This window comes from Malus domestica, chromosome 17, assembly GCF_042453785.1.
Source record: "Malus domestica chromosome 17, GDT2T_hap1".
In the NCBI taxonomy this organism is placed as follows: domain Eukaryota; kingdom Viridiplantae; phylum Streptophyta; class Magnoliopsida; order Rosales; family Rosaceae; genus Malus; species Malus domestica.
Window position 1 is genome coordinate 34306602 of NC_091677.1, and position 70551 is coordinate 34377152.

The 70551-nt window shown below is 39.2% G+C and overlaps 7 protein-coding genes and 1 long non-coding RNA gene across 11 annotated transcripts; 5 read left to right on the top strand and 3 right to left on the bottom strand.

The window, feature by feature from the left end:
* Positions 1 to 9754: 9754 nt before the first annotated feature.
* Positions 9755 to 12057, top strand: LOC103426242 (S-adenosylmethionine synthase 1). Its single transcript, XM_008364336.4, has 2 exons — positions 9755 to 9895; positions 10634 to 12057. Exon 2 carries the CDS (start codon positions 10637 to 10639, stop codon positions 11816 to 11818), a length of 1182 nt encoding a protein of 393 aa, XP_008362558.1. The 5' UTR covers positions 9755 to 9895; positions 10634 to 10636; the 3' UTR covers positions 11819 to 12057.
* Positions 12058 to 12564: 507 nt separating this feature from the next.
* LOC139193541 (uncharacterized) lies at positions 12565 to 14304 on the bottom strand. Its single transcript, XR_011577744.1, has 3 exons — positions 14166 to 14304; positions 12920 to 13194; positions 12565 to 12799 (listed from the first exon to the last, which is right to left on the bottom strand). It is a non-coding gene; the product is annotated as an uncharacterized lncRNA (long non-coding RNA).
* Positions 14305 to 15690: 1386 nt separating this feature from the next.
* Positions 15691 to 27255, top strand: LOC103417473 (pto-interacting protein 1). Its single transcript, XM_008355659.4, has 8 exons — positions 15691 to 16116; positions 16383 to 16471; positions 16662 to 16912; positions 17005 to 17131; positions 17368 to 17641; positions 17911 to 18043; positions 18230 to 18316; positions 26877 to 27255. The coding sequence occupies exons 2-8, from the start codon at positions 16387 to 16389 to the stop codon at positions 27006 to 27008; spliced, it is 1089 nt and encodes a 362-aa protein (XP_008353881.1). The 5' UTR covers positions 15691 to 16116; positions 16383 to 16386; the 3' UTR covers positions 27009 to 27255.
* A 4454-nt stretch (positions 27256 to 31709) lies between these two features.
* LOC103405961 (uncharacterized) lies at positions 31710 to 35681 on the top strand. Its single transcript, XM_008344989.4, has 3 exons — positions 31710 to 32277; positions 32828 to 34310; positions 34400 to 35681. Exons 1-3 carry the CDS (start codon positions 31986 to 31988, stop codon positions 34548 to 34550), a joined length of 1926 nt encoding a protein of 641 aa, XP_008343211.2. The 5' UTR covers positions 31710 to 31985; the 3' UTR covers positions 34551 to 35681.
* A 2168-nt stretch (positions 35682 to 37849) lies between these two features.
* Positions 37850 to 39592, top strand: LOC103405962 (pectinesterase). Its single transcript, XM_008344990.3, has one exon. The coding sequence runs from the start codon at positions 37850 to 37852 to the stop codon at positions 39590 to 39592; it is 1743 nt and encodes a 580-aa protein (XP_008343212.2).
* Positions 39593 to 45587: 5995 nt separating this feature from the next.
* LOC103405963 (protein RADIALIS-like 3) lies at positions 45588 to 46546 on the top strand. Its single transcript, XM_008344991.4, has 2 exons — positions 45588 to 46057; positions 46259 to 46546. The coding sequence occupies exons 1-2, from the start codon at positions 45756 to 45758 to the stop codon at positions 46284 to 46286; spliced, it is 330 nt and encodes a 109-aa protein (XP_008343213.1). The 5' UTR covers positions 45588 to 45755; the 3' UTR covers positions 46287 to 46546.
* A 1400-nt stretch (positions 46547 to 47946) lies between these two features.
* LOC103405964 (uncharacterized) lies at positions 47947 to 63212 on the bottom strand. Of its 4 annotated transcripts, none has more exons than XM_029097275.2 (14): positions 63077 to 63212; positions 62522 to 62804; positions 62059 to 62175; positions 54528 to 54592; positions 54188 to 54305; positions 53642 to 53713; positions 52908 to 52967; positions 52670 to 52799; positions 52388 to 52581; positions 52057 to 52241; positions 51230 to 51357; positions 50424 to 50719; positions 49404 to 49647; positions 47947 to 48997 (listed from the first exon to the last, which is right to left on the bottom strand). In XM_029097275.2, exons 2-14 carry the CDS (start codon positions 62783 to 62785, stop codon positions 48222 to 48224), a joined length of 2649 nt encoding a protein of 882 aa, XP_028953108.2. In that variant the 5' UTR covers positions 62786 to 62804; positions 63077 to 63212; the 3' UTR covers positions 47947 to 48221. The 4 variants fall into 4 exon arrangements, with proteins under 4 accessions (XP_028953108.2, XP_070673656.1, XP_070673658.1 ...); XM_070817555.1 differs by having other exon boundaries at positions 54528 to 54595; XM_070817557.1 differs by having other exon boundaries at positions 62059 to 62171; positions 63077 to 63190.
* Positions 63213 to 65562: 2350 nt separating this feature from the next.
* Positions 65563 to 68682, bottom strand: LOC103426243 (uncharacterized). Its single transcript, XM_008364338.4, has 4 exons — positions 68172 to 68682; positions 67409 to 67992; positions 66133 to 66648; positions 65563 to 66002 (listed from the first exon to the last, which is right to left on the bottom strand). Exons 1-4 carry the CDS (start codon positions 68434 to 68436, stop codon positions 65868 to 65870), a joined length of 1500 nt encoding a protein of 499 aa, XP_008362560.2. The 5' UTR covers positions 68437 to 68682; the 3' UTR covers positions 65563 to 65867.
* Between the last annotated feature and the right edge of the window lie 1869 nt (positions 68683 to 70551).

A 70551-nucleotide genomic window follows, 5' to 3' on the forward strand; every position in this document is an offset into this window, starting at 1 on the left:
TTCAGTAAGAGCAATAGAACAAGAGAGAAGTGAAATTGTAATTTTCTGTGTATTGAATAATGTTACACCTTGGTATATATACCATCATTTTCATATAGGATAACTACCTAACTTATTGACTAAGTAAGGTATAACAAACTTCTCACAACAACTCTAACAACAGTCACTTAGCATCATTTACATTACTACCCTTAACATCCCCCCTCAAACTAAACTGAGGTAACCAAGAGAAAGTTTAACTCGGAGAAGAAGAAACCGATCCTTTGATAATGCTTTAGTGCAAATATCTGCAATTTGGTCCTATGTACATACAAAGTGCACGGTGATAGAATTTGCCTAGACTTTCTCCCGAATGAAGTGGTAGTCAATCTCCACATGCTTGGTTCAAGCATGAAACAGAGGATTCTTAGCAAGAGAGAGAGTAGAGATGTTGTCACACCAAAGTTTAGGAGGACAAGGAAGAACAAGACCAATGTCAACTAACAGTTTGCAAACCCAAGTTAACTTAGCAGCAGTGGTAACTAAAGATCGGTATTCTGCTTCAGTTGAAGATCGAGCAACAGTGGGTTGCTTCTTAGCACTCCAACTGATAAGAGAATCACCTAGAAAAATGCAAAAACCACTTGTGGAACGCCGATCAATAGTGCAACCTACCCAATCTGCATCTGAAAAGCTATGAAGACCAAGAGGTGCATAACATTTTAGAAACCAGAGACCAAGAGAAATAGAGCCCTTCAAGTATCGAAGAATGCGTTTAACAGCCTAGAAATGAGAATCTCGGGGACAGTGTATGAACTGACAGACAAGATTTACTGCAAATGACAAATCTGGTCGAGTCCAAGTTAAGTATTGAAGCCCTCCAACTAAAGACCTGTATTCTTCTGGATTGGACAGCAATGGAGAAGAGTGGTCCAATTTAGTTGTGCTTAGTGGAGTGACACAAGGTTTAGCACCCTTCATGTGTGCCTTCTTAAGAAGATCCAAGATGTATTTAGTTTGAGAGATGAATATGCCCTTGGAGGATCTTTTGACCTCAATACCTAAAACATAATGAAGAGAGCCCAAATCCTTAACAGGAAATAACTCACATAGCTGAGAAATCACAGTTTTACATGATGTAAAATCTGGTCCAGTAACCAAAATATCATCAACATACACCAAGACATATACTACTGAAGCATCTTTCTTAACAAATAAAGAATGGTCATTTTGAGAGCCAGAGAAACCAAGAGAGTGTAATGCAGTTGTTAACTTGGCATATCAAGCCCTAGGAGCCTGTTTTAGGTCATACAAAGACTTGTGCAGTTTACAAACATGGTGTGGTTGAGCAGGATCTTCAAAGTTAGGAGGTTGAACCATGAAAATAGACTAAGTAGAGTTCCATGCAAAAATGCATTACTAACATCTAACTGGTTGATAAACCAATCAAATTTAGCTACTAGGGTTAAGAGAATTCGAATGGTAACTGGTTTTGCAACCGGACTAAAGGTTTCATTGTAATCTAGACCTTGTTGTTGATGGAATCCTTTAGCAACATAACAGGCGTTATACCTGTCAACTGAACCATCAGGCTTCTTTTTAATACGGAAAACCCACTTACACCCTACCAAGTTTTGAGAGGAATCAGGAGGGATCAGAGACCATGTACCAGTTTGAAGTAGAGCATTGAATTCTTCCTGCATAGCTTGTCGCCAGTGCAAATGTTTAGATGCTTGAAGATGTGTGGAAGGTGTGTAATCAGGAGATAGATGAGAGGGGAGAGGATGTTTAGTTGCTAAAAGAGCCTTAGGTTTGAAAATTCCAAACTTAGACCTAGTGGTCATAGGATGAATATTAGGGATAGGGGGAGGAGGAGGAATAGAGGAGGAGGTAGGTAAGTGATCTGAAAGTGAAGGAGTAGGTGAAGGAGATAAGGAAGTGGATTGAGAGGGTGAGTTTAATAAAGTAGAGGATAAAGAATTAGATTGGGAAGGTGTAAAGGAATGAGTAAAGGTTAAAGAGGTGGGGATGGATGGGGCATTGGAAGTAGGTTGAACTAAAGGAAGATGACTAATAGGGGATTGGGTATGATGAAATGGAAATGTATGTTCATCAAAAAACACATGTCGGGAAATATAAATTTTCCCAGTGTGAGCATCCAAGCATCTATAGCCTTTGTGATTTAGGCTATATCCTAAAAATACACAAGGTTTGCTTTTAGGATCAAGCTTAGAGGATGTGTGAGGTTTTAACCAAGGGAAGCACCTACAACCAAAAACCTTGAGAGTTGTGTAATCGGGTGGTTTATGAAATAAGAGTTCCCAAGGAGAGGGTTTACCACCAATGGGCATTTGATTGATGAGATAAAGGGCTGTTGAAAATGTTTCAACCCAAAAGATATGAGGAACTTGGGATGCTGCAAGAATAGTCTGGCAGTTTTAACTAAATGCATGTGCTTTCGTTCAGCACAACTATTTTGCTCTAGAGTTTAAGGGCAATTGAGTTGATGAGAGATCTCATGTGTTTGAAAGAAACCCGAGAAGTTATGATTGACAAATTCACCACTAGAGTCAGAGTGCACACTAATAACCTTGAATCTCAACATGTTTTCAACCACTGATTTGAAATGAACAAATGTACTGAAAACTTCATATTTGTACTTCAATGGAAAGAACCAAGAATACTTAGTAAAATCGTAGACCAAGAGAAGATAATACTGATATCCATTAACAGAAGAAATAAGCGCCCCATACATCAATGTGCAATAGCTCAAGAGGTTTGCTTGTGTTACAAGAAACAGAAGAAAATGATTTGCGAGAACATTTCCTAAAGCACAACTGGAGCACACAAATTTATTTATCCTATCAGAAAGAGAGATACTAGACTTTGAAGCTAGTTTATTTAAAATCTTGAAAGAGGGATAGCCCAAACGTTGATGCCAGATGCCCTGAGAAGCTTTTGTACAGGTTATATAAGCATGATGATTTCCAGCAACAGAGGGTGCAAGAAAGGGATAGAATCCAGCTTTGACAGGACCTTTAAAAAGCTCATTCCCCAAAGTGAGATCCTTCACAATAAAGTGAAAATGATAGAGATGAATGAAGCACCAGTTATCAACTATAAATCGATTTGCAGAAATCAAATCTTGTTTCAGATCAGGAACATGCAACACATTGTTCAAATCAAACGTATGAGTATAAGTATGAATACTAGAAGAACCAGAGTGAGTAATAGGCAATCCTTTACCGTCGCCAATATAGACCTGCTCAGGACCATTGTAGGATTCAGGACTTTGAAGATTGGTGTAACTGTTGGTCATATGAGAACTGGCACCAGTATCAAGAAGCCATGTTGGAGCAGTGGAAGAAGTCTGAGCATGATAGGCTGTTTGTGAATTCTTATTGCCATAACTAGGATTCATACGATGTGGATAATCAATAGCCTCATGATCAAGTTGACGACAAATTTGACATGAATTTCTTCAAGTAAAATTATTGAAATTGGATCTGGAGCCACTATTATTCTTCTATTGACCTTGGCGAGAGAAATTCGGGCGAAAGTTGGAAGAGCAAGAGTGATTGGGACGATATTGAAAATTTATAGGGTTAGAAAAATTTCAATCCATGCCACGGCCTTGTGAAGAATTGAAATTGGAGCTTTGTTAAACATAATACGCCTGAGAATTGGAGTCACTGAGTGGTGTAGGAAGATTGCCAGCAGAGGAATTATAAACTTGAAAAGGCGCTAATGGAGACTTTTTGTGATTTGCCAATTGAATCTCTTTACTGAGTAACAAGCCGTGTAACTCATCAATAGTGGTTAAACCAAGACGAAACTGAATAGTATCAATAAAGGCATCATATTAGGTGGTAATCCATGAAGAATAATATAGATGAGTTCCGAATCATCAATCGGAGCACCAGTAGTCGCAAAAGCATCAGCGATTTCCTCAATTTGTTAAAGATAAGCAGCCGCAGTGGAATCACCTTTAGTAATTGTTCGAAGGCGGGAATGGAGTTCATGAATGTGTAATTGAGATGCCGTCGCAAGAAAGACTCCAATTTTGCCCACAGATCATGAGCAGAGGTAACACCAACAGTGTAAGGAATCAGAGAATTCGAGAGTGTCAAATTTATCCTGATTATAATGTTCTGATCGTTCTCAAACCACATCACATATTGAGGATTCACAGTCGAAGTGTAACGTCCTGTAGAATCAAGAAGGTACTTAGGCGGCGCCACCAAGGAACCATCAATCATTCCAGTGAGATTGTACCGGCGAAAGATCGGTGCAAATAAAGCATTCCATGTGATCCAATTTGCAGTTGTCAGCTTGATCGGGACCAGCTAGCCAATGTTCTGAATCGTGATCGAAGAATTGACCGAATTAGGGCACGAATTTTGGGCTGAAGAATCAGTAGGAAACGGTTGCGATGTAGAATCAGAGAGAGGTGGAGGAGAGACTGCCATTGTTTGTAGCGTAGAGAAAACACAGAGAACGCAGGGAGACGAAGAATCGTCAGAGGTAGTTAGACACCGGCGATAAATACCATGTTAGACTTCAAAGAGAGAGATTCAGTAAGAGCAATAGAACAAGAGAGAAGTGAAATTGTAATTTTCTGTGTATTGAATAATGCTACACTATGGTATATATACCATCATTTTCATATAGGATAACTATCTAACTTATTGACTAAGTAAGGTATAACAAACTTCTCACAACAACTCTAACAACACTCACTTAGCATCATTTGCATTACTACCCTTAACAATAATAGCATGTATATTTTTTATTTAATAATAAAAAATATATTTGTGGAAAGTGTGAATCTTGGAGCCGAAGCACATGATTTTCAGCTTCCGGGTGTTTGCCAAAAACCTCAGGATTGTGATGGCCGTAATTGTGAATGTGTCGGTAAAAAATGTTATTGTTCTAGCGAAGGAGTGAGAAAGTTTATGTTTAGAGACTCTTCTACACAATCGCAAGAGCAGAAGAAAATTTCGTAATCAGAAATCTTCAATTCTCACATTGACATCTTCAAATATTTATGATGCTATAAAAGCACACAAGTTGTAGATGCGAAAACTATTTAAAAATAAATAAAATAAACTTATTACTAACTATTTAGTTGTGACTTCATTGTATGTATGTCAATAAAATGAAAAATGTGCTGGAGTGACATAAAGTTTGACATAATTTACATACTCAATTTAGATGGGCAATAATAATACAACATATGTTGCTTGTTTCAAAATTGATATGGCTAAAAATTAACCATGCATTGTATCTCACGTATTTTGAAACGGCTAAAAATTAACCATGCATTGTATCTCACGTATTTTGAAACGGCTAAAAATTGACCATGCATTGTATCTCACGTTGGTTTTTTCTATATTTTTATCGTCCATACTTTAGTCCATTGCATTTTTTTTTTCTAGTGTTCGGGTTACCAAGTGAAGGTGATGTTGGTGTTCATGGGAATGGGTCTTCTGGTCGGGATTGGGATGGTAATACTCTTGGTGATACCAATGATTTCTTTGGAAAATATGTTGCACTACCGCCACAAACATATCTATCTCACTCGTGGAAAACCGATATTAATCGAGTTGGTCAAAGGTTTATTGGAGGAGAGGGGGGTGTATTTGATTTAAGAGTTAAACTCTATAAATATTTCAGTGAAAAAGGGTTTAGCATTGTATTTTTTAAAAAGAAAAGGAGAGGGTGATAGCTGAGTGTTCCAAAAATTTGTCTACCACATAGTGCTACGGTCTTATGGTATTCTTTTTCATTTGGAAATGAGATGTCTTAAATTCGAATTTTGTGGATGGCGAATTCGATTCCATATTAGGTTGTCCATTGTGTGACTTAACCGAATTCCTCATTCTCTTAGTGTAAAAATATTGATGTATTCAAAAAATAAAAATCAATTGACCATTCTAAAAGGGGCATGTGTTATATCCCTATTGCCACATATCATTAAGGACGATTGTGGATCATCCAATGATATGAATCATCATTGGTTAAGGATCCATGTAAGAAACTATTCTCAACATGCACTATGTGCAGTGATAGTTTCTTAGATTTCTGTGAATTAGCATTAGGAGATGAGAGATTTTTCAGTGGCCTAGCTAACCCCAACTCTATTTTTTTCGATTTCGATGCATTTGTGAGATGTTATTATACAATGAAGTTTGTGTAGTTCTAAATTAGAAAGACATAATACTAGTTTGACATTTCATCCAAAAACACATGTTTTAACTTGCGTTTGAATCCAATTCTCACACAATCATAAATTCAGCTCAACCACAAATTATCCATCCATCCGTCTGTTGGTTATGACCACATCCTTGGATCAAATCTTCTACGTTGTCTAAATCCCATATGCAACATTTCAATTAAAATAAATTTCTGTATTCTTGGGCTTTTGTAATTTGTACGAGGGAAGGGACATAAGTTGGTCAAGTTTACAGGTCCAATATAAGATTGGAAGGCCGACAACTTCACCAACCGTCAGAAAAATAATATAAAAGGATTTTATGATATTTAATATTTGTTTAAAATTTTTTGAACCAAAACAAAAAAGAAAGATATTTATTTAAAATTCTGTCCTTTTTAATCATTGGGCACTCAAAAGTCAAAACAATTTCACCCACCAAAACCCCAGGTCATAGGAGAGATTTTTCAGTGTTCTCACACACAAAGTGATATATCACGTGTCTATATATAAATAGTAGGTTATATGTGTTAAAAGGTTAATAACTTAAAAATAAAAAATTTCGACCAATTATATAAAAACACATGGTGTACCATCTGTATTCCCGTCATAATTAAAAAAGTTCGCAGGTCATAGGTGCCGGTTACCCCAAGCTTACGGGAATTTAGTCCAAAAATATTACAAATCTGTCTATACCTTTTAGCTTTTCGTTTTATTTTGTTTTGTTTTTTTTTTTTCTGTGTTGGGCGGGAACTGGGAATCGCACGTACCTTAGCCGGGCCCTAGACAAAACCCAACCGCTACAATACGTGCCACTTTTGCTTAGTTGATGCCAAGTCATTGCGAAAGCCATGGCATGGCAGCTGGATTCAAACTTCTTGGCCTTGCTGTTCGATTGGTTCTTTAAATTATGTTCCCCACTCTTTCCTAAAGAAAAAGAGAAATTTTTAGTTGTGACGGAAATACATATGATATATCACGTGTTTTTATGCAAGTGATGAAAAATTTTAATTTTTAAGTTATTAATCTTTTAACACACATAACTCACCATTTATATACAGACAGGTGGTGTACCATCTCGTATGACGGTCACACTAAAAAATATCTTCAAGAAAAAAACGAGTGCATTGGTGAATGACTCAATTGGGTTGGTGACCAAGTAAGTATCACTCATGTCTCGTTTGGTGCAAGTCGAGACAATAATAAGTTAAATCCTTAAATTCGACTAATTTAACCTATGTCAAGTTGTTATTTAAATTAATAAGTTCAATCACACTTGTTATTTAATTTAGTAATTAGCCTAATTTATCGTATATCGTGCCTAATGAAATACATTCGGTTATTAGTAATTATCAAAATATGAATATCCTATAACATGAAAAACATAAATGAATACGATAGCGGATTTAACTTCTTCTTTTCTTTTTTTTAAGCATTTATGGAATAACTTTTGTTTTTGTATTTCGGACAATAAATGTAATTCAGTTAGAGATATCTTAAAACTTGTACATGAAGAATTATTTGATTGGCAAGGATTCTCATAAATAATAAGTTTCATTGAGTACAAACAATCAACAATATCTTCTTCTCTACTTTAATTTATTGAGTTTAGTTTTCTTTTTGTTTCCAACCAAAGCAAAAAAAAAACAGAAAAATAAAGAATGTGGGGTTTTTGTGTTATTGTCTTCTATTGATGAATTTTTAAATGTGGCTCACTTATCAATGCCAACTTTTATATAATATACTTACAAACCAAGTTTAGACCATCTCCAACCCTTGGGCTAAAAGCCAAATTTTTTAGCCCGGAAAATTTAGCTTTTAGCCCAGAAACATCTTTTCTGCTCCAACCCTTCTACCCTAAAATTTTAGCTCGGAATTATTAAAGAATGAAATTAGCCTAAATTTTTTTCTTAAATCAATTTTAAAAAAAAAAAAAAATGTAGATTATTGTAAATTAATTTTATGAACATTTTAATCTAAAAAAATTTAAATTCCGATAAACATTTCGCATTTAGCCCGGGGGGAAAGCTGAGGGGTATTTGGCCCAGAAATAACATTTGGCATTTAGCCTAAAATTTTAGCATGGGTTGGAGAGTGTTTGGGGGGGGTAATTTGGCTTTTAGCCCAGGGTTGGAGATGGTCTTAGATGCTGAATAATTAACAGCATTTGTGTTAAAAAGTTAATGTAGCTGCTTCTTGGTTTGATACATGTTCAATTTATTTATTTATTTTCAGAGAGAAGAACTTAACATGCATCAAACAAGGGATCAACCACATTGACTTTTTAATAAGAAATACTGTTAATTGTTTAGTAGCCCAACTTTGTTATTTGAAGATCTTATTGTGACCTAAAAATAGAAGAATGATTAGATGGACTAGATGCACGATCACTGTGACATTCTAAATCTACTGATACAATATCAGGTGTAGTAAAATAACATATGACAATATGTTATTAGACGGAAACACTATTGGTCTCTGAATTGCTCTCCAAAAATAGGTGACACGTTCCCCTTTCAAGAAAATAAATGATTTTATGGAAGAGGAGGATACCTGGTGCTTTCAGTTCCCATCTCAAATGTTCTCACTGTGTTGTCGGTGGCTCCGCGAAGACTAAAATGCCATTGCCACTAAAATTCACGGTCTAGTTCCAAAAGGTCTTTTTAGTAACTTCAATAGTAATTGTCCCACTTTCATTTGTATGTTATGGGTTCATTAATGGGGTTAGGAAAATAATGGAGAAAACGATTGAAGAAGCAGGTGGCTCTTCAGTCACTCCTCAATTGTGAGTGGGCAATTTTTTGAACAAACCACCCAAGAATCCACTCATGGTAAATTGGGTTGGGTCAGTTTTAAATCATTTTATTGAGTTTCGGGCTATATGACCCGCCCGTCTAATTTTTTACTCTGCAAGTCAGCAACGGAATTCGGCCGTCGATGCGCCACTAGATATTGTATTTTTATCTGTTAAATAATGAGATTACATTTACACTTTTGAACTCTTTTGCGACATCAATCAATATTGTATATTTATTGGTTTGACAAAAAAAAATTGAACCTTCATCGAAAAAAGGCAAATAATTAACTTAGAAAAGGTAAATTATTTATGAATATCTGATTTTGATTTGATATCGATGTGAACCTCAACAAAATCTATTTATTCTAGAAATAAACCAAGATTTTCTTTTTTTTTCTCATTATTTTATTTGTTTGTAGTTTTCACATTTATAAAAATAAAAAATAAAAAAAAGGAAAAGAAAAAGGCTGGTATTTGGACGAGATTTGCATGCATATACATCAAAGCCAAGCCATTGAAACCGAAGAAGCCAAGCCCTGTGGGCCGACTACCGGTTAGGGTTGGTGAAAGACAAACAACAGCCGGTAATACCTACGGCCCAAGTACTAGATATTCTCACCAAACCCTGGATTAATCTTGTCCCTGGATTTGCTCACATCCAACGGCTGATCTTTTCGCAACCATTCTATGGTTAATGACCGACGAAGATAAAACAAATCGAAACGGAGGCGTCCGGTAAACCGGTGAGGTTGATTAAATAGTATAAATACGAATAAGAGGCATTTCGGACATTTGCAGTCGTTCGATCTTCTTCCGCTTTCTCTGCGTAAAGGGTGTGGTTCGAAAAGCACAGCCCCCTTCTTCTTCCCTCCAACTTCCTCCACTTCCAGATCCGCGCTTCAGAGGTACCATTTTAGCGCTTTTCTCTGTTGGGTTTTCGTTTTCCTTGTCCTTGCTGTTTGTGGTTTGATTATAATGTGAGCGGGCTGGTGGTTTGGGGGATTTTTAGGGGGACTTTATAAGTTTCGCTTTGGAAAAAAATGAAAGATCTGGCAGGTTTAACTTGAAGTGATTGTTTTTCGTTAGCATTTTCGCCTTGTGTTCTGTGATTTGACAAGTTAAATTCAAGTGTTTGGATTTTGTTTCAGTAAAATTTGCAGATCTGATAATTTGTAGTTTTATGGGATTACCATTTTTCCCTGTGGCTGCAAGTTTATGTATTCTGAAGATTTTTCTTAGACTGGTGTGACTTGTAATACTGTCCTTCTTAGTAGAGCCCTGCTAATGGTGGATATTTTAGTGAACTGCCCTTTTCTTGAAGATGAGCTTGACGTTGTCATTCACTGTATCTGTTTTGGAGTGCAGATTCCGTTGGGCTTTATATCTGATCTGATGTGTGATGCTTAACTGCTTTAGTGATATGTTTGTTCACTCTGTATTTGCTTTTCTGTGGGAATATTTACTTTTGTTAAATTCAAAAGTACAATTGATGTGGCATTCAGGTTTACGACAATTGCGAATTTAGTGATATACGAATTTTTTATCTTTATTCTTTCGTGTTGTTAGAGCTATGACTTCTCTTTGTTGCTTATATTACTTATATTGATATGGATGTGTCTTTGGTACACTGTTATCTTGTGTAGAGAATGGAGACTTTCCTATTCACATCTGAATCCGTGAACGAGGGTCACCCCGACAAGCTGTGCGACCAGATCTCTGATGCAGTGCTAGATGCCTGCCTTGCCCAGGACCCTGACAGCAAGGTCGCCTGTGAGACATGCACCAAGACCAACATGGTCATGGTGTTTGGAGAGATCACTACCAAGGCCAATGTTGACTATGAGAAGATTGTTCGTGACACTTGCCGCGCCATTGGATTTGTTTCTGATGACGTGGGTCTTGATGCCGATAACTGCAAGGTCCTGGTTAACATTGAGCAGCAGAGCCCAGATATTGCCCAGGGCGTTCATGGTCACTTTACCAAGCGACCTGAGGAGATTGGTGCTGGTGACCAGGGTCACATGTTTGGATATGCCACTGACGAAACCCCCGAATTGATGCCTCTTAGCCATGTGCTTTCCACCAAGCTTGGTGCTCGCCTCACTGAGGTCAGGAAGAATGGTACCTGCCCCTGGTTGAGACCCGACGGCAAGACCCAAGTTACCGTTGAGTACTACAAGGAAAATGGAGCTATGGTTCCAGTGCGTGTCCACACTGTTCTAATCTCCACCCAGCATGATGAGACTGTCACAAACGATGAGATTGCCGCTGACCTCAAGGAGCATGTCATTAAGCCTGTTGTCCCTGAGAAGTACCTTGATGAGAAGACAATTTTCCACCTTAACCCCTCAGGCCGCTTTGTGATTGGCGGTCCTCATGGTGATGCAGGTCTTACCGGACGCAAGATCATCATTGACACTTACGGTGGATGGGGGGCCCATGGTGGTGGTGCTTTCTCCGGAAAGGACCCTACCAAGGTCGACAGGAGTGGCGCCTACATTGTGAGGCAGGCTGCCAAGAGCATTGTAGCAAATGGGCTGGCTCGCAGGGCCATCGTGCAGGTGTCTTATGCCATTGGTGTGCCAGAGCCCTTGTCGGTTTTCGTTGACACATATGGAACTGGAAAGATCCCTGACAAGGAAATCCTTAAAATTGTGAAGGAGACCTTCGACTTCAGGCCTGGTATGATCACCATCAACCTCGATCTCAAGAGGGGTGGCGGTGGAAGGTTCTTGAAGACAGCTGCCTACGGACACTTTGGAAGGGACGACCCAGATTTCACCTGGGAGGTTGTGAAGCCCCTCAAGTGGGAGAAGCCTCAGTCTTGAGAGATGGATCAAATACCGCCCCTGCTGCCGAAGCTTTTGCATTAATTGGCACTGGATGAATAATTTGCGTGTTTTAATTGCTGCTCTTCTACAACTTGAAAAGGAAATTTCTAATGTTCTAATTTCATACTTTTTATTTTTAAGGTCTTTTTTCCTATTATTTGTTCGGCTTTCTGTTTTCTGTAATATGATATGTTCATCACCAATGTCCGTATAAAAAGAAATAGAATTTTGTCGAAGTTGTTTTTAGAGAAGAATTAACGCGTCAATGAAATAAAATTTCTAAATACAAATATTTTCTTCATAATGGAATTGAAATTGGAATGAATATGGAGAATAGAAAACTCAGAACTTTCAAGCCAGAGTTATTTTGTATTTAGATAAAAAAAATTCTAAATTTTATAGCTATTTATTATTTGTCTGCATCTACTAATCAATTTTCTTTTACCATGTTCCTTGTTAATTTTGAATATATTTTATTCATAACTTTCATATTTAATCATACAACAAATATATATATACATTACTTGCCGCATCATATGTTACACTAATATGGTAAAAATCAGAGTCTTCCAAAAATTCTTTTTATTTTATATCTACAAGTGATAGTAAGGAATTGAACTCAAAATCAGGATTTTGTGTAAAAAGCATACTGTCCTTGATCAATTAAGTTACAAACTCCTTTTAAAGTTTTTACCTTTTGAAGGGTTAAAGAGGTGGGAATGAAAAAAGAGTGCGCCAAATACTGACATAAGTTGATTGAAAACAAAAGTAACCGAGTAGTGCACATGAGATAACAAAACAACAAGTAAAATTCGATTGAAAGTACAAAACAACAAGTACAGTTCGAAAAATAACTGATTAAATTTTGACAGGGGAGAATATATCTCTGCATTATTGATGTAGGTCCTTGCTCGACTAATCAAATATCCCCATGAATCATGATCCGTCGTCACGCTAGATACTCACAGGTGCCAACAGCTGCCATCCAATCAAATATTACAATTGCATTAGTAATATGAAAGACTGAAACTCAATAATAATTATATAAATAAATAAAAGGAGAATTGGAGCAAAAGCGGCAGGGGGTTGGAGACGTACATGGATTCTGAGAAACGACTAAGCCAGTGCCATTGAAATGGCAGTCCCAAAAGTGCTTTCCGGTGGCCCTGAAAAACAGATTAATTCATGGCAATAGAAGCATGTGAGACGGCATTCTCTGGGCTGAAACAACCGCCACCTGGCTGAATCGGCCTGCAGTCTATTCCTGCTTGGCCGCAGCTATAATCAATGTTGTGCCGAAGCTTTTCAACATCTGCCGACGGTTTTGCAATGCACCATGTTAATGTTGCAGCTGCCCCACCGTTTCCGATATCCTAAGAAAACAATCAAAATCTTCACTTCCATTTCTTAAATCAAACAAATAAATCTCCTTGAAAAAAATTTGTATATATCATGCCCTTCCTATGATTGCAAACATCTTCAATTGCTTCCGTATATTCTGAATAATTTTTTTTTCTCAAATTGTGCTACGTTTTCTTCTAGATACAAGTGATTTTAGGGTTTATCGCCTTTTAGATTTTAGGGCTTCAATAAGATTGTTTTTAGATTTTAACCTAACCTGAATGGTTTTCAAAATCTAATATAAGTTTCTATTTTTAAAACTTACCATGTTTAAGTAATTATAGCACATTTATTATTTATAAACTTACTCTTTGAAATTCTTTACCCATCCATAATTAATGTTTTTTTTATTTTATGCTCTAATCATTTTAATAGATAAAAATTTATTCAAAATTACGTACAAGCCATCTACCGTATATCATTATTTTCTTTTTTGTCCTAGTTTTCTTTCTGGATCCATTGGAAGACCTATGTAATGACATAACATTTGGCAAGCACTTCATAGTATCCCCTCCTTTTTTATGGATAAGATGCGGTCCTTTTCCGGCTCAAAGAATGTCTTGTTAAAGAGTAAGATGTATCATTAAACGAATAAAGCCATGAACATTACCTGATCAGGTCAAAAAAAAAAAAAAAAAACCAAGATTAAAGTTTTGTAAAAACGATAGAGAAAAGAGAAGGTAAATATATTTAACTGCCCCATTTCCCTAAAATATGTTAGGAAATTTGGGCCAAAATCAACTTTTCTAGCTCTTGTAGCAAAAGCTAGTTTCACCTAAAAAGGCTTAAGCAGTGTCACCACATTTTAATGCAATTCCACGTCGAGTATATGCAACGCTGCAACAAGGCTATAATGTGGATTGCGGATGCATGCACTGATTGGGACAGAGAAGAGCAGATATTACAAGTACAATATAAACTTGTATAATGACTTTGAGCGCACCTGTGCAGCAGCAAAGCAAAGAAGAAGAGCTAAGCCCGTTGCGAACATTCCCAAAGGCCTCTTTGTCACCTCCATTTTCTCTCTCACTCTCAATTAGGTCGGTCGACGGCCGGTCGCTGCTGAGAAAGAGAGATAGCAAGCTCAGTTGATGCCCAAGTATGAGGAATACGCAGGAGTTTACATACTGACTGAGGAAAATGCTTCAGAGATGGGTATGATTTCAAATACCAAACATGCCCTTTAGTAATTAAGGGTATTTTATATTTCTGAAAGCAGGAGACGAAGTTCAGGAGGCCAAAATTGTCATTACCAGACGTACAATTATACATGCATGGGCAATAGTTAAAAAGTAGGAATCTGTGAACTGGGATTTGGTGGAAAAGTAGAGAAATTGAATAGTTTAATGGCATATCGACCAAAAAAAAGAAGAAGTTATATGGAATAAGGACATATGGTCGAGATGAGGAAGGCGCCTGCAAGTGCTAGCTGCATTGCTTTACTATTTTGTTGCATTTTTCATGCATATATGCACCCGTTTTCTCGAGGCATTGGCAATTTGGCAGTGCGTACGTGATTACACGTTGACAAACTATGCATCGTCATGCGTTGTGAGCTTAAGCCGGTTATGAGAAATTTTTAGTTGTGGCGGAAACACGGATGGTACGGCATGTGTTTTTATGTAAGTGGTGGGAAATTTTATTTTTTAAGTTAATAACTTTTGAACACACATATTCCACCATTTATATAACAATAGAAGGTGTATCACCCCGATATGACGGTCACACTGAAAAATTTCTCCAATTATGCCACCAAGCAAAAGCCACTGTTGGCATCTATAAAGCAAAAGAAAGATAATCTTCTATTTCAGAGCTTTTATTTTTTCGGTTTTGTGAAAAAATTGATATGTTCCATTTTTATTCTTTCTCACACAACAAAGAAAGAAATATGTTAAAGGTTTTAATCAACCGAAAATCGAAGGAATTGGTTTGGTAATAAAACGAATTAAAATTTGGAATACGGCTCAATTCTGATTCAAACTCTCATGTATGCATTTATTATGATCAACGACTATGTTTTAGCGTTGACATGAACGTTAAAAGTAAGATGTCTGTCACCTCATGTAATACCAGAATTGCATGAGAAAATGACTAATACGTCGTTAATAAGTAATAAAATAGCTCATGTATTAAAATAATAATAATCAATTGAATGTATGAGCCCAAAAGGAGAACATATTAAGACTTAAAGCATGGCCAAGTATGGAATAGAAAAGGTTACATGAAAACCAACCAATCAAAATAAAGGTTTGAATCCGACTCGTTCCTATTTGGTTAAAGACCTAGAAATTACGACGCAATTAGCAAGTTCGCGCGTTACAATTAAATCTTCGGAAAGCTCACACAACTTGAAGGAAAAGGAAATGAATGGGGACTAAGAAATTACAATGAATTTGTAGAGTACCTAACTAGAACTTGAATGAAAGGGGATTAATAATTATTTATTAATCTACGTACGTAACTTTGACGGGGAAGAAGCCACGCGAAAGTAAGCGATCCAAGTCGAAAACAAGGAAGGAAGGAGTCAATGGACTCCGTACCCAGTCAAGTTTGGCCAACACCAAATTTAAACATAATAAATATACATTCTTAAATTCTAAGATTACCTAAACAAAATATTCTAAAATACGAACTAATAATAATTACAAAGACTTCAACCTCCTTCCCTCTTTCGCTGGTGTCCTCTTATCCTGCGCACCCCTTCCAGCTTATCCTGCGCCGCGCTTCCTCCGCCGGATTTGGAGCTCTCAGATCTCTCTCTCTCTCTCTCTCTCTCTCTCTCTACACACACACTGACAGACACCCCACACAAGATTAGTCTCTTGTAATTAGTTTACAACAACAGCAAGCAGCACCGGCGTCTCCTTTTTTTCTCTAATTTTTCATTCTTTCAGGTACGCTCTCTTGCGATCTCTCTGTTTTAAAGCTTTCTCATTTTCCGATTCTTTACTCGAATTCTCAGCTGCTGATATCGATCTACTCGTTTTTCACCTTTTTTAATTTTATGTGAAAAAATTACGAATTTTTGTTTTAGATGGCAATTTGTTTGATCTCCGTGTTCGATGGCTGAACTGAATTTGACTACTGATTACATAACACGTTCTGAAACTTGTATAATTACATTTTTACTAATTTTAGTTTTGTTTTTGTGTGGGTAAAGAATCATGGGCTGCTTCGGCTGTTGCGAAGACGATGGTATGCATAAAGCGAACGACCATGGAGGTCAATACACGGTGAAAAATCCGGCAGGTAATGATCCAATCCACTCTCTTATAGCTGAGGCCTTGTGTTGCATCTAGCCTCATACACTTCAACTAACTATTATTTTGTAGTGTTCCGTTTTTTGGAAAGTTTGTAAAGTTTACTTCATTTCTGCTTGTATCTGTTTGTTTCCGTCGCCAATTTTATCAATTTCGTACTGAGTTGAATCTCGTCACAGGAAATGAGGGAAGTCATCATGCTTCAGGAACGGCACCCAGAGGCGCTCAACCCGTAAGGGTCCAGCCTATCGAAGTTCCTACGATACCAATAGACGAACTAAAGGAGATTACGGAAGGCTTTGGGACCAGTGCTTTGATCGGAGAGGGTTCGTATGGAAGAGTATACTATGGGGTGCTTAAAAGTGGGCAGCATGCAGCAATCAAGAAGTTGGATGCCAGCAAACAACCTGATGAGGAATTTCTGGCGCAGGTTAGACAAGGGAACCTGTTTTTATTTTTGTTATTGCCGTGTTGTTGAAACAAGTTAAAATTCATTTCTAAATCGATGAATGACGGATACAGGTTTCTATGGTGTCAAGGCTGAAACACGACCATTTTGTTCAACTACTTGGTTACTGCGTTGATGGGGTTTCACGTGTTCTTGCCTATGAGTTTGCATCTAATGGATCTCTTCATGATATTCTACACGGTATGTAAGAGAGATAAAAGTGAACCTTAGGGGTACGATTGAGTTTAATGTTTCTATATAGCCGCGCAGTCTTTATTGATGCATTTTTTTGTGCAAGGCAATCAACAAAGTTGCTTTTTATTGTCTAATCTTAATTCTAGCGTAAGCAGTTTCTTTCATTGAGTGAGAATAGACTACTTGAGGGCTGTTTTTGCTGTTACTCTATAGTATTTGACCTGATTATTTTGCTAATGCAGGAAGGAAAGGTGTTAAAGGGGCACAGCCTGGTCCAGTTTTGTCGTGGGCGCAACGTGTGAAAATTGCCGTGGGTGCTGCAAAAGGGCTTGAGTATTTGCACGAAAAGGCTGATCCCCACATCATTCATCGCGACATCAAATCTAGCAATGTACTAATATTTGATGATGATGTTGCTAAGATTGCAGACTTTGATTTGTCCAATCAAGCTCCTGATAATGCAGCACGTCTCCACTCCACTCGTGTGCTAGGAACTTTTGGTTATCATGCCCCTGAGTAAGCTTTTAATAGTTCTTCAAAGATTTCATCTAGTAACGACGTACCGCATTTGCTCTATTCTAAACTTGAAATCAGAGTATGTTGTTCTTGATTGCTGAGGATCCTTTGTTGAAAGAATAAATACATGTTATTTTAAAATTACCAACCTAAGTTTTAAAGGCTAGACAATAACCTACCTAATTTACTAAATACTGCATCCTGAAAGTTTGGTATCAGGGTGCATGTCATGATCCCCAATATTCAGTAATTTTATTTGTGGTTTGCAGATATGCAATGACTGGACAGTTGAATGCCAAGAGTGATGTTTACAGTTTTGGTGTTGTCCTGCTTGAGCTTTTGACTGGACGAAAACCTGTTGATCATACATTGCCACGGGGGCAGCAGAGTCTAGTAACATGGGTACTGTATCTGTGCTCTTTATGCATAGCACGTGCCATCTGTTTTTTGAATTGTAGAGATAAGAATATGTTCTCGTTCTTGTTATTATTTTGAATTGTAGAGATAAGAATATGTTCTCATTCTTGTTATTATTATTTCTTTGGGGGGCCAAGTGAACTGATTTTTAAAGTATTTGGACTGTGTTAGGCTACACCAAAGCTTAGTGAAGACAAAGTTAGGCAGTGCATTGATTCAAGACTAGGAGGAGAGTACCCACCAAAGGCGGTTGCAAAGGTAATAACTAGATCATGTACATACATAATACACACATGCACAAATATGCAATTCCGGTTATTTCTTGTTTCTATTGGCACGAGGGTAACTCCGCCTATGTCTTACATGGCCGGTCCCAAGCCCGGATAAAGGAGGAGGGGGAGGGCGTCAGGTAGTCGACAGCCGGCACTCCATGATCACGTCGAATCCTTATGAAAATGAATCCAGAACAAAATCGCGCTAAAGCTAGGGCGTCACCCGTAAGTGGCGCGCTGTGTGGCCCGAGCACAGTGATAAGTGAGCAAGGGTCGCTGTATCTCCATCGGCACCCGGATGCAGTGTTAAATGAGCAAGGGGGCCATAGAAACTTCTTTTCGAACGACTCCACTCAAAGTTGTTTGGGAGCATATGCTCCTATCAACTTTACCCGGGACACACAAAAGAAGTACTTTGATCCTATTAGACGGGGGAGGGTGAAGAAGCTAGGACAGAAGGGTAGAGTTCAAGAGAGCAAAATGCGTTTAGGAACGTGGAATATAGGAACCTTAACGGGAAAATCTATGGAAGTAGTGGAAGTTATGGTGAGGAGAAGGATAAATATTATGTGCCTACAAGAAACTAAGTGGGTTGGTAGTAAGGCAAAGGATCTAGAAAACTCAGGGTTTAAACTTTGGTATTCGGGCACAAATAGAACGAGAAACGGTGTTGGCATCATCGTGGACAAGACCTTGGTACAAGATGTTGTAGATGTCAAGAGGGTAGGAGATAGAATCATGGCAATCAAGATTGTAATAGGACAAGAACTTATCAATGTGATTAGTGCGTACGCACCTCAAGTAGGGTTGGATACGAGTTCGAAGGAGAAATTTTGGGAAGATCTTGGAGACTTGGTGCAAGGAATTGCTCAGACGGAGAAGTTATTTATAGGAGGAGATTTAAATGGACACGTGGGCAGGGAGACAGGCAACTATGGAGGTTTTCATGGTGGCCATGGTTTTGGGGAGAGAAACGAGGATGGGGAAGCTATCTTGGATTTTGCAATGGCATATGATCTCTTCTTAGCCAATACCTTCTTTAAGAAGAGAGAAGAACATGTGATCACCTACAAGAGTGGGTCGTCAAAAACACAAATAGATTTTCTTCTAATGAGGAAAGGGGATCGTATAACTTGTAAGGATTGCAAAGTTATACCAGGATAGAGCGTGGCTAATCAACATCGCTTGTTGGTGATGGATGTACATATCAAAAGAGTAAGACAAAAGAACAAGACTTGGAAGTGCCCAAGAACTAGATGGTGGAATCTAAAAGAAGAAAAACAAGCCATTTTCAAAGAGAAGGTAATCACCCAATGTGTATGGGATAGAGAGGGGGAAGCTAGCCAAATGTGGGATTCCATGGCTAGTTGTATCCGAAAAGTAGCAAAAGAGGTATTAGGAGAGTCCAAGGGCTTTGCCCCACATCAAAAGGAATCTTGGTGGTGGAATGAGGAGGTACAAACAAAGGTGAAGGCTAAGAAGGAATGTTGTAAAGCCTTATACAAGGAGAGGACCGATGAAAATGGTGAAAGGTATAGAAAAGCGAAGCAAGAGGCGAAGAAAGCTGTCAGAGAAGCTAAGTTAGCGGCTTACGACGATATGTATAAACGACTAGATACCAAAGAAGGAGAGTTGGATATCTATAAACTAGCTAGAGCAAGGGAAAAGAAGACAAGGGACCTAAACCAAGTGAGGTGCATCAAGGATGAGGATGGAAAGGTTCTTGCTACAGAGAACGCGGTTAAAGACAGATGGAGAGGTTATTTTCATAATCTTTTCAATGAAGGACATGAAAGGAGTGCTTCTTTAGGAGAGTTGAGTAACTCAGAAGAGTGTAGAAACTACTCCTTTTATCGTCGAATCCGGAAGGAAGAAGTGGTTGTAGCTTTGAAGAAGATGAAGCATAGAAAAGCAATAGGCCCAGACGATATACCAATCGAAGTGTGGAAAGTTTTGGGAGAGACAGGTATAACATGGCTCACTGACCTTTTCAATAGGATTTTGAAAACGAAGAATATGCCAAATGAGTGGCGAACGAGCACTTTGGTGCCTATCTACAAGAATAAGGGCGACGTACAAAATTGCATGAACTATAGGGTATTAAGCTAATGAGTCATACAATGAAGCTCTGGGAGAGAGTCATTGAGCATAGATTGAGGCAAGAGACACGGGTTTCGGACAACCAATTCGGGTTCATGCCAGGGCGCTCAACCATGGAGGCAATCTATCTCTTACGAAGATTGATGGAAAGATATAGAGATGGGAAAAAGGATTTACACATGGTCTTTATAGATTTGGAAAAAGCGTATGATAGGGTCCCAAGAGACATTCTTTGGAGGATTTTAGAGAAGAAAGGAGTACGAGTAGCATATATCCAAGCTATAAAGGATATGTATGAAGGAGCAAAGACCGCCGTAAGAACTCATGAAGGACAAACCGAAAGCTTTCCCATAACTGTAGGATTACATCAAGGCTCATCCTTAAGTCCTTACCTTTTTGCGTTGGTAATGGATGAGTTAACAGGACATATTCAAGATGATATTCCTTGGTGTATGCTTTTCGCAGACGATATAGTGTTGATAGATGAAACTCAGGAAGGGGTAAATGCAAAGCTTAACCTTTGGAGAGAAGTGTTGGAATCTAAAGGTCTTCGCCTCAGCCGATCAAAGACAGAATATATGGAGTGCAAGTTCAGTGCAAATGGAGGCCAAAACGAGTTAGGGGTGAGGATCGGAGATCAAGAAATACCAAAGAGCGACCGTTTTCGTTACCTAGGATCTATCTTGCAAAAGAACGGAGAATTAGATGGAGATCTCAACCATAGAATACAAGCTGGATGGATGAAGTGGAAGAGTGCATCCGGCGTGTTGTGTGACCGCCGTATGCCACTGAAGGTCAAGGGAAAATTTTATAGGACGGCAATAAGGCCGGCAATGCTGTATGGCACAGAATGTTGGGCGGTGAAACATCAACACGTACACAAAATGGGTGTAGCGGAGATGATGATGCTTCGTTGGATGTGTGGGCACACGAGAAAGGATAAGATTAGGAATGAGGATATCCGGGGTAAAGTAGGAGTAGCCGAAATTGAAGGAAAGATGAGAGAAAATCGGTTACGGTGGTTTGGACATGTGCAAAGAAGGCCTACTGACGCTCCGATTAGAAGATGCGACTATGGGACAGAGGTTCAGGGCCGAAGGGGTAGAGGAAGACCTAGGAAAACTTTGGAAGAGACTCTAAGAAAAGACTTAGCGTACTTGGATCTAACGAAGGACATGACACAGGATCGAGCACAATGGCGTTCTAAGATTCATATAGCCGATCCCACTCAGTGACTTGTATTTTCCAAGTCTCCAACCAAGAAGTTTTCCTCACTCGGGAAATTAAGGGAACACTACCCCAACCTACATGCTCCACTCAGAAAGCTTCAACATACAAGCTTCAACAAAAGAAAATTCAAAGAACTTAGCGAAGAAGGCTTTGGTGTATTTAACACAATACGTTGAAATGAAGGAAAACTTATTTATTGATATCCCCGATAAGCTACAAATATGTACATATACATGAGTCAAAATAAACACACAAGAGGGAGCCTTCACAAAGGTTGCTTAGGAGAAGTCTCAGCAGTCGGTAGAGCCCCAGAAAGAGAAGGCACCGGAGGGGGATCATTTGGAGCCTCAGTACTGGACAGAACCCTAGAAGGATGAGGCATCAGAGGTTGATCATTTGGAGCTTCATTACGCGGTACAGCCCCAGAAGACGAAGGCAATAAATGCCTTTGGAACAAACCCACAAATCTCTGATGATCAAGTAAAACCTGACCATCAGTTTCCTTCATCTGGTCAAGCTTCCTCTTCATGTTTGTAGCATAGTCATGTGCGAGCCGGTGCAACTGTTTATTCTCATGCTTGAGCCCTCTAATCTCCTGTTTGAGACTCATCACTTCAGCCACCAATGATTCAACTTGGCGGGTTCGAGCAAATAGGCGTTGTGCCATATTAGACACAGAACCTGCACACTGAACACTGAGAGCCAGCGAATCCTTAACAGCTAACTCATCAGACCGTTTGGAAAGTAGTCTGTTATCTTTGGGAGTGAGAAGGTTCCTGGCCACCACCGCAGCGGTCATATCATTCTTCATCACGGAATCCCCAACGGTAAGAGGACCAGTTGGGGAGACGAAGGATGGGCGCCATATGTTGTCTGGAGAAGGCGGGGCTGCCTCTTCAACAAGGTTCAAGTCAAAACGACGGTCGGAGGGGCCAGACATTTTCAAAGGTGTTGAAGAGAGAAGAGGTCGGACAAATCAAGATCTTAGAAGTGCAAGAATGAAGCTTCTACTGGTGGAGATTCAAGTGTGCTTTGGAACTTAATGCCAGCCCCTATAAAAATCTGCACTCGACGGAGCTTCAGAAATCAAAGAGGCGCCTGCTCAGAAATCGAAGAGGCGTTTGCTTTCTCAAAAGTTGGGCTGCTTAGAGATCACGATGGTTGATCTCAGAAATCGAAGAGCCGTTTGCTTTCTCAAAAGTTGGGCTGCTCAAAGACCACGAAGGCCGATCTCAGAAATCGAAGAGGCGCTCGCTTTCTCAAAAGCTGGGCTCCCTAGAGACCACGAGGGCCGATCTCAGAAATCGAAGAGGCACCTACTTTTCCAGCCTTGTCAGCACCTGTCACACGCACACTCAGCTTTGCGGAAATTATGGGCATTCTGTCAAAGACTTCTGGGGAAGTAGAAAACACATGAATCTTACTGTTCAATCACCCACTTCCCACACGCAACAATAGCTCATGGGTACCACAGATAACTTTGCCAAAGTTCTCTGCCAAAGTTGAGCACGTGAAGCTTGCAGCTCCCACTACATCGCTCTGACCAAGAAGGGTAAAAGAATAGCAAAGAAACAGCACTAACAAAGTTTAGACCCATAAATTTTGAAGGTCTAGCTACCATATTATTACCCACAAGGGTAAAGGAACAGTACCACTGCTGGATAATTGGAAAGTCCATGTATGTCAACCTCTGTGCTTCGTGGCAAGGTAGACTAGCAAACATGCCCAACCTTTACTCACATTCGAGAAAACACTCCCAATAAGATTGCTTGCTCCAAAATCGAAGAGGCACCGTCCTCCGAATCTAAAGAGCCAGACTCCCAACATGACTACTTTCTTAAAAATCGAAGAGAGGGTAAAGGAACAGTACCATTGCTGGATAATTGGAAAGTCCCTGTGTGTCAACCTCTGTGCTTCGTGGCAAGGTAGACTAGCAAACATGCCCAACCTTTACTCACATTCGAGAAAACACTCCCAACAAGATTGCTTGCTCCAAAATCGAAGAGGCACCGCCCTCCGAATCTCGAGAGCCACTCTCCCAACATGATTACTTTCTCAAAAATCGAAGAGACACTGCTCCCCGAATCTCGAGAGCCAGACCCCCAGCATGATTGCTTTCTCAAAAATCGGTGAGGCATCGTTCTCCGAATCAATCGAAGAGGCGCTCACTTTCTCAAAAGCTGGGCTGCTCAGAGACCACGAGGGCCGATCTCAGAAATCAAAGAGGCACCTACTTTTCTAGCCTTGTCAGCACCTGTCACACGCACACTCAGCTTTGCAGAAATTATGGGCATTCTGTCGAAGACTTCTGGTGAGGTAGAAAGCACATGAATCTTACTGTTCAATCACCCACTTCCCACACGCAACAATAACTCATGGGTACCACAGATCACTTTGCCAAAGTTCTCTGCCAAAGTTGAGCACGTGAAGCTTGCAGCTCCCACTACATCGCTCTGACCAAGAAAGGTAAAAGAATAGCAAAGAAACAGCACTAACAAAGTTTAGACCCATAAATTTTGAAGGTCTAGCTACCATATTATTACCCACAAGGGTAAAGGAACAGTACCACTGCTGGATAATTGGAAAGTCCCTGTGTGTCAATCTCTGTGCTTCGTGGCAAGGTAGACTAGCAAACATGCCCAACCTTTACTCACATTCGAGAAAACAGTCCCAACAAGATTGCTTGCTCCAAAATCGAAGAGGCACCGTCCTCCGAATCTCGAGAGCCAGACTCCCAACATGACTACTTTCTCAAAATCGAAGAGAGGGTAAAGGAACAGTACCATTGCTGGATAATTGGAAAGTCCCTATGTGTCAACCTTTGTGCTTCGTGGCAAGGTAGACTAGCAAACATGTCCAACCTTTACTCACATTCGAGACAACACTCCCAACAAGATTGCTTGCTCCAAAATCGAAGAGGCACCGCCCTCCGAATCTCGAGAGCCAGACTCCCAACATGATTACTTCCTCAAAAATCGAAGAGACACTGCTCTCCGAATCTCGAGAGTCAGACCCCCAACATGATTGCTTTCTCAAAAATCGAAGAGGCATCGTTCTCCGAATCTCGAGAGCCAGATACCACAGACCACTTTTTCAAAGTGCTCTGACAGAGTTAAAACATGTGAAACTGGCAGCTCCCACTACCGTGCTATGACCAAGCAGGGTAAAGGAATAGTATTACTACTTGTTGTTAGGGAGACTCCTATATATGTCGACCTCCATCCCCAACGGACAGGCAGACCTGCAAAAATGCTCAACCCTTCATCATATCTGAGAGGGCACTCCCAACAAAGCCTTTCGAAATATTCAGCTTTCTTTCCCCCCGATAATACCTCTGCAAACAAGCTATACTAGAGCAAGAATATCTCATATCATCAGGGTTAAAAGCAAGAGTATCCCATATCATGCTTTTTCCCTGTTTTTTCTTTTGGCCTTGTTTTTACCTGCAAGACAAGGAGAAAGAGAGCAATCAGTCAGCACTTGGAATCAAGCTTCCAGCCAGGAACTGACTGCCTGGAACCCCTTACCTGATTACTTACCTGGCATTGCTCTCGAGTACTCATCTTCAACATCTTATGTTTCCAGGGAAGATTCCGCATCTGCTTGAGGAACAGATAGGGCAAGTGCGAAGGATACAAGGAAGCATGTGGAGACAAGCGTAACAGCACACGTGCCGATACATCCATTACTCTGTCAAAAGCAAAAGTATCCCATATCAGCAGGGTGGAACGTACTCTAGATTTGATGGACTTGTTTTGACCCTCAAATTCTTCAGTCGGCCTTATACTCTGGAGGAAACCAGAAAACCCTCCAGCTCAGTTCAAGAATAAGCCTGTGGAAAGTTACTTCTTCAAAAGCAAAAGTATCTCATATCATCTCTTCTCATTTTTCTTCTCTTTATCCTTCATGCTGCTGCAAGATGGGGAGAAGGTGAACAATCAGTCGGAGCTCTGATTGCTTACCTTGTCTGTCACCTCTTTCAGCAGACCCCCTAGCTCGGCGACTTGGGGGACTCCTACTACATGGTTTGTATCGCGCTTGACCAAGCCTGAAACTACAAGTAAGCTTCAAGTGAAATTGATACATTACCTTGTGCATCTCCACCAGTTAAAGATACCACCCCTGGATGGAGGAAGAGTACTTCCAGAGAAGATGCCACATCTACCTATGAGACAGATAAGGCAAGTCAAGACGACACCACACTCCGATACTTAGAAGTTTCGTGATTACGAGATCATTCTCCCACAATATTTCCTAATGTCATTTGTACTAAATCATTCACTCGTACTCACTAAAGGAGAGCTTGAACCTATGTACTTGTGTAAACCCTTCACAATTAATGAGAACTCTTCTATTTCGTGGACGTAGCCAATCTGGGTGAACCACGTACATCTTGTGTTTGCTTTCCTATCTCTATCCATTTATATACTTATCCACACTAATGACCGGAGCAATCTAGCGAAGATCACAAAAAGTGACCGTTTTCGTTACCTATGATCTATCTTGCAAGAGAACGGAGAATTAGATGGAGATCTCAACCATAGAATACGAGCTGGATGGAAAGAGTGCATCCGGCGTGTTGTGTGACCGTCGTAGGCCACTGAAGCTCAAGGGAAAATTTTATAGGACGGCAATAAGGCCAGCGATGTTGTATGGCAGAGAATGTTGGGTGGTGAAGCATCAACACGTACACAAAATGGGTGTAGCGGAGATGAGGATGCTTCGTGGGATGTGTGGGCACACGAGAAAGGATAAGATTGGGAATGAGGATATCCGAGGTACAGTAGGAGTAGCCGAAATTGTAGGAAAGATGAGAGAAGATCGGCTCTGGTGATTTGGACATGTGCAAAGAAGGCCGACTGACGCTCCGGTTCGAAGATGTGACTACGGGACAGAGGTTCAGGGCCGAAGGGGTAGAGGAAGACCTAGGAAAACTTTGGAAGAGACTCTAAGAAAAGACTTAGAGTACTTGGATCTAACGGAGGACATGACACAAAACCGAGCGCAATGGCGTTCTAGGATTCATATAGCCGACCCCACTTAGTGGGAAAAGGCTTTGTTGTTGTTGTTTGTATTGGCACGAGGGTGGTGTTGCTGAACATCTATCTTTTCCATTTCTCCCCATACATTTGTGTGTCAGCATACCACAATATTACTAATACTGATTATGCGATCAAACATCTATAACTGAATGGTTTTTTCTGTCTTGATTATAGATGGCTGCAGTTGCTGCCCTGTGCGTGCAATATGAGGCCGATTTCCGCCCAAACATGAGCATTGTTGTCAAAGCCCTCCAACCCCTGTTAAATGCTCGGCATGGACCCGCCGGTGAATCACCAAACTTGTGAATCTCCCAATCTCCGTGTCTCTCTCTTTGCCTCTATAGGTGTGTCATGTGTGCATGTATGAGTAAATCAGCATGCAATTATTGTAACTAAGGCAGTGTGTTCAGAGGGTGGTGGTATATTGTTTGCACAATGTTCTATATGCTTCATTTTCTTCTTTTTTCCTCTTTTCGACAGTTGTGTACCATATTGCTTCATTATTTGCGGTGTATTTGATTTGTTCATAATGCAAGGGGGTATTTTTCTCTTAGCGGACGTTATCGTTTCTCATTTGATGCTTTCAGCAAATTTATACAAGTGAAAAGAGAGCTTCTATGTTGATCTGTGTGTCAGAAGAACATGTGTACTCAGTAAGGTGAGGGCATTTGGTCATAGCAACATCTCCGCCGCCTACGAGAGCCGAATCTGAAAAAGCTCATAACCTGTCACAGTCCGGACACAGGGTTGGTAGAAATTCTCGAACTTAGAATATGAGCTAAATTTAAAGTAAATAGCTATATAACACTTTACTTTTTATCTAAATCGTTCTAATCCTTTGTACTCTCTTGATTGTCTGATAACCTGCATAAACAATGGAGAGATGAACTTCAACAATTTAATAGGGACATAATCTTACCATACTAAATTGACATTATTTAATCAAGTATCATGGCATCATACAATCAAATATCAAATTATTATCGATAGCAATGCAGAGTGCAATTAGTGACTGATCTAAGATTTTAAACTCGGAAGTCTCAATAATAAAAAAAATAAAAAAAATTTAGACAAAAACAACTGAAAAGTTAAATGATAATACATTTTCATTCATAAATCATACTCAAAATAACCTTACAAGCTACAAATCCTAATAAAGTCGTCCATGACAAAATTTCATAGTCTAAAAATGTTTTGAAGCTACATGAATTTACAAGATCATTTGGAAGGAGCTATTAGCTTGAGATTTTTTGGAGCATTTTCCAACACAAAGGCCTTTATTTGCTCATCATGATCCACAAGGAATTGTAAGAGCTCTAAATAGCTCTCCCCCTATGATTCGAAGTATTCCTTTCATCATGGCCACAAAAAAGAAAGCCTTGTCACAACAAGAACTTAGTGCAATATATTGATGCATTCAAGCAAAGATGATAGTTCATACACTCTTCTTCCAATTGTTTGATCACAATTGCTTTAATATGTGTCTTTTGATTCATTAGATAATTAGTCGTTTCTCTAGCTGTATTGTGGACGCTACAATAGGACCAACATGTTTGTCAAAACATCTTCTTGCATTCTTCCAATTCTTGAAGCCTATCAATAGGACCAACGTGTTTTGGGCCAAATCATTTAAAAAAAAAAAATTCTTTTCTTCTTCACGGTCGTCTTCTCTGTGAAGACGCCACTGCTGAGCTTGAACACAAATCCAAAGGACCAGCTTTCGACTTCAAGAGGTCCTTGGGAAATTTCAATCAAGGATTTCAGATCACCAAGGGGTCCTGGGACCACCTAGGTCCCTCTATAGACCCACCACTAAGTGCAATGCAAATTCTTCATCTATATTTGTTAATTTGTATAACTAAACACCCAGGTCACGCACGTTCCATTCTGTGCTTATATTATTTGACCATGAGTGACTAATTATACGAACTAACCCCCGTACCATTTGTTAGTTATCTTGCCTAACTCTTTGTTGCCAGTCCCGGATTATCCAATAAAAACCATTTGCGCTTTCAAGCTGATTTGAGATATGATACTAACCAAAAGTTAAACTTAACTACACAAGAATTTATGACCGGGTCATGACATAACTGCAAGCTCAAGCTTGGCTCTGATATTTTTTTCAAGCTCGTGTTCGGCTCGTTTGTAAACTAGACATGAGCTTTTGATTTTCATTAAAACAAGTTTGAACTTATGTTTAGTTCGACTTAGGGGGTGTAGTCAACTTAGGATTTGAAAGGATTTTAATAGATTTTTTTTAAGTGATGGATTTCATAGGATTATGAGACTTCTACAAAATCCATATAGATTTTGGAATACTTGAGAAGATTTATATAACATATTTCTGTAGATTTTGATAGATTTTACAGCGTTGAATCTTGATCGTCAAATAAATCAAATGGTGATAAATGTATTTAAGTCATGAATCCACCAAAATAAAGCTGAAATAAAAAATCAAGATTATCACGTAAACCCAACTACTTAAAAGTCTCCAGCCGCACCCCTTTCCAATCCTATTTCCTCCCCCACTTAATTATTCTCTCTTTTCCGTTCCAGCTAACCTCTCTCCTCCAATCCTTTTTTTATTTGTCAATACTCCTCTAATCTTTTTTTTCGCGACTTTCTTTTACTCCTCTTCATTCACAACCCAATTCCAATTCCCCTTCTCTGCCATGAAGAAAAAAATTGCACAAAATTGCAAAAAGAATTGTAGAAAAATTGCAATGATAAAAGAAAAAATTGCAGAGATGAAGGAAGAAGATAAAGTGTGAGAGGAAGAGGGAGAGGTTCTTGGGTTTGAAATCCCAAGGTGTGAGGTAGGATTATATTTTATCTTAGTTATATATAGGGGTGAAAAAAAATTCTCAAAAATTCCAAACCAAACCGAAAAATCCTAAACCGAAACTATCTTGAATTTTGATAATCCCATACCAAAAAATACCAAAATATTCGGTATGAGATTGGTTTCCAGATTTCATTTTTTCAGTATTCCCGAAATTCTGAAGTTTTGAGACCTTCTTTTGCTTTTGGTTTTGGTTCCTACTTTCCAGCACTACATTTGCAAAGAAAAAATTAAATAAAAAGAAGCCCTTCGGTCCCACTAGCAAAGGCACAAAAATAAAATAAAATGGAAAAGGCATGTGATGGTGATGCCTTGTCTGTTTGGGAGAAAAGCACAAAGCTTTTGTTTTGGTTTTGATTCTTGAGGCAGTGAGAGAAGCAGTCTTCGTGTTGCGAAGCAGAGATAGGAAGAAGCTCTCGCGTCTCTGGCCTCGACCCATTTCCCTCTCTATCCTCTTTGAAGCTCTCTCGTCTCTGGGTTATGAATCCTCAGCACTGCGCATGCACGATTTATAACCCACAACAAATAATTCCATTTCATGATCACTGAAGTTCGAGAGAAAAAGATTGGATTTTTGCATGTGGGTTCTGAAGGATTTGTGCAGAAACGGCATAAGAAGATGTGATTGTGGAGAGGAGTGGGTGTGGCCGTGTGGGATTGGGAGCGAGGTGGACTCGAAGTCGCCGCCATGGTCGTTGCTTACTGAGAATGGTGGAGGAGAAGGGTATTAAGATCTCTCAGGAGGCTTGTGAAGAAGCCAAGAGAGTTGATTCTCTTGATGCGGAAGCCGTGGAGATTGCTGGTGGTGGCGGCGTCTCGAACCGTACCGAAAAACCGAAAAACATTCGGGAATACTGAAATTCGGGAAAGTCGAAATTTCGGATTGGTTTCGGTTGCTGAAATCTCATCCCGAATCTTTGCGGTTCGGTATTTGGTATATTGTTTTCGGTTCAGTATCCCATACCGAGCCATCCTAGTTATATATACTTATTGCTCTTAAATCTCACAAAATCCACAACTTAATGAAATTCTACAAAATCTTTAAATTTTCAATATACCTAGATTTGGATGGACATTAAAATTGATTATTAAAATCTTGATTGACTACACTCTGATTTGCATGGATTCTAAAAATCCTTTAAAATCCTTTGGTTGACTACATTAGAAATTTTAAATCTTTTAAAATTCTTCTAAATTCGAGTTTGACTACACCTCTTAATTTTCAATAAAACCTAATAAAACAAGTATTTCCTAAAAAAGAAAAGAAAAGAAACATACATATAAATACATTTATTGTTGGAAAATAAATACGTGTTGCAGTCATATTTAGAAGATGAATGTGATTGTGTAAATCCTGGTGTATCTAGGGATATCTTTGAATATTCCCTTTAGTAGTTAATATCTTATTATAGTTGTAATTCTAAAAGGGTAGGGATGTAACATATCCCACCACTATAAATAAAGAAATAATGGGGTGATATAACACACATATCACAATTAAATCTCTATCTACTCGCTCTTATTGCCGTCAACCTTCCCTCTCTATTCTCTTAGAATAGTTTAGTCAAATAGGCCTACAACATACTGAAAATTGTAATGAAGAGAAGAAAGTAGCTTTGAAAAAGTTAAAAAAAAAATAAAGGATACGAAAAAAGGCGTGAGTCATGTATTGGAAAAGGATTCTCGCCGGATATTTTTTTTAGGAATCCTAGAAATCTCGTAATCATGATCGTTCATCGTACATTGTGCGGTCATAAATCATTTCAAAATTTAAAATTTAAAATTAAATATAAATAATACCTAACAAAAATTAACCGCATAATATACGATGAACGGTTACGATTATAAAATCTCTATAATCTCCAAAAAAAAAATCTGGTGAGGAAAAGCAGGATCCTTTTCCCCATGTATAGGGTATTTCTTTATGGATTTGTAGTGGCCTAGTGGTCATAGAATCACTAACCCCAATCTTTCGGCATTAACTAGGGTCAGGAGATAGACTCATTCTTTTTCTTTTCATTTTTTTCTTGGTCAAAGTCATCTTGCCCAGTTTCGACGTTAGAAATTGTGAATCTGCGCCACCACCCACCCACCTAACTAGTTACTAGTCTCAACAAGGGAATGTTATCCCCACTACAACCAGGAAATATAGTGTTAAAAGACAAAAGTATCCCACAACTCGCGTTACCGTTAGGCCTGCTTGCATAAGGAGGGCTAAAATAGGAAAATCACTGACCCCTACCCCACCGTGGTCGTGGCGGTGCAGGATAGTATTTAAGTATGCGAGTGGGAGAGAATCAAAGTAGAAGGTAAAGAAAAACAAGTAGCGAATCAATCCACCGGATTTCCATTTCCATTTCCATTCGGTGTTTATGTTTTGAAGAACCGATCGTCTTCGTTCGTCAGTAATCGTCAGATCTCCATTTTTTTAGAGAGCGCCAATGCCTGTGGATGTGAACGGAAGCAGCACGGCGTCGGGGGCCGCCTCCATGGGTATGGCGGAGGCGCAGTACCAGAAGGCCAAAACGTCCGTGTGGTGGGACATAGAGAACTGCCAGGTTCCCAAGGTCTGCGATGTCCACGCCATCGCCCAGAACATCAGTTCCGCCCTCGTGAATATGAATTATTGTGGACCCGTCTCCATCAGCGCCTACGGCGACACGCATGGCATCCCTGCTTCAGTTCAGCAAGCCCTCTCCAGCACCGGCATCGCACTCAACCACGTCCCCGCCGGTACTTTTTTTTTTTAATTATAAATATTATTATTATTATTTTGAATTTTGTATTTTCTTGGCCTGCTGCTGTTATTTAATTTTCCGATTCGATAGCATCGAGAATTGATTTTTTTTTAATCTTTTTTAATTTGATGAGTGAAATTGATTGTGTCAAGTGTAATTTGATTGTAGTATAGTGATCTACTGATTTGCTTTGTCAATGATTTTTGTTAATCTTGTCAGTCCTCAATTTGAAATAGCAAACTGAATCAATATGGTGCTGTTTTTGGGTAATTCATAAATTGCTTCAGTTTAGCAACTAGTTGTTTTGTTTATACCTCAAGTGCTTGAATTTACGTTACAAGCTGTGTTTTTCATAGCAGATTGATCGTATGCTACCTCCTTTTTATGTTCTCGTATTCATTCTTGTTAATATGTTGAGATTATTGAATGTTTTGTTGTTGTTGTAATTGGTATTTTGTATGGTTTTTCTCTTCAAATGATTCATGATGGTAGTTAAGTTGTCATCGTCCTTAGCATCTTCGTTGACAGCTCATTGTCTCAAACAGGTGTGAAAGATGCAAGTGATAAGAAGATTCTAGTCGATATGTTGTTCTGGGCAGTAGATAACCCTGCACCAGCAAACTACCTGCTCATTTCTGGAGACAGGGATTTCTCCAATGCTCTACACCAGTTGCGCATGAGAAGATATAATATTCTTCTGGCACAACCACATAAGGCTTCCGCACCCCTCATCGCTGCAGCAAAAAGTGTATGGCTTTGGACGAGCCTCTCAGCTGGAGGGCCCCCACTTTCAAGCGGGGAATCATCTCAGCTTGCAAATGGTAACAATTCTTATAACTCTGAAATGCGGCAGCATTCCATGCCTGAAATAAACCCGCCTCCAGTTTATTTTGAACATCCTGTGGGAAATCAAAAGCCTTCTACCAACGGAAGGGCTGGTGATACTAAAAACAAGGGGAAAGTCAATCGGAAAAACCCAAATCAACCCTACACATCAAGAGTCTCAAGTATGCCAGTTGGGAACCAAGATGACAAGAATACTGATTACTCTTACCAGTCGGAACATACACAGGCAAATCAGTTTAAGAAAGCTCCACACGAATTATTTGGTTCTGGTGAGACTTCAGTCTCCACAAGTAGGTCCAGTCCCGTTTTCTTCCATGGAAATTCTGATCCTTCAGGCGGTAATGGCAATAATTTCCTAGGTCAACCAAATCAGTATCCTCCTTCTTCGAGGCCAAACAACTTCCACATGCAACCTAATTATTTTGGACCAGATACTATGCTCCCTCCTGATTCTCATAGTCATAGTTTTCGACCCATTCCTCCCAGACCTGATGGCCCTAGATTTTCTTCAGCCCCACCTACAAATGTGCCTGACATGAGTAACCTAAATATCCGTGAGTATAACAACTATGCTCAAAATCCACAAAGGTTCCCTCATCGAAATGGGGAAGAGTTTAGAAGACCAAGGTCTAGCGATTCACTGAATTCAGCTAGCTTAAATGTGCCTCATAAAGGCCATCATATGCAGAGTGGCCAGGTGTTTCATCATGATTCCATGAACAACAGATATCCTCATGGTTCTGAGTATCAGCCTCCTCAATCCTCCCCTGCTGTTGGAAACAACATACCTGGTAATGGTACTTGGGGAGCTCAAGGCTGCACACCACCATCTGAACATGTTCAAGGCCTTATTGGCGTTATTTTACTATCTTTGAACACCCTGAAAGTTGAAAAAATTATGCCGACTGAAGCAAACATTATCGATTGCATTCGTTATGGTGATCTGAAACACCGCAATACCGATGTAAGGAAGGCCTTGGATTACGCAATAGAGCAACATATGGTAGTGAAGCAGAGACTGGGTGCACTTCAGTTTTATGTTGGTAAGAATGAGAAATTATGGAAGTGTGTGAACCCTATAGGGGGCAATCTTAATCATTACTCTAAAGCAACATGGGATCGGATACAGAACTTTCTGAGTTCCTCAGATGGACGATCGGCATTAATGGCTTCTCAATGCAGGTATGTTTACAGTAGAATATTCAGCTACTTATGCTTCCTCTACTGTTGAGTTTTGAAAATAAGCTTTGATCATCTTATTTCCTCTACAGATATGAGGCAGCTATTATTTTGAGAAAAGCATGCTCAGAAGAGCTTGCTTTGGGCAGTGTACTTCAGATCTTGAATATGGTAGTCAGCATGAAGAAATGGATCATTCATCATCAATCTGGATGGCAACCGATTACTATTACCCTAGACTAAAGCTGAAACAACTGCCGAAACTGGTAGTTGTTTTAGTCAACAACACTCTAAATTGCAGAGAAGTGGCTTTAAGATGGTTACATCTGCAACAATATTATCAGTTTATCGGACCTTGACCAACTGGGTTTACTTTTGAAACAAAATACAGTTACTAGAGTATCTAAAAAACTAGGGGGATGGAAACCTTTACATTGTGATCCAAGTCATCCCCTGCCCCTGCCCCGCCCCTCGGCTTCTCCTTTTTTATTTCTTGTTCTTGTTCTTCTTCCGTTTCTTTTTCTTTTTCTTTTGTCCTCTCTGGGGTACTTTAGGAGCTTCTAAGGAATAGGTAAAAATGCTTCTAACACAAGACCTATTATGCTATCAAAGTTCTTGCGAGCTGCCTATTTGAGAAGTTGATTGTACCAGCATTGTGAGGCTTTTTGTCCATTACAAATCAATGGATCGTTCTGCCTAAACCCTTCCTTGTAAGTGACGAAGTATATCAGGAACAGCATCTGGAAGTGGTAGTATCATGTTTCAGCATATGAGTGCATATGCAAGATTATATAGCTGTGGATAAGTTTGAGCATGTTTTACAATGATCAGGGATTACGGGATTATGTTCTGGACATTATTATTCAACTGTCCGTGCTGATGAGCTCCATTGAAGACTGTCATTATCAGGTACGTAAAACCAAGTGGATGTGGTTCGATGTTGTACTGGACATTATTAGTTGATGCGAAGACACGTTGGCAGTGGAAGAAAGATTGAAGCAACTTCGGACATTGGAACAGCAATTGGAAGTGTGCACATTTAAGAAAGTGTCTTGGGTTCAGAAGGATGCCAAGGTAAGCCATACGTACCTGCAATTGCATGCACGTAGGAGGGATGCGATTTCTGGAACCTGGTATGGCAATAATATACATGCTTGGATGTTGCAGAGAACGCAAAATTTAGATCGTATCCTATGCGACGCTGTATGTTTTGAAATATATTCTAGGAGAATAGAGTTGTATAATATAACTACTTGTGTTCATCCTTTATGTTTGTTGTCTGCAACTCGAGCTTTCATTCGTTGGAGTTCAGACTGAACTGTTAAGTTTGGATTGCTCCTGGAGCTCAACTCAGAAATAATGCTGTGTTAAATATGTGTAAGCCCCCATGATTTCGGTTTGGTTCCCTTTGTAGATTTGATCATATCAACTGAGTTTTCGCCGGAAAATTGCTGTGCCGGTAGCTTGGACTTGTATCTTTAAACCTAAGATTGTGGCTCAAGTTAGGGACCCATGAGTCTCTCCTGGCTTCGTCCCTCACGAATCACAAGTACGTCGGAGAAATTGTGTACTATAATGTTTTAGTGATATGGCGACAAGTTAACGTGTGGTAAGAACGTGACGTATGAAGGTGTTTAGTGGCAAGGTGTTACCATATCTTTAGCCTTAAACTACATCATTGGCCCACAAAGTTTAGTAATTTGAAGTTTAGTAATTTTAGTGGAGTCATGCCACACAATTGTATTGTAAGCAGCTATGTATTACATAACTAATTTTAACAGTTGCAAACCAAATTATGTGTCATCAATAAGAAATAAGCATGTTAATCAACGTTCAAGTAATAACCAATCATTAATAACCATATCATTTGGTTTTAAAAGTTTGGTCTCCTTAGCATTATCCCCCAAGATATCATGAAATACATCTACAACCGTACTTTGTGGTTTAAAAATTTGGCTGTTTGCATGTCCAAGCTAAGATTGGTTGAGGCGGGTAATGACGGTTGCGTAGCTTACTTGGTAAAGAACTTCTTTAGTTTAGCCGTCGTGGATTGATTCTAGGTGGTTAACATGTGTACTCGAGTTCATGTTCTGATTTGGCAAATCGACTTTTCCCTTAGTTTTGGACAAGACAGGTGGGAACCTGGAGGTCAAGCCTCTGTTAAAGCAATAGGGCAAATGCTAGTATACTAGCTTACTAGCTTTAGTGGCTTGTGTACTAGCATGTTAAAGGAAGCAAGGGTATGCGGATTTGGGATGCTGACTAAGTAGACGCGTAAGCGAGGTCCGAAAGCAGGTGGGCAACAAGAATTATCCCTCAAAATATCATGAATACTTCTGCAACCATACTTTGTGGCCTCATTTGACACATAGGATTGAGTTGAAAAGAATACTCCTATAAAGTCAAGGCATACTGACGTTAGAGAAGAACGGTTTTTCATTTTAAAGGAATCAAAAAGGGTTTAGACATGAAGAAAACTTTTCTCTTATAATCCTATCATTTTGTGAAAGATTAGAATGAATGATTCTTCTTCTTGAGTAATCATCTCATACCTGTAGTTGGCCACAATTATTTTTCTCTTTAATATCCTTCAAATTGTCATCCATTTCAATATAATCTTTTATACCACATAATTCCATCAACATAACTTTAAAATACTTGTGACCAAAACATAAGACCTCATAATTCAAATATAGATATGTCATTTGTTCACATGAAAAGATTTTTACATGTAATCAGAACATAAGATAGTAAACTATACATAATAATATAAATAAAAAATTATAATTTTTCTGCACTTGTATTATGATATATATTGTACCGACTTGTATTTTTTATTATACTAAAAACGGTCATATGTGCGCATGACTAAATTTAACAGAAAACTTGATTTTTCCATTTTCTTTCCTTATCTTTTTCTATTCCAAAACGATGGACCCCATATCCCACCTAGTCAACATTTGAAAGCAAACATTGGTGGATTCCAGCCACATTTCAAGTCAAAGTCATTCCTTCTTCCACATTGTTTAATATCGTTTCTTATGTAGAATATAGGAATAGCAGAAGACATGACAAATACAGTGTTTGACACAAAACAAACTAACTGGTTAATTGTTGATTGTTTAAAGACATGAGATCCAGTGATCCGTGCCAAAAAAATAGGATGACGACGACGGCAGTTCTCCAACGTTCCGGTGTGTTTTGTCTCGGGGCTGACCTAAGCCAAAGCCACCATATCCATAACCATAATCCACCCTTAAATCAATCTCAAAAAGCGGTCAACCATGCAACATTAACATCCATTCGGTTCCATGCAAAACCTAATTCAGGAAAATTCCACCACTATATATACCCATGCAAACCTCCCTCATTTCTCGTAGACATTAATTAATTAGGGTTCTCTCTTCTCATCTCCTCTCTCAATACTATTTCTCTCCGTTCCGCCGCCGGCTCATGTGTTAATTCCCTTCTGTCGCGGCAGAAAATAAAGCGGTTCGGAGGGATATTAGGGTAAAAAAAAAGAAGAAGCTGAAAACAAAAACATGGCACTTAATAAAAAAGTGGTAGTATCGGGGATTTCCCTGATACTTGTGGTTGGTGCGGTCATCGGAGCGGTGGTGGCCGTAGTCCACTACCAAAAGAAGCCGGGAAGCGAGTCTCTAACAGCGCAGCAGAAGATGGTGACCCAAATCTGTAATTTCACCGACTACCAACAGGAATGCCAGAAGAGCCTCGGCCCCGTCTCACAAAATAACAACGCCGAGTTTAAGGACTACGTAAAGGCCGCATTGATGTCCATCTCTGAGGAGGCCAACAAGGCCTTGAACACGTCCGGTTCACTTCTCGTCGACGCCAAAAATGGCACCTCCGCCAAGAGGACGCTCGAGGAGTGCAAGAACATGTTGAAGGAAGCTGTTGCCGAGGTGCAGGCGGTGTCCTCGTACGTGGGCGATGCTGACATGCACACCATGGAGGACCGCGTGATGGAGCTCAAGGCCTGGATTGGAAGCGTCATCAGTTATTCCACCACCTGCCTTGATATAATTGGCGAAAACGACCACAACCTCTACGAGGCATTGAAGGACCCCATCGGCAACGCCTCTGCCAGCACAGACAATGCATTGGCCATCGTTGGTGAGATCAGCAATGTCCTCGGCATGTTCGGTGTCAAAGTTAAGGACAAGGCCTTGAATGGCGGAGGAACTCAACGCCGGCTTTTGCAAAACGAGCTCAGCAGCGACGGGATCCCGACCTGGTTCTCGGCTTCCGACCGCAAGCTCATGGGGTTGCAAGACAACGGGAGGTTGAGGCCTCACATCGTTGTTGCCAAGGACGGGTCTGGCCAGTACAAGAGCATCAACGACGCGCTTAAGGCGTACCCGTACGGACAGAGAGGGCGATACATTATTTACGTCAAGGCCGGAGTTTACAATGAGTATGTTTACGTGGACAAGAAAATGATCAACGTCTACATGTACGGAGATGGACCCAGATCCACCGTCGTGACTGGAAGCAAGAGCGAAGCTGGAACCGGTGACAAAATCTCCACCAGTGGTACATTCCAAGTGTTTGGACCGGGTTTCATTGGAAGGTCCATGGGAATCATTAACACCGCCGGTCCAGAGGCAAGGCCAGCCGTTGCTCTCCGTACGGTCGGGGACCAAATCGCCTTCTTCAACTGCAGGATCAGCGGATACCAAGACACCTTGTACATGCAGTCCGGCCGACAGTTCTTCCGAAACTGTGTTATCTCCGGACACGTGGACTACATCTTCGGTGACGCCCGCGCATACATTCAGAACTCGTTGATCATCGTGAGGAAGTCAACCAACCCGCAGCAGAATCAAGCCTTCATCACCGCTCCCGGAAGGCAGTTCAAGCACGAGATCGGCGCCATCATCATCCACAACTGCAGGATCGTCCCCGAGCAGAAGCTCGTCCCCACGAGGTTCGAGGTGAGGACATACTTGGGAAGGCCGTGGAAGCCCTACTCCAGGGCTGTCTTCATGGAGAGCACTTTGGCAGACTTCATCAGGCCGGAGGGATACTCCGCTTGGGACGGCAAGGCCGGGAACACCCAACACGCCTTCTTCGGAGAGTTTAAGAACCGCGGCCCCGGTGCCAACCTTGCAAAGAGGGCCAGGTGGAGTGGTGACGGCTTCTACGGAGAGATGAACAGGGCCACCGCCGTGCAGTTCACAGCTCAACCCGCCCTGTTGGCTGATCGCTGGTTGAAATTTGCTAACATTCCGTACCTCCCCGGCTTCATTAGTGCTGATGCCTAAGACTCTAAGAGTCTTTAGCTGCTGACTTTCAGCCTAGAGAGAGAAGAAGAGATCTAGTACGCGCATATATCACATCATAATAATATACCTCCTATCATGTAGCGCTGTGTCTCTCTCAATATATATGTATGTATGTATATATCAAATTAACATAATGACTTTAGTGGCGTACGTACAAGATGGATGCATGCATATATAGGTGCATAGGTTATAATGAATGAATTGTTTTCCCCATCCTCAATCGATGTACAATTTATAGAAACTTAGAGAGAAAACAGAAATGACAAATTGTTTACTGAATATTCGTCTTCTTTCATTAAGTGATAATTACAAAATACACTTGGTATCTATAGCATTGTGCTATGTTGACAATTACATTGTAATCCCTAACTATTCTAACTAATCACATGTACATTTATAACAAGCTTACACTAAACAGAAACCAATTTTGATACTAGACTTGATGCTCTTTACAACCCCTCAAGCTAAACTTGGTATCACATTAAGGAACTAAGAGAAAGCTTCGATCGTAAGTACTGAAACTTGGTCTTGGACAATGACTTTGTATGAATATCAGCAAACTGATCTTGACTGCATACATATTAGACCTTGATTAAATTGGCAAGAACTAACTTTCGGATGTAATGATAGTCTATTCCAACATGTTTGGTTCTAGCATGGGAAATTGGATTAGAAGCAAGTGATATCGTGAGATATTGTCACACCAAAGTTGAGGAACTTTGAGCAGATAGAAGGGCCAATATCATGAAGAACTTCACAGATCCAAGTAATTTCTGTAGCAGTATGTGCTAAGGAACAATATTGTACTTTTGTAGAGGATCTAGCAGCAGTGGATTGCTTCTTTGTACTCCAACTAATGAGGTTAGTACCAAGAAAGATGTAGTAACCACTTGTAGGCCTTCTATCAAAAGTATATTATGCCCAATCTGCATCAGACTATGCAGTGAAATGAATTGAACCCTTTTTGAACCATAATCCATGTGTAACAGTTCCCTTGAGAAATCTCAAAATCCTTTTGGCAGCCCACAAGTGGGATTCTCTTAGAGCATGCATGAATTGGCAAATTTGGTTAAAAATGACAAGTCAGGTCTTGTCCACGTCAAATACTGCAAGGCATCAACTATGGATCTATATTTTGTAGGATAAGATAGAAGTGGTCCAATGTGATCAAGCTCGATAGAACTCACAATTGTGGAGCATGGTTTTGCACCTTCCATTTTTGTTTTCTGAAGCAAGTTAAGAAGATACTTGCCTTGATGGAGAAACAAACCATCTGTTGATCGTTGTACTTCAAGGCCTAAGAAATAATGGAGAGGGCGAATATCCTTAAAAGGAAAGCCAACACTCAGATGTTGACATTCACATCATATTATGTATAACTAGCTCTTCTTATAATAAATTAATAAGTTATAATACTTTTTAATTTGTGTATTCTTTTATTCTGCATTTTATATGTCCTGAATTTCCAATACAAGTATAGCTTTTTTTTAAGTGTAAATATTTTATTATTTATATGATATGTAATAAATTTACTTAAAACTGCCTAGTCTACTTAGACCCACTTTGCTATATATAAAGAACATTGTTCTCATATTGGATCATTTGTTTGATGGATTTGTGAACATCTCTCTCTACGTGCTCTCTCCACCCATAGCCCCCATCTAGGAGTATACTAGCACCAACTTGCTCAAAATCCATCTCTTCTTCAGATCTCTATCTTTGTGTATAGGCTTAAAGGAGGACTCATAACTTTAGAACTTGAGATTGTATTCAAACCGAGGAGAGCAAAGGAATATGATTGTGAAAGTCACCATAGGATAAAAGTTATGTGAAAATAAATAGGATGTTGCTATCTACATACTTTTTTTTTACCTCTTACACCTTTTGTTAATTTCTATTATTTGATCTTCTTAAATTCATTCAATTTCACACCCAAAAATTAAAAAATATGTAAAAAGTAAAAATAAGTGTGTGGATAGCACCACCGAATAAACATTACTTCAAGAGGTAGAAAGATACAAGTTCTTCCCTTCTCCTTTAAGTTTTTTTTTTTCTAGGTTCAACTATCCTTGGGCTTTGGAAAAGTAAGGGAAATTGATCTAAATTTAGTATATACTGAACCTCGCTTCTGCTTTAATCTCCTTTGAAGCATGAATTATTCAAATTACCACTAATCTTGCAAAGTTTTTCCTAAGTCGCGCGAAAACTTAAGATAAATCTTCATTTAAACTTAAATAAATTGGTTATCAACTAGCTTTTATCTTGAGGTATTTGTCTCCTCGATACTAAAAAAGTCTTTAAGTCCTAAACTCCATTTCCAATTATATCATTAAAAAGGAAAACGTGATAAGGTATTTAAGTAAAAAACAATACGTGTAAGAGTTATGTGGACTCATGACAAGTGGCATCAAAGTCCATGGTTTGCACAAAGCACAAACCCATTTTTGAATTAATTAAGTTTATGAGTTTTGAGGTTGCGAGGTGAAACTATTTAATATTATGGTTTAACGTTATTCTTTATTACTTATAAGTTAAAAGTTTTATATTCAAATTTCATAAATAACTAGTGCAAAATCAATTCTTTTATTATAAATATATCGTTGTATATAAAAAAAAAAGGTTAACAGATTAAAATGAAGGAAACCTTTACAACTAGATGACTGATAGAGTACTTTATTGTCTCTCCCGTGAGCATAAACTTGTTATTCTAAACAACGCAACCATGCGCTTTTTTGTCTTGGCAAATTACTAAGGTCTAATTGTCTAAATAAAACCCTCTATAAAAAAGGGTGTTCTATTACATTCATCTGTGTTATAAAGTGTTAATTTTGTGTGTTTAAATAGTATAATTGCTTACTAATTTGTTATGTACATTCCTCTCTTTCACAAGAGACTCTTTCTTGCAATTAAAATATAATCCAAAAAACGGCATTCATCCGTAAATGCTTGCATAAACTAGTTAAACTCAACCATGCAACTCTGTATTTTCTTTTCTTGGTAGAAAATATCAGTTTAAGCAATTCGATAAGTGATTTGTGTGGTGTTTGTTGGACTGTTCAGAACATGAATAATAACTTATAAGTTTGCAAGGAATAATGGAGGAAACGAGATAATTAATGCTCCAAATTGGTAATCTTCCAAGTTGTCAAGTCCAAATGTTTGGTTATTGGCAATTGAGTTGAAAGAAATAAAGATTAAAAACTGACCTTTCGCAAGTTGGTATGATAAGTCTCCCCTTAATTATCAATCATTATCTTCTCCCCCGGCAAGGCAAGGGAATGCCCCACACAAACAAGTGGGTTTCGTTAATATGTTATCTCTTAACCCAAACCAAAACAAAGATAAAACCACCATGATTGATTCTTCTATTTCTCTAATTAACAAAATACATGCTGAGAGCCTCAACTTGAGAGAGAGAGAGAGAGACGCTCCCTTTGCTGTTCAAATGTGGATTCTATACCATGTAATCTGGTTTTCTCCGTTAATTAATCTATGCAAGTTATAAACTATGAGATTTAAATTGGGTGTTTTTATTAACACCCCATAATTTTATGAATACACCCCAACTTCAAAATTATTCTTTAAAATTCCAATATTAGCCCTTTCATTGTTTAAGACCACCTTTTTATAATAGTTAAGAAATTAAAACCTTCTAACATCCTATCTCAACCGCTCACCCTTTTGCCACCTTCCTCGTCGATGTCGGCCAATGATAACCACCCCCTTTCCCGCCATTCTCTCTCTCTAGAATTCTCACTTCCACTAATATTTTGCAGGATATGAAATACCATAAAATTGAATTTTATAATGTCGATATCATCCTAATCAGGGATACCAACTTGATGGCCGTGAAAATTTTGAAAAATGCTACTTGCAGAGAAGCAATCCTTCTGTGTCAACTAGGAATTGACTTTCTATGAGACTATTGGCTAGTTTAATTGTACATCGGCATTTGTTTTGGTATACTTGAGATCATTTTGTTAATGGAGGTGCCATGGTGGAGGGCTATCGAAAAGGAGTAGGTACTGAAACTTGATGAAGGTGGTGCTAGTTTTGTTTGTTTGTTTTTATCTAATTTAAATTAGGGTAGAAAAGGAAATTCAAACTAAATAAAAGAAAATGGGGTGTATTCATAACATTGTGAGGTGCCATGGTGGGGGGCTGTCGAAAAGGACTAGGTTTTAAGATGATGAAGGTGGTGCTGGTTTTGTTTGTTTGTTTTTATCTAATGTTCCCTACTTCATTTAACAAAGTGATGACCAGATGCCAAATAACCATTGGTGTCTTTGAGAACGATTCAAATTTAAGATATGATGAAAGGAGTACAGATCCTCTTCGGATCTAAAAAAACTGAGCCTAAGAATTAAATCATTCAGGCCGTTGAAATTTGATCCAACGGCTACAAACAGAGAGCCCCTCTAAAAGTTATAATAATTGTAGCCGTTACATCAAATTTCAACGGTCCGGATCATTTGATCCTTGGGCTTAGTTTTTTTAGATCCAGAGATGATCTGTACTATGAGGAAAGTATATGAGGAAAAAATGATGATGAGAGAAAGGGGAAAAAAAAAGAATGAATGAATAAAAGCACAATCTTGAAAGTTAAAATAACATATAATTTTTTTGTTTGTTTTTAGTTTGGCTTTTTTTATTAGTATATCACATAATTGAATACACCTCACATTAAAATTTAATATGAAATGACTCATATACCTTAATACGCAATGACAATTTTGACTTCATAAGGTTTAAGAAAATAAAACAAAATTCTAAATACACCCCAAATCACTTTTACCATGTATATCTCAAGATTATTTTATCTTTTTTCAACTCTAGAACCACTTTCACCCTCCATTGTAGAACATAACTCTAACCAATGAAATACAACACGTTGATTGAGAAAAATTATTTTGACGAATGACACATGAAATTGACGTTTCAAAAGCCCTGCATGAGGTAAGACCATATTTTTAATTGTCTTAGTGATTTCAACAACATTGGCATTCCTATAACTGCGTTATGAATGATATCATCAAAAAGTATGATTGATGATGAGAATCACACACGTAATAAACCCTAAGCCATGTCTGATCACAAAATTTTGAAGATGTGAAGGGTATTGTTTTTTTTGGGGGGGGTATGTAGAAAATTCAAGGTGTATGTAAAAAATTTGGAGTGCAAGTAGAAAATGAGGAGTGTATGTAAAAATATAGTGTATGTTGAGAGTGTGGGATGTGACAGTATTTGAGGTGTATTAGGAAAAACTAAATATAAGAGTATTGATATAAGATGTATTACATATGTAGGATGCAGGAATTAGGATGCATTCAATAATATGCAAGGTGTTAATAAAACAAGTCATTAGTCATCCTTAATTTTCCCCACATAATTCTCCACTGTCACTAACATAGAAAGTGAAAAGGAAAAGCAACACAAAAAACGAATGTGAAGTGTTAATAAAAACAAGTCATTTTCATCCTTAATTTCTCGCACGTAATTCTCTTCTACCACTAACACAAAAAGTGAAAATAGAAAAAAATAAAATAAAAAACAATAACATTATCATTACGGACCCTTAAGAACAGTTCACCAGTTTATAATCATTAAAATTATAAAATCAATAATTACTTGCACACGAGATTAACATGTGATGGTGAAATATACAAGGCTATGAGCAAAGCCCGGAAGATATGGTGCAAAATGCAAATCCTCTGGGTCCAGAAGTGTCTGGACTGAAGGAGACAGATTAGCATATTTAACAAAAAGCTAAACATTGAATCATGGTTTAGATTTGAGTTAAGGAGGACCAAAATATATTCCTTGATACAAAAGAAGAGTAATACTAGGTAGACTGATCTTTTAGACCAAAATTTTAAATCATGTTATATATCATAATAAACACATTAATAAACACTTAACTAATAATCCGTCATCAACAACCACTTCATGTGATTTACAAAATAACCAAATACTCGGACACACCCATCAGAAACAATAGGTGGTCACAAAAGAATCTAACCCTATTTATTCTTCTTCATTGGATACCTAGCAAGTAGCAACAATATGTGAATGAATTGTTTTGTTGGGTCATCCTTGTTTTCTCCAATTTTTTTTTTATAAACAATCTGTTTCTGCTGCTGACATGGACGTGAATGTTTTTCCAAAGCTTGTGTGTGGGTGGAGTTGGGAGGAGAACAAGTTGTTCGAGCTGGCTTTGGCAGTGGTTGATGAGGAAGATCCGCAGCGCTGGGATGTAGTTGCAGCCTTGGTTGGAGGTAAAAAGAGTGCAGAGGATGTCCAGAAACATTATGTCATTCTTTTGGAGGATTTGCAGGTCATAGAATCTGGTAAACTGGATCACAAACTCGGACAGCAGCCGCCGAAGAATTATGTTCAAGTGGATCATTGCACTCAATCCGTATGCTGGACTGACGAAACTAACAAGTATGTGAAATCTTTGTGGATTAAAGTCATTGATTACTGCAAAAAATGCTTTTATTTGTTTTCATTTGTAACTTGGACAGCTACTAGAACTTGTTCTTACCTTCCTGTCAGATAGCTAGTTTAGTCTTAATCTTGTTTATTCAGTTCCATGGGATATTTGAGTTTTTTTTCTTCTGATGTTTAGAAAATGTCGTGTAACAGCTTGCTGGTTCAGTTGGACTTGAATTAAATCTTTCCGGCATATTGCTGCCTGTCAAAGCTTTCTTGTTCAAGCATGTATCCAAAATAGGATGAAGTGAAGCTGCTGGTCATTGCAAGTGTAACAGTTTGAAAGCTCTGTCAGCAGCTTGTAACATATCCACCCTTCTCTTCTTGTAAAACACAAGTTTAGTGAAATCAAGTGAGATAGATTAACACTAGAAACCCTAAATAGGGTACTCTGTTCTGATTCATCTCATAGAAATTAAATCCTCACTTAGTTTCTAGCTACTTATATATCTTTATACATGATCTGCATCATTAAACAATGTTTATAATTTTATATGGCAAGATCTACTTGCCGCTTTGGGAGAAAAGCCGGAAGCTATGTCGAAGTCGGAATGGGAGAAATTAAATTTGTGGGCTTGCTCTTCAATTCGGTTGTGCCTTGCAAAAACTCAGAAGTATTTTGTGATGCGGGAGACGGTAGCAAGTGTGTTGTGGCAAAAATTGGAAGACAAGTATATGATGAAGAATGAGTTTGAGATGAAGGATCTTGGTGAAGCGAAGAAGATCCTTGGCATGGAGATCACTAGAGATAGAGAGAAGGGTTTGGTCAGTTTGAATCAAAGACAATACCTTGAGGAGTTGGTTCTAAAAGGTTTGGTGCTATCTTAGCACAACAGAGATTTCTGCTAACTGCTAGGCAAAGATGTCTGGGAACAGAGCTCATTGTGGAGAAAATTGTAATGACATTTATTTATTTGTTTTTGTTTTGCAATCTGTTCTGATTAAGATACATTTTGCTTTTTATGAACGAAATTGTGCCATAGATGAGAAGAACATTACTAAAAGAAACCATATTTGATTGGGACAACGGAAACAGAATTTACGATCAACCGACACAAGGGTTGCGCTTGTTGCGGGACTTAACCAAGCCAGAAGAGGCAATGCCTTGCATGAGTAGGGCCGCAAGAGTTCTATTTTGCTGATTGGAACTCCATCCATGCTCTACCTCGGATTTGGATCCTCTCCTGAGCTAATGGAGAGGATCCTCCTAACCAAACATATTGAGTCATTGGATTTTTATCCAACAGCTACAAACAGGAAGATCTCTTTAAAGTTATAATAATTATAGCCGTTTGATGAAAATCAAACGGTCCACAATGCTTGGTTAGGAGGATCCTCTCCATTGGCTCAGGAGAGGATCCAAATCCCTCTACCTCTTGTCTGTTTTATGAACTCTCTTTACAATTACTCAATAATCAACATGTAATAAAACATATACTTTACCAGTTGGTTGGCATTTGAGATTGATAATTGCCTCCATCTCCATCTGCTTCATTCAACTTGTGGTGGGTATAATATTTGTCCCTTACAGCTGTTTGTATATAAACCAAATCAGTAGTGCCTACGCCTAAACCTAATGAGTAATTTGAGTTATGGAAAGGGCCCACAACAATTGACAAATGTGACGATTGATGATTGAGCTACCTTCATCACCAAACTCATCTAAACCCCAACCTACCACCACACCAGATTGAAGTTGGCCTTGCCTCTATCTGCATAAACATTTCTTCTTATTTTTTTTACTGTTTGTTTTAACTAAAGTGGTCGAGGTGATTTTTTGGGTAAGGCAAGATTTTGTTGCGTACGGATCAAAATTTAAGAGATGAACATTACGTAACGGATTCACATTTAGGCAAAACTTCCATAAAAGGTTGGGAATAGCTTCTTCAACATCTCAAAAGACATCACGAATCTGTAAAATTAAAACTTTGTTACAAAAAGATGACAAGGGCCTTCTTCACTTGAGTCAATTTCTGAAGTTCTTCCCCTTCACCAAACACTTGACTAAAGACGTCTAACGACACAAACAATGTGAACCAACTCCCTAATTCCTCCCAACCCAAGACGAATTCTAGAGTCTCTAGAAAACAAACTCAATCAACCAAAAATTCTTACATCATTCAGAATCAGAATCTGGATCCACAATATCAGGAAATGAATCCGCATCTGAATCATTACCCAGTTCATATGCAATTCCCTTGCCCTTCTCAGGATTTGAAGTAGACGCTGAATTCTTCTCTCTGCCAAGAAACCCATCACCTTTAGCCACCGGAACATCATGGGTTGTAACCGTAATGCTACCTGCTTGATCAGATGGACCACTTCCAAGAGCAACCCTCCCAAAGACTTCTTCAGCAACTCTAGTTCCAGCCACTGAGGCAACTTTTGAAGACAGACCATTCTCAAGTTGCACTGCAAATTCTTGAAATTGGCAGGATTCAACCATATTTTCATCCCCATTGACTCTCATATCCACATCCTGAATGGATAATTTGAGCTCCTGTGCACTTCCTCCTAGAGTCTCTTTTCCAAATGAACCATCTACAACAAGTTTTTTATCCCGATGAACTGTTAGAGTTTTGGATGGCTCTCCCGCCTGCATAGTCTTGTCTAGGTCACTCATCGGTGCTTCTAATTGTTTACCAGTTGCAAGCCAGCTAGTATATAGGTCGTCACAATCTGAATCAGAAGCATCATACACCATTCCCTGTATGTCACTTGAAAACGGAGTTTGGTGCTTTACACTACCAGAGTACATGTTTTCTGGGAGTTTGTGGCTAACTCCAACCGAGAAACCTGCTAGTGGGAGTGCCCTGGGATGTACAAGGACCTCTAAGGTCAAAAGAGAATGAGCACAAAATCCAGCAACTTTGGTTCCAGTTTCTTGCTTGCCTGCACAAAACCACTTTCATGTGGTTACAGTAATTAAGGAAATACATGTACAAGAAATACAAAATTCATCTGTAGCCGTTTCACTCAGGCATATTGCATAAAAATATACTTTTCTAATTAAAGAAAAATTATTGAGATGGTTAATATCATTTCATATACATGTCTCTTCTTTTTCAGAGAGATGTCTCATGCTTTGTCATTGAGTTTTAATTTGTAGATTCAGAAAACAATGCCAGTCTCATACTCGGTAGTTTTCCCTTATGAGTAATCACGTGTTATTAAAGAGGTGTAATTCCTTCCTCGACATCAGTAATTAGTTGTAATAGATGCCTATTTGTTGTTGTTGATACATCCACGAGATAATCAAAATGAAAAAAGAGATTTCACTTATTCTTGAAGGAATTACCTCTGCGGAAAAGATCAAGACCCTCAGCTAAATAAGGGGGGCGGACACCAGATGAAGAAAGTAACGATGCCAAAAGTGCACGTAGAGCAGCAAGCTGCAAATCACCCCAGATATCAACAGGTTCCTTCAGCTGGTAAATGTTTTTGTTATCACCAGCACGTCCCACTTTCATAGAATTTGTAGCTATGTCCATCAGAAGAAGACCAACATCTGATCGCCATCCTTCAGATTTCAACGCACCACCCTGTGCAAAAGACATAGAACCTCTTGTCACTCATTAGTAGTCCTTTGAGGTCAGAAAGAATGATCCACAAGCATTTGAAGTTTTACTTACACAAGTGGATCAGGAACATAAGAACTTTAAAAGACCACACCCTTGTTCTATTAAGACAGAATAAAGACAAAATTTGACCACTTAAATATCTTTCATCACCAAAGAAAAAAAAAATGAACTCAACAAAATCAGCAAGGTGGGCGGATGATTATGTGGTTGCTAAAATCCAGAATTTTTTCTTTTTTGAAAGGAAACGAAAGAGTTTACAAAAGAGGAAAAGAAAACCACGTGGAAAAGATAACCACCTGGAGCTAGAAGAAAATTAGCAAGGACCCCTACTGAAAACTAATTGAACAGAGGAAAAGCTAAACCGAATCAATTAACGGCTGCTAACAAATCCCTAAATATAGAAGAGAGATTGTACTCTCTAAGCTCCACTGAAACCGAAGCCCAAAGGGCTGCCCAGTGTCTTACTCTATCCCAAAACTCCACTAAAATTCAGATATGAAGACTCCAAATTGAAATCTAGGATCCAGCAGTCAAGCATCTCTACTCTTCTACTTGTGCAAGAAGGACTTTACTATTTCTTACATTAATTATTGACAGAAACCTGATCCAAGACCTTGGATTGACATAAATATCATACACAGATGCATTTGAATCAACATTCTATTCAAGGACATACAGAGTACACTCTCCCTCCACAAAAGGAAAAAAGAAAAAACAAGGACATGGACTACACATACCACAGTGACAAGGGCTTCTAATGCCTCAAGTGCAGCGATTTTCACAGGAATAGGAGATATCGTATGGCTCTTGGGGTTCCCCTCTCCCAAACTACTAGTCTTATGCCACTCAAGAGATCCACTTGAAGCTCCATGCTTCCTCTTTCTATGGCTAGATTGTGGTGTTGTTTGAAGCAATGCTTCAGTAGAAGGCTTCGAGTTTCCACTAGAAGGTGCACCACCACTCTCATTCACAATGGGATTCAGATCAATCAAAGCATTGTTAGCAACTTCCCGTGCCAAGCTTAATGTCATACCTGATAAGCATATAGTTCCCAATTAACAAAACCAAAAAATGACTTACAGAAGAAGGGCACTAAATGGCAACCAAAATAAAGGGTATCAGGAGAAAGCTTTATGCAGATTCCCTAAACAATAGCTGTCATAAATAAATGAGGATCATGGACTGAAGCATCACAAGACCATGGCAATATATCAGAAGTAAAGGAACATAGTGGAAGGGTGGTTACTTACTAAATTTGACTTTTTAATGCAAATTCAGGATAGAAGTAGCCATCTCCCCACACAAGATAGCTAATAAGATCAATGCGTATACTTTATTTCTAGGATTTCTCAAAGGAATGACTTTGTTTAGTAATATGGCTATGCATATTAGTTCCTTTCTAGAGGGATTAGGCTTTCTGGATTGGTCAACATATCTTGCTCCATCCCCGTCTTTGTAATGTGACATTAGTATTTAACAGGAAGGTTTCTATGCAGCAGGACGAAAACTAGATTAAAATATATTTTCTGAAATTACTACATACCAAAACCCATGGATATCAGCAAAATCCTTGTGATTGAGTAGACCTTTATCCTTAATTCTGGCAATGCACATCTCTTTAAGTACACTGAAAGAAGATGCACTAAATAAGCAGCATGTGGTAAAAGTTGACTGCAAGGAAGACAACAAGATTACCAGAAAGTTAGCATTCTCACTATTCAAGAGCTAGGAAACAAACTAAAGAAGGAAATATCTTTAAGACGTTTAATAGCTGAGAGAAATAGAGCCTAAAAGAAACATCTCTAGCAGTCCTAAGTTCAGGACTCGGCATATTGAACTCACATTATAGTTGGGATATCAAGTAAGCATCCCCCCGAATATCACAAGTTCAAGAATTAAGGTGTCACCTATTACCCAAACGTTCTATTGAACAAAAACTTATGTTGTTCTAAGATATTCATTGACAAATGGCAAAGAAAGTAATACCACTAGAGAGACAATTTATATATTTCAAGCTTGTACATCACTAATTGTCAGCTCAAAGAAAAAACCATTTGTTCTCTCATTGTTTCCTTCCTTTTTTTTTTTTTTTTTTTTCTTCTTTCTTTCTTTCTTTCTTTCTTTCTTTCTTTCTTTCTTTCTTTCTTGGGGTTTATGCAATTAGACAAAAAATGAGAGTTAGATTATCTACACTTGCACAATATCGGGCAAAAGCCAACAATAGCAGGTCCCTGTTAACAAATTTCCAGGTTAGCATTCAACTATGTCGAAGTTAAAACCCATACCAAAAAATAACAATTAAATGTATAACTCAAATTATATCAGTAAGACACATCTGGTAAATAATAGAAGAAGATATTCTAGATTTACCTGCGCACGCCCTCTATAATAGCAGTGAGGAACTCTAAACCATACAGGTGCAGAAGTGGTAGTTCCGAACAAATAAACTCTTGCTGTGTGGCAGTCATAAAGGGCAGCAGAGAGTGTGGGAGGGAACCATCCACAATCAGCACTCTCTCAATAAGGACAAATAAGGACCGAATAGGAACAGTCACCTATTATTATAAATATATTAGATACTTGAGGACTATCAAATTCATTTGCATTGTGCATAAAACAAGGAAAGACAAGTGGAACCTAATATTATAGTGACACTCAGTTTATCTATTTTTCTTTTTTTCTCTTTTTCACAGAAACCCACCTGAACAGGGTACGAAGTTGTTATCATTGTAGAGCAGCAAACCATCAGTGCAGAGATACTAGACATTGTCAAACGCTGAGAACTCTTTCTTCCCTTCGTCGAATCTTTTCCTGACACTTTATTTCCTCCCAACTGAGGAGGGGGATCTTTTCCTAGGGGAATCAATAATCTAATAATTTCATGGCGTTTCGTTTCTGCAATACAAGTTATTATGAATATCAGTTATTTACCTTATCGCCAATATGAATACAAAAAAATATCATAATAGCATCATAACTGTACCTTCCTCAAACCCCTGGAAGACATCATTCAGGTGACCATTAATCAACAATAAAATCTTCTGAATCATTAAGGACCAGCTATCCTCATCCCCTCTTGACTTTGGTAGTACTGCCAGGCAATAAGCAAGTTTCTGAACGTTGAATACCAGACAGAAGTTATTGCAGATGCCAACTATTGTTCCAGAATATTAACACTACATTTTCCTCACATAATTTGGTTCAAACAAACAGGAGTTTACCTTCAGCATGTTATCACTTCCTTTTCCTGACAAAATTGTTGAAGCAATAACATCTTCAACCTGCATAAACGTACATTTAAAATTCATTAGCGGGCAAGGTCTAGTGCAGATGTGAGAAAGTCCTTTTCTAGTGTTTGTCCAACAAATAAGGGGTCTGGAGAGGAGAGGTTTAATGTTCTTGAGCGCTATTTCAAGCAACAAGAAAATCTTCTAAGTTTTTCATGTAAAGTGGATCAAATAAGGTTTACCTCTAAGGTATCGTTAACTAGGCTTAACATACCTATCGTATGATGAATATACCTCTAGAACAATTCAAGAGGACATATATCTAGCCAACCATTATTAGGTTTCTATGCATTATCTACGATGAGATAGTATGACCCCCTACAATGACGTACTCTCTGCAGTATTAACATCATTTTTCAGCTTCTAGCAGGCCACATCTCACAAAGAGAAGTTGTGTCTTTATCGCAAGGTGCAGTTGATAACGTTGTAACTTAATGTTGACAACTTAGAACTGAAATGCCCACACAATAAGAAATTAGATGATTGTCTGATCCAATTTGGTAAAATTGGCATTTGATTGCTATAAGAACAGGCAAACAAGTTTCAATAAATCGAATAATACAAATATACTTCATCCACCAAAAAGAAACTTATTTGATAATATTTACTGTACTTAGCTGTGTACAAATCCAGTAATGGAAGCTCTGTATGGAGGACGAGGAACTTACACTGTCATAATGACGACTGATGCTCAATGGAAAGAAAGATATAATTGTGCATAACAATCGAACTGCTCCTTCCTGCATGTAATATGGAAACCATTTCATACATAACTAACATCAATAAAATAAAAAATAATAATATTGTCTTACTGAATTATATATTCTATTTTGGACAAATGTAATATATTCACAAGACTAAGTAAATGATACGGTTTAGCCTTACCATTGTTTAATTAGCATTACCTTAAGGTCCTTGCTACTTATTCCCGGTTCTAGGTGGAACTCTTTTCCACTTATGTAAATTCGGACTATACACAGTAAAACTAAGAACATCGAGCTATTGAATGACTACAGCTTTAGCCAGCTTGGCCTCTTCAGGGTTTTATCTTAGAACATCCAAATTTGCAAAACATGGCCAAAGATGTTGCCTTACAACTGCCTTAAATTATGGTCTCTATTTTATAAGTAAATGCAAAAATTCATTCCAAAAAAAATCGACCAGAAAGAAAAAACGCTTCTTTCACAGTTATACAACATTGATTAGCAGCTTACCCAAACAACCTCTGAATGATCATCATTTAACAACTTCAAAACTGGTTGAATAATTTGCTGAACAAGTTTCCCGGCATGTGCAGTTCCATCCCTTTTTGCATTTAGAGATCCACCCAACCTATAAAAAACAAAAGAAAATAGCTTCACACTTGAGGACTGGCACAGTACTAATTTATATGGCCTTCAATTACACTGGATAAGCAATAAGGAATATTAATTCCATTACAGAATTGCTGATGTAATTTATCAACATTAAATCTTAACTTGATATTATAAAGCAAGATAACAGATATAAGTACCAATGAAAATTTGAGGAAGTAATTCAGATATAATATACAACCTTGTGATGAGATCTGACATCGAGGCACAAGAGGCCACCTTCACAAATTGAGAAGTTGTTGTGGGCTGCTAAATGAAACACAGAATAAGATTTAAGTTAAATATTACCTTAAGAGGGTGGAAGCGGGATAGTTCATATATAAATCAGTTTATTCACAACAAAACCAAAAGTTCAAGGGACAGAATCCACGACAGCATCTAAACCTATACAAATGCAGTCTGAGCTATATCAAAATTCCAAAAACAAATTGCAACAGAGGATCATGTGATCCGAAAGGACAACAACAACAACAACAACAAAGCCTTTTCCCACTAAGTGGGGTCGGCTATATGAATCCTAGAACGCCATTGCGCTCGGTTTTGTGTCATGTCCTCCGTTAGATCCAAGTACTCTAAGTCTTTTCTTAGAGTCTCTTCCAAAGTTTTCCTAGGTCTTCCTCTACCCCTTCGGCCCTGAACCTCTGTCCCATAGTCACATCTTCGAACCGGAGCGTCATTCGGCCTTCTTTGCACATGTCCAAATCACCGGAGCCGATTTTCTCTCATCTTTCCTACAATTTCGGCTACTCCTACTTTACCTCGGATATCCTCATTCCCAATCTTATCCTTTCTCGTGTGCCCACACAACCCACGAAGCATCCTCATCTCCGCTACACCCATTTTGTGTACGTGTTGATGCTTCACCGCCCAACATTCTGTGCCATACAACATCGCTGGCCTTATTGCCGTCCTATAAAATTTTCCCTTGAGCTTCAGTGGCCTACGACGGTCTCACAACACGCCGGATGCATTCTTACACTTCATCCATCCAGCTCGTATTCTATGGTTGAGATCTCCATCTAATTCTCCGTTCTCTTGCAAGATAGATCCTAGGTAGCGAAAACGGTCGCTTTTTGTGATCTTCGCTAGATTGCTCCGGTCATTAGTGTGGATAAGTATATAAATGGATAGAGATAGGAAAGCAAACACAAGATGTACGTGGTTCACCTAGATTGGCTACGTCCACGGAATAGAAGAGTTCTCATTAATTGTGAAGGGTTTACACAAGTACATAGGTTCAAGCTCTCCTTTAGTGAGTACAAGTGAATGATTTAGTACAAATGACATTAGGAAATATTGTGAGAGAATGATCTCGTAATCACGAAACTTCTAAGTATCGGAGTGTGGTGTCGTCTTGACTTGCCTTATCTGTCTCATAGGTAGATGTGGCATCTTCTCTGGAAGTACTCTTCCTCCATCCAGGGGTGGTATCTTTAACTGGTGGAGATGCACAAGGTAATGTATCAATTTCACTTGAAGCTTACTTGTAGTTTCAGGCTTGGTCAAGCGCGATACAAACCATGTAGTAGGAGTCCTCCAAGTCGCCGAGCTAGGGGGTCTGCTGAAAGAGGTGACAGACAAGGTAAGCAATCAGAGCTCCGACTGATTGTTCACCTTCTCCCCATCTTGCAGCAGCATGAAGGATAAAGAGAAGAAAAATGAGAAGAGATGATATGAGATACTTTTGCTTTTGAAGAAGTAACTTTCCACAGGCTTATTCTTGAACTGAGCTGGAGGGTTTTCTGGTTTCCTCCAGAGTATAAGGCCGGCTGAAGAATTTGAGGGTCAAAACAAGTCCATCAAATCTAGAGTACGTTCCATCCTGCTGATATGGGATACTTTTGCTTTTGACAGAGTAATGGATGTATCGGCACGTGTGCTGTTACGCTTGTCTCCACATGCTTCCTTGTATCCTTCGCACTTGCCCTATCTGTTCCTCAAGCAGATGCGGAATCTTCCCTGGAAACATAAGATGTTGAAGATGAGTACTCGAGAGCAATGCCAGGTAAGTAATCAGGTAAGGGGTTCCAGGCAGTCAGTTCCTGGCTGGAAGCTTGATTCCAAGTGCTGACTGATTGCTCTCTTTCTCCTTGTCTTGCAGGTAAAAACAAGGCCAAAGGAAAGACAGGGAAAAAGCATGATATGGGATACTCTTGCTTTTAACCCTGATGATATGAGATATTCTTGCTCTAGTATAGCTTGTTTGCAGAGGTATTATCGGGGGGAAAGAAAGCTGAATATTTCGAAAGGCTTCGTTGGGAGTGCCCTCTCAGATATGATGAAGGGTTGAGCATTTTTGCAGGTCTGCCTGTCCGTTGGGGATGGAGGTCGACATATATAGGAGTCTCCCTAACAAGTAGTAATGCTATTCCTTTACCCTGCTTGGTCATAGCACGGTAGTGGGAGCTGCCAGTTTCACATGTTTTAACTCTGTCAGAGCACTTTGAAAAAGTGGTCTGTGGTATCTGGCTCTCGAGATTCGGAGAACGATGCCTCTTCGATTTTTGAGAAAGCAATCATGCTGGGGGTCTGGCTCTCGAGATTCGGAGAGCAGTGTCTCTTCGATTTTTGAGGAAGTAATCATGTTGGGAGTCTGGCTCTCGAGATTCGGAGGGCGGTGCCTCTTCGATTTTGGAGCAAGCAATCTTGTTGGGAGTGTTGTCTCGAATGTGAGTAAAGGTTGGGCATGTTTGCTAGTCTACCTTGTCACGAAGCACAAAGGTTGACACACAGGGACTTTCCAATTATCCAGCAATGGTACTGTTCCTTTACCCTCTCTTCGATTTTGAGAAAGTAGTCATGTTGGGAGTCTGGCTCTCGAGATTCGGAGGACGGTGCCTCTTCTATTTTGGAGCAAGCAATCTTGTTGGGAGTGTTTTCTCGAATGTGAGTAAAGGTTGGGCATGTTTGCTAGTCTACCTTGCCACGAAGCACAGAGGTTGACAAACAGGGACTTTCCAATTATCCAGCAGTGGTACTGTTCCTTTACCCTTGTGGGTAATAATATGGTAGCTAGACCTTCAAAATTTATGTGTCTAAACTTTGTTAGTGTTGTTTCTTTGCTATTCTTTTACCTTTCTTGGTCAGAGCGATGTAGTGGGAGCTGCAAGCTTCACGTGCTCAACTTTGGCAGAGAACTTTGGCAAAGTTATCTGTGGTACCCATGAGCTATTGTTGCGTGTGGGAAGTGGGTGATTGAACAGTAAGATTCATGTGCTTTCTACTTCACCAGAAGTCTTCGACAGAATGCCCATAATTTCTGCAAAGCTGAGTGTGCGTGTGACAGGTGCTGACAAGGCTAGAAAAGTAGGTGCCGCTTCGATTTCTGAGATCGGCCCTCGTGGTCTCTGAGCAGCCCAGCTTTTGAGAAAGCGAGCGCCTTTTCGATTGATTCGGAGAACGATGCCTCATCGATTTTTGAGAAAGCAATCATGCTGGGGGTCTGGCTCTCGAAGATTCGGGGAGCAGTGTCTCTTCGATTTTTGAGAAAGTAATCATGTTGGGAGTCTGGCTCTCGAGATTCGGAGGGCGGTGCCTCTTCGATTTTGGAGCAAGCAATCTTGTTGAGAGTGTTTTCTCGAATGTGAGTAAAGGTTGGGCATGTTTGCTAGTCTACCTTGCCACGAAGCACAGAGGTTGACACACAGAGACTTTCCAATTATCCAGCAATGGTACTGTTCCTTTACCCTCTCTTCGATTTTTAAGAAAGTAGTCATGTTGGAAGTCTGGCTCTCGAGATTAGGAGGACGGTGCCTCTTCGATTTTGGAGCAAGCAATCTTATTGGGAGTGTTTTCTCGAATATGAGTAAAGGTTGGGCATGTTTGCTAGTCTACCTTGCCACGAAGCACAGAGGTTGACACACAGGGACTTTCCAATTATCCAGCAGTGGTACTGTTCCTTTACCCTTGTGGGTAATAATATGGTAGCTAGACCTTCAAAATTTATGGGTCTAAACTTTGTTAGTGCTGTTTCTTTGCTATTCTTTTACCCTTCTTGGTCAGAGCGATGTAGTGGGAGCTGCAAGCTTCACGTGCTCAACTTTGGCAGAGAACTTTGGCAAAGTTTTCTGTGGTACCCATGAGCTATTGTTGCGTGTGGGAAGTGGGTGATTGAACAGTAAGATTCATGTGTTTTCTACTTCCCCAGAAGTCTTCGACAGAATGCCCATAATTTCCGCAAAGCTGAGTGTGCGTGTGACAGGTGCTGACAAGGCTGGAAAAGTAGGTGCCTCTTCGATTTCTGAGATCGGCCCTCGTGGTCTCTGAGGAGCCCAGCTTTTGAGAAAGCGAGCGCCTCTTCGATTTCTGAGATCAGCCTTCGAGGTCTTTGAGCAGCCCAACTTTTGAGAAAGCAAACGCCTCTTCGATTTCTGAGATCAACCCTCGTGATCTCTAAGCAGCCCAGCTTTTGAGAAAGCAAACGCCTCTTCGATTTCTGAGCAGGCGCCTCTTCGATTTCTGAAGCTCCGTCGAGTGCAGATTTTTATAGGGGCTGACATTAAGTTCCAAAGCACACTTGAATCTCCACCAGTAGAAGCTTCATTCTTGCACTTCTAAGATCTTGATTTGTCCGACCTCTTCTCTCTTCAACACCTTTGAAAATGTCTGGCCCCTCCGACCGTCGTTTTGACTTGAACCTTGTTGAAGAGGCAGCCCCGCCTTCTCCAGACAACATATGGCGCCCATCCTTCGTCTCCCCTACTGGTCCTCTTACCGTTGGGGATTCCGTGATGAAGAATGATATGACCGCTGCGGTGGTGGCCAGGAACCTTCTCACTCCCAAAGATAACAGACTACTTTCCAAACGGTCTGATGAGTTAGCTGTTAAGGATTCGCTGGCTCTCAGTGTTCAGTGTGCAGGTTCTGTGTCTAATATGGCCCAACGCCTATTTGCTCGAACCCGCCAAGTTGAATCATTGGCGGCTGAAGTGATGAGTCTCAAACAGGAGATTAGAGGGCTCAAGCATGAGAATAAACAGTTGCACCGGCTCGCACATGACTATGCTACAAACATGAAGAGGAAGCTTGACCAGATGAAGGAAACTGATGGTCAGGTTTTACTTGATCATCAGAGATTTGTGGGTTTGTTCCAAAGGCATTTATTGCCTTCGTCTTCTGGGGCTGTACCGCGTAATGAAGCTCCAAATGATCAACCTCTGATGCCTCCTCCTTCTAGGGTTCTGTCCAGTACTGAGGCTCCAAATGATCCCCCTCCGGTGCCTTCTCTTTCTGGGGCTCTACCGACTGCTGAGACTTCTCCTAAGCAACCTTTGTGAAGGCTCCCTCTTGTGTGTTTATTTTGACTCATGTATATGTACATATTTGTAGCTTATCGGGGATATCAATAAATAAGCTTTCCTTCATTTCAACGTATTGTGTTAGATACACCAAAGCCTTCTTCGCTAAGTTCTTTGAATTTTCTTTTGTTGAAGCTTGTATGTTGAAGCTTTCTGAGTGGAGCATGTAGGTTGGGTAGTGTTCCCTTAATTTTCCGAGTGAGGAAAACTTCTCGGTTGGAGACTTGGAAAATCCAAGTCACTGAGTGGGATCGGCTATATGAATCTTAGAACGCCATTGTGCTCGATCCTGTGTCATGTCCTTCGTTAGATCCAAGTACTCTAAGTCTTTTCTTAGAGTCTCTTCCAAAGTTTTCCTAGGTCTTCCTCTACCCCTTCGGCCCTGAACCTCTGTCCCATAGTCGCATCTTCTAATCGGAGCGTCAATAGGCCTTCTTTGCACATGTCCAAACCACCGTAACCGATTTTCTCTCATCTTTCCTTCAATTTCGGCTACTCCTACTTTACCCCGGATATCCTCATTCCTAATCTTATCCGTTCTCGTGTGCCCACACATCCAACGAAGCATCCTCATCTCCGCTACACCCATTTTATGTACGTGTTGATGTTTCACCGCCCAACATTCTGTGCCATACAGCATCGCCGGCCTTATTGCCGTCCTATAAAATTTTCCCTTGAGCTTCAGTGGCATACGGCGGTCACATAACACACCGGATGCACTCTTCCATTTCATCCATCCAGCTTGTATTCTATGGTTGAGATCTCCATCTAATTCTCCGTTCTTTTGCAAGATAGATCCTAGGTAACGAAAACGGTCGCTCTTTGGTATTTCTTGATCTCCGATCTTCACCCCTAACTCGTTTTGGCCTCCATTTGCACTGAACTTGCACTCCATATATTCTGTCTTTGATCGGCTTAGGCGAAGACCTTTAGATTCCAACACTTCTCTCCAAAGGTTAAGCTTTGCATTTACCCCTTCCTGAGTTTCATCTATCAACACTATATCGTCTGCGAAAAGCATACACCAAGGAATATCATCTTGAATATGTCCTGTTAACTCATCCATTACCAACGCAAAAAGGTAAGGACTTAAGGATGAGCCTTGATGTAATCCTACAGTTATGGGAAAGCTTTCGGTTTGTCCTTCATGAGTTCTTACGGCAGTCTTTGCTCCTTCATACATATCCTTTATAGCTTGGATATATGCTACTCGTACTCCTTTCTTCTCTAAAATCCTCCAAAGAATGTCTCTTGGGACCCTATCATACGCTTTTTCCAAATCTATAAAGACCATGTGTAAATCCTTTTTCCCATCTCTATATCTTTCCATCAATCTTCGTAAGAGATAGATTGCCTCCATGGTTGAGCGCCCTGGCATGAACCCGAATTGGTTGTCCGAAACCCGTGTCTCTTGCCTCAATCTATGCTCAATGACTCTCTCCCAGAGCTTCATTGTATGACTCATTAGCTTAATACCCCTATAGTTCATGCAATTTTGTACGTCGCCCTTATTCTTGTAGATAGGCACCAAAGTGCTCGTTCGCCACTCATTTGGCATCTTCTTCGTTTTCAAAATCCTATTGAAAAGGTCAGTGAGCCATGTTATACCTGTCTCTCCCAAAAGTTTCCATACTTCGATTGGTATATCGTCTGGGCCTATTGCTTTTTTATGCTTCATCTTCTTCAAAGCTACAACCACTTCTTCCTTCCGGATTCGACGATAAAAAGAGTAGTTTCTACACTCTTCTGAGTTACTCAACTCCCCTAAAGAAGCACTCATTTCATGTCCTTCATTGAAAAGATTATGAAAATAACCTCTCCATCTGTCTTTAACCGCGTGCAAAAAATGAAATGCTTGGGTAGCAGTAAAAAAATAGCTAAGTAACATATAGTATAATCCCAAACGTGAGGGTTTTACAGATCGTTAGGATATTAGGATTTGTGTATTTATATCTGGCATCTCTTTATCTTTATCATTCATTAAGAAGGGGAATGTTTGTAGTTTCTATAATTCGAAAATGTGCCAAAATTGTGAGCATGGGTCTTGTTACATAAGTAGTCCTGTGAATTCTTATATTTTGATTGACGAACGTGAGACTGGTTTGTTTAGTAAAGGCATCGATGCCAAGTGGAGCACAATTGGGCACCAGGGCCATGTTTAGCATCGTAACCATACCATCAATATAAATGCACCAAATTTTCCTTAAAGTAGCCGGATGAGGCCTCATGTGTTGATCAATAATATTAATATTCATAGGAAGATTAACAAATCTAATATTGTGTTTGTTCAGTTGAATCAAAACCACAGTTGGCAAGGCATGACATGTTATTGTAGAAGCAATGTTTTCTTTACATAAAACAAGCATAACTACCGCATAATGAATATTTAATTTAAACAAACATTCATCTTGGTACCTGAATATGTGATAGAAGTATCTGGAACCAACCAGAGTATGATTCCAAGAACCGCTCAGAGCTGCATTCCCGACAAGTCACCCCCATCAAACAAGTTCCTTCCCAACATTTATCTGGCTACAACAGAAAATATGATCAAAAGAATTCACAAGGTAGACAATGAAAACTCTGTAGAATGAAAACAGATAGTTCTTTAGTTGCCTCGTCGTAACATGGTGTCAAACTATTACTTATGCCTCTCGTCATAACATGGAATTCAGGGTGCACTTTGCCAACCTAACATTGATAGCTAAAACTGAAAATTTATCTTTCAAAATGAATATATTGGACTTTCCCATAGTACTAAACCCAATTGTTTTCAGTAAACTAAAGAAAATCAAATTTATCGTTTTGAAAGAAAAAAAGTAAACAAACAAGTAACTTCAATTAAATTGCAATAGAAAAAAAACTAATACGCACATACCATGTCACTAGAAACAAGCTGCACCAAGCGACGGACCCAGGAATCCATAGCGGATTTCCACGTAGTGATTAGCTTTTGGTCAGTCACATCTTGTACAGACTCACAAAGGAGGTTGTGGGTTTTGATTGCGTAGACTACCTTCGACAGCTCCGATGGACTCGCAGACGGGTGTTTATCGTCGGGGAGGTCTCTGATGATCGTTTGCAACAGACGGGGCCTTAGAGCAACATCGTACATGTCTTTGACATGGTCGAATGCCGCCATTGGAGCCGAAGCTTAAGCTCTGAAATTGAACATACAGGAAAAAACAGAGGGCCTTAGGGTTTATGAATTTGGTAGTTAAACCCTAATGGGAGGGAGCTTTGGTCTATGTTACAGTTCAAAATTCAACCCAAGTCAATAACTTTCAGTGTAAGGAAATTTCCTACATTGCTTCCCTTCCCCACAAAATAGTAAAATACCATGAATAGTTAACTCTCAAATAAATATTCAAATTTACACTTTGCAGAATAATTTTTTTTATATTTTTAAATGGAAATCCAGAAAGAAACTTACCAAATATCCGACAAGGTTGGTGGAGAAGGAGATGGGGGTGTGAGAAGTGAGTGAAGAGACTAATAGAGGCGAATGTTTGGGAGAAAGATGCGTTTACTGTGACAAGTGAAGAACAAGGGTGCCGGGGGAGCTGCAGGTTGTTTAGGGGCGGCAACGATGGGCTAAACATACAGTTCGGATGGGCTTTAGATTTTTTTTCTTTTGGACTACAGCCCAGTCAGTGTGGTAAGCACGCCGTAAAAGTTAGATCCTCCAGCAGATGGGATACTCGAGCCCAGTCAGTGTGGCGAGCGCTCCAAAAAAGTTAGGTCTTCCAAGAGATGGGATACTCCTAGTATTTTACCGGTTTTAGTTTTTGTATAACGGGTAAAACATTCGGAGTATCCCTTAAATAGCTAGTGTATACGTATGAAGTGGTAAAAAAGATGTGTAAATTATCATTTAGTACTATAATCTAGTGGTATTCATCTTTATTTGTAAGTGAAAAGTCTTAGGTTTAATTCTCGACAAAGTCGAATTCGAACCACATTATTTTTAGGTTATTGTGAAACTTAGCCTACTCTTCCAGCTCTTACGTGTGGATAACAACATCACCCTTCTTACTGTTAATCATGTTTGTACTTTAATCACGATGAGAGTGCGTGTGTTAACCATTTTTTCTCCAAGTGACAGCTCGCAGCTGATGTTTGGTGTCATCTTTCTTCTTGCCCTTTATCCAAAATCCTCTCCTTTTCATACGTCTTTCGCGGAGTATGTTAGGTGATTTCCAGGAATGGAATACCACATTTCCACATTTGGTTGTGTGAATACTTCCTTTTTGACCTCGTTGGCCTAATTTCTGTCTTTTGACAAAACGATAAAACAATTACAGAAAAAATCATAGTACAAGAAGAAAATTTGAATTTTAGTGGACCACTTGACTAGATTAGGGATGAGCAACGGTTATGGCGGGCGGGTAACCGCGGTTATTTATTCATAACCGTTTATTCTCATACCCGCATAACCGTTTACCCGTTGAGTAATTGTCTAAATGGTTATACCCATACCCATAACCGTTTATAAACGGTTAACCATACCCATAACCGTGTACCCATTTAACCGTAACTGTTTCCCATTTATCATTTTTTAACCCATTTATCCTTTCTTTTTTACCATTTACTCATTTTTCACCCGTCTACGTGTTTTTTTAACAACTTGAAAATTAAAAAAGAAAAATTTGTCATAATTTTATTTTTCTAATAATTAAACACCGTTATAGGTACATTCATCATACATTTCCGCATTTTAATTTTTTAAATCCTTATTCCATTCCAATAATTGAAATAATAGTTTACGGACGACATTTTTAACTGTTAATAGTAAAGGTAATATAAAATTTGCTAAGTATTCTTGGGTTATAAAAATTGTTAAAAGACAATATTCTGGGTTATTTAACTCGGAATGTAAAGTATTAACATAATATATATAATGGACTATGAAATTTAAAGTGGTTAAGGAAAACTATATTATATTAGCTACATATATCATGCACTATAGTCAATAGCATTGATCTAAGTTTTGTCCAATACGGAACATGGTGTATGTTAATTTTACATATATAAAATAAATGGGTAAACGGTTACCCGTTTATAACCACAGTTAATACCCATAACAGCCTATTTAAATTTCATAGGTAAACGGTTATACACATAACTGTTTATTTATTTAAACAGTTACCCATAACTGTAACCATAAAATTTAAATGGACGGGTAACCGCGGTTACCCATAACCGATAGGTATTTGCCCATCCCTAACCTAAACTCATGTTTGTGAACATATGAGTAAAGCTGCCACATAAGTCGGCAAAGTACAATTTTAGTTATTTAATTCTAGCAATGTCATTGGAGATGTTTAATGGAATTTGTTGTCAAGCGTTTCAGGGCTCCCGTGAATATGCCGTAAGGTGCGAGACATGAAGGCCAAGTGTTAACCAACACAACAGATGCAGATGGATGGTCAGCGTCAGACGATCCCGTGACTCAAAAAGTCTCGTTTCCACATTAAACTTTGAGCGCTCGTGCGTTTCCCACCACCAACCCCACATGGCACATGGTGGTGTAAATCTGAGTCATTTGATTGGACCAATTTGTCAAATATTGGTTTGGTTTGTTGCAAAGCAGTGTGGTGGGTGGTTCTTGCTTCAAATGGAGACGACACCCTCCCAAAGTCTTCTGCAATTTGCTTTTTCCATTGCGTTGTACATCGCCAACCTCAACCAAGCAACTCAAAGTAGGAGAGGACTTTCATGCCATTTTGTTAGTATTTCAAATCCACTACTAATTGTAATGTGATGAAAAAATATGATAATATGTAATATCAACTAGAGGTATTAACAAATGGTTTTGCAATAGACTTGTTGCTCAAGTAATTAAAGGCTTATACCCAGATACCCGAAGCTCGTAGTTTCACAACTTAATTGGGCTTACACTATAAAAATACACTCACATTTGGAGGCAGAATTTGATGATCTCCTTGTGATATTGAGAAGAATTGATGAATGTTCACAATGACTTCAAGTTGAAGGCAAGCAGGAGTACAGGGAGGGCCGGGGATTGGTGGGGAAGCAAAGCGACCCTTACGGGCTTGTTTTGGCTTTCCTACTCCCATCACCCTTATAAATCCTGGAACACATTTCTCTTCGTTCAATCGGTCTAAACCCTACAACACCTAGCTCTAAACATATTTAGGATGAACAATTGAAAGGATGAAAATGGTTGGAGAAAAATGCTGGTATGGATCTGGCGTTATAAATTATTTTGGGGGTGTATAAATAACGTCAAAGTCGCTTAGAGTCCACTCTGCCACTTCATCTTTGTCACTAACAAAAATTTCTGTACCAACATCAATTGATCCCCATATCCTTCTAGCAGGAGTGGTGCCTGGATCCTACAAATCAGAAACAAAAAATGAATATCAATCGCATGAAGTACATAAATAGTTTTAACTAAACACAAAATAGTTACCAAACACACCGTAAATTACCCAAAGTTTAGTTCACTTAATCAGCAAAAATTACCTGGTAGTAGTGGAGTCGACTAGATAGGCCACCAACATCAAGCTCCCAAGTTCTAGCATCCCCAATCCAACCCTGCCCTTGTTTGGTTGGATACCCGTACTCGGCCCAGATGGGGTGAGGGAGCAACTGAACTATTTCTTGTGCCTGGGGATTACTGTAAGGATCACATACGCTTACAGGTTTCTCTAAATGTTCAGCATTTCCCGGAGCACAGTAGTAGTGATAAGCCCCATATGGGAAGTTGGCAGTGTCGTTTCTATAAATTTTTCTGTCGTTTGGAGTGATATGGTACGGCGGGCAATTGCCTAAACCTGTGGGGCTGCACCAAGCAGGAGTTTCCGGGTTTATGATCATCTCCGTGTATCTGGTCACATCCGTGAGCACATCGCCGTCACAGGGTTTGCCATTGTTCTTCCAACAGCTACCAATGTCAATGAGGTAAAACTGGCTCTTGGGTCCTCCTCCTTGTTTGATGTCCAAAGTCAGCCTGACTTTAAAATTGGGTGACTCGGGAGGCTGAAAATTGACTTTGAATCGTAAGTTATCCGATTAAATGGACTTATAATCCATCTCTTCTAAAATAATCTAGAAGCAATTATATTAGAAAACATGGGCAGATCCAACTCAAACAAAGATGAACGTAGGCAGATCCAGCTCAAACAAAGATGATTATGCTTATAATTGAACACAAGTTATTCATCTCTACTTAATTGAATTAGATGTAGAGCCAAGGCACGGAACATGCGGCTTTAGGCGAAAATTCGTAGTTAGACCGCTTAAATCAGTGGCCTTGTGACCTTCACTAGATGAACTCTTCACTAGATGAACAACTCGAGGGTTGGCCTAATAGTACCACTAACAATTAAAAAAGGTCCAGAATATGAAGTTTCTAACACCGTTGACCATGATTTGGTATGAAATGCTATCTAACAGGATTGAATAATTAATCGTTTCATGCAAAAAGGACAGAGACAGATACAAGATTAATTATTCATAAAAATCCTCAGCTGAATAAATTAACACCAGAAAAATCCAGTTAGCTTAACGGATTCTCAGCCGTCCAATTAGGTCCTTGTCTTGTTAATTGTTACTTGGTTATTTGTCATATCAAACAAGGAAAGCATATGTCCTGTTTGCCAATCACTACATTACATATTTTCTTATCACCAAGACAAGCAATAAGACTAAACTGTGTGTACACAATTAAAAGTGAAAGAAAAGTAATTGGATTCGAGTGCTTGAAATTATATTGGGATGAATCGATTATTCTACTTACAATTTTGAGCATTCCTCTTGTATCATAGTGATAGCCACCAGAATATCCTTGGGTTGCATCAGCTCTGAGGTAGAGCATCAGCCATGGATACTTCTTTGAAGTCTTGAGCATGTGCCTGAACTCCCAGCTTCCAACACCAAGTTTCTTCTTCCATTCCACCTCGTAGAAAGATATCGAATCGAGCCCATCACTGGGGTTGGATCCCAGATCATAAGTCCCATTGAAACCTCCTCGCATTGTGGTATTACCATCCAGCAGAGTCCTCTGGTGGACCACAGTGGGTTGATTCATACAGCCCTTCCCAAAGCAAGGGAACCTTCCGGGATCGCTAAAAGGCGGTGTCTTTTTCCCATTGGAAGGGCACAGCCCAGCCATTGTGTCAAAGTTTCCATTTTTGAGCATAATCATCCAGAATTGCCACGGTTTTGGAGAGTCTTGGACTTGACATAGAGAACCCAGATACAGCTCCTTCTCCACTGCATAAAGGTCCACATTGTTTAAAGCCCCCTGGCTTATCCCTGGGAATGGAGTCCCAACCCCAAGCAAGTTGTCTTTTTTGCTCACTCCGTGTTTTAAGGAAGTACCTAAGATTAACAGATTAATCGGAATTAATTAAGAATTATGCAGTGACAAACATTGACAAGAAATTGGAACATTTATCGAACAAATGGTGAGCAAATAAATAAATGATTGAAGCAAATCTGAAAAAAAACCCCACTATTTTTCGTCAGTTTCTTTGTTGATTTATGGTGGTTGTGCTTACTTGTGAGATTAAAGCAATCAGCAGCTCTGGGACTGCCCATATCAGGTGCTTCTTCTCCAACTTCATTGCAGAAGTTCCAAGCTTCCAAGGCCACTCTCAGCTCATCCCTTCTCATTCCTGGGTCTCCAACTGCTGTGACATAATCACTTTTCCCAGAAGCAAAAGCACCATCAATGATACTAATAATACAGAGCAGCAGAAGAATCAGATGTGACAATAACAATGAAACATGCATCATCATCATCTGATTCTGATTCTTCTTCATGGCTCTCTCTTCTGTTCTCAGAGAAAGAGCAAGATGGTGCAACTTATATATCTACGGTATTTTGGGAATGCTGGTGAAGTGCGGATGTTGGCCGGTTCCTCCCTCTACTTTTTGTTTATTCTGAAAATATTTAACTAACTAAATTGCCGAATATGTGTTTATTAATCGGATTATTATTAATCTGTTAAAAGTTATAAAAGTATAGACTCTGTTCTTTTTCGTTTCACCTAAAGCAACAAAGGTCTTTTGTGGACCCTCTGTCTCTCTCAAGCTAAATTGACTTGTTTTCATACAGTAATACTGTTTACACCCATTTTTATATATGATAATACTATTCTTTCTCATATTGTTAAATAATCAAATCAGACCTGTTATTTCTATTAAAAATCCCAATTGATAAAACAAATTACAACACAAAATTAAGAAATTTGCTAGCATATATTTAATAAATTACACCAGATCTTTTAGGATAAAAGTCGAGCTAATAAGTGATCAAATTATCCACTTCTCTAAAACCTCGACCTTTTCTTTTTCTTATTTTCAATATTATTGCTTTAGTTTTGAATTGAATAGCGTGACTCCAACTAGAAGCAACTATCGATCCGCTGGAGCCTGGAGGGGATTCTATCGTCGGTCACAAGTGGGACCTTTTATGGTGTAAAAGACGCATGAGCCGAATTGGATTTAGTCTGGAATGGAAAGAGAGAAGGACCTAAAAGGGTCAGGAAGTCAAGCTGTTCGGGTTCTCGGTCGGTTTCTGTTCCGCCGGGTTCATAACTAGAAAATTCGCCCTTAGAACGAAAAATCAAGAGCTCCGAGATAATAAAAACTCAGAAGAATGACTCAAGAACACTTTTACATGTCCCTCGTTTTAATAAAATAATGACGTATGTAGATCGGTATGCCATTTTTGCATTAAACTCGTTGCATGTAAATACATGGTTGTCACAAATAAGGTTTTACAACCTAAATTTCTTTTTATTCATATTCATTTGCCTTTTCTAATTTTTAGTGTTTATTTTTGTGGTGAAGGGTGGCAATTGTCCATTAATGAGCACTAGTTCTCCTTCTTGTAATTTATCACTTTCGTAATGAAAGTTGGGATGGTCACAGATATTTATCAGATTTAGGAAACCTAAATTTTTTGCCTGGAATGTAAACTGATATTCTCCTTTTTGACCTTTTCAACCATTTACTGGAAAATCAAATCTTAACTGTTCAATACATTTTGCTTATTTTTTGGGCCAACTTGAATTTTATTTACACTTAAGAAACTAATCGTATATTATCGTTTGTCGTGTCATGTCAGTGGATAATAAAAAGTTAAAAAAGATAAAAAGTTAAAAAAAGATAATGAATATGGGCGTGTTTGTAGAAATAGTCGACGACCATAATATCTAGCTGGGAAGTCAAGTAGTCCACTTGTTGATGGTGTTATTATACATGGCACTTGCTAGCTACTAGCTTTACAAATTCAATTCAACTTAAGACTCCTAAATGAGTTTGTTTACCTGCTCCTTCCAGCCTAGTGCATCTTCCCACAATTAATCGTAATCATTATTCCATCTAGATAAGTACAAAGACTATATGTATATACTATTTTTGATTACTAACTTTTTTTGACATACTTTTAAAATAAATAAAAACATTTTCGGTGAGAGTGTTTTTGAATTTCAAAAGCACTTGAGGTGCATTTTGAGAGAAACACCAATTGTGTTTTTTTTTTTTTTTTTCAGAAAACACTTTCATCAAAAAGATTTTTAATCATTTTAAAGTCACTTCCAACCACACCCTACATTTGGATTAGTGAGATGGTCATAGTTTAATACAAGGCCAGACATAATTATGTAATATGCCTACGCACTTATGCTGAGAACATGCCTGGCTGCCTGCAATCCGATCGAGCTTCAACATTTCACACGCACCAGAGAAACCACTCACCAGAATGCATTACCAAAACTAATATATATATCCCTTATCCTGTCATGAATGAAGGGACCATACATATGAATTGTTTGAGTTATTAAGGAACAGGTAACGTTAGGTGGTGGATACAAATTTGATCAAATGATATATTTATAATTTTATATATGCACATACACACCCACAGATAAG

Bases quoted from the DNA above. Each gene is read 5' to 3' on its own strand.
- LOC103426242 (XM_008364336.4), top strand. From the start codon at position 10,637: ATGGAGACTTTCCTATTCACATCTGAATCCGTGAACGAGGGTCACCCC.
- LOC103417473 (XM_008355659.4), top strand. From the start codon at position 16,387: ATGGGCTGCTTCGGCTGTTGCGAAGACGATGGTATGCATAAAGCGAAC. The intron at 16,472-16,661 runs GTAATGATCCAA...ATCTCGTCACAG, and splicing joins CACGGTGAAAAATCCGGCAG to GAAATGAGGGAAGTCATCAT. The intron at 16,913-17,004 runs GTTAGACAAGGG...TGACGGATACAG, and splicing joins ATGAGGAATTTCTGGCGCAG to GTTTCTATGGTGTCAAGGCT.
- LOC103405961 (XM_008344989.4), top strand. From the start codon at position 31,986: ATGCCTGTGGATGTGAACGGAAGCAGCACGGCGTCGGGGGCCGCCTCC. The intron at 32,278-32,827 runs GTACTTTTTTTT...TGTCTCAAACAG, and splicing joins ACTCAACCACGTCCCCGCCG to GTGTGAAAGATGCAAGTGAT. The intron at 34,311-34,399 runs GTATGTTTACAG...TTTCCTCTACAG, and splicing joins TTAATGGCTTCTCAATGCAG to ATATGAGGCAGCTATTATTT.
- LOC103405962 (XM_008344990.3), top strand. From the start codon at position 37,850: ATGGCACTTAATAAAAAAGTGGTAGTATCGGGGATTTCCCTGATACTT.
- LOC103405963 (XM_008344991.4), top strand. From the start codon at position 45,756: ATGGACGTGAATGTTTTTCCAAAGCTTGTGTGTGGGTGGAGTTGGGAG. The intron at 46,058-46,258 runs GTATGTGAAATC...GTCGTGTAACAG, and splicing joins TGGACTGACGAAACTAACAA to CTTGCTGGTTCAGTTGGACT.
- LOC103405964 (XM_070817555.1), bottom strand. From the start codon at position 62,785: ATGGCGGCATTCGACCATGTCAAAGACATGTACGATGTTGCTCTAAGG. The intron at 52,242-52,387 runs GTGGGTTTCTGT...TTATAATAATAG, and splicing joins CAACTTCGTACCCTGTTCAG to GTGACTGTTCCTATTCGGTC. The intron at 48,998-49,403 runs GTAATTCCTTCA...GGTTTTGTGCAG, and splicing joins TCTTGATCTTTTCCGCAGAG to GCAAGCAAGAAACTGGAACC.
- LOC103426243 (XM_008364338.4), bottom strand. From the start codon at position 68,436: ATGAAGAAGAATCAGAATCAGATGATGATGATGCATGTTTCATTGTTA. The intron at 66,649-67,408 runs GTAAGTAGAATA...GTCAATTTTCAG, and splicing joins CAAGAGGAATGCTCAAAATT to CCTCCCGAGTCACCCAATTT. The intron at 66,003-66,132 runs GTAATTTTTGCT...TCTGATTTGTAG, and splicing joins GTCGACTCCACTACTACCAG to GATCCAGGCACCACTCCTGC.